This window comes from Trifolium pratense, linkage group LG6, assembly GCF_020283565.1.
Source record: "Trifolium pratense cultivar HEN17-A07 linkage group LG6, ARS_RC_1.1, whole genome shotgun sequence".
Taxonomy (NCBI): Eukaryota; Viridiplantae; Streptophyta; class Magnoliopsida; order Fabales; family Fabaceae; genus Trifolium; species Trifolium pratense.
Genome location: NC_060064.1, coordinates 40,629,148 through 40,701,236, shown reverse-complemented (window position 1 = coordinate 40,701,236; position 72,089 = coordinate 40,629,148). Strand labels below are relative to the sequence as shown.

The 72,089-nt window shown below is 37.9% G+C and overlaps 2 protein-coding genes across 2 annotated transcripts; both read left to right on the top strand.

The window, feature by feature from the left end:
• Window positions 1-27,889: 27,889 nt before the first annotated feature.
• LOC123892271 lies at window positions 27,890-28,396 on the top strand. The gene has a single exon (XM_045942074.1). The coding sequence runs from the start codon at window positions 27,890-27,892 to the stop codon at window positions 28,394-28,396; it is 507 nt and encodes a 168-aa protein (XP_045798030.1).
• Window positions 28,397-39,423: 11,027 nt separating this feature from the next.
• On the top strand, window positions 39,424-40,281 carry LOC123892270. Its single transcript, XM_045942072.1, has one exon. It carries the CDS (start codon window positions 39,424-39,426, stop codon window positions 40,279-40,281), a length of 858 nt encoding a protein of 285 aa, XP_045798028.1.
• Window positions 40,282-72,089: the final 31,808 nt, after the last annotated feature.

Below are 72,089 nucleotides of genomic sequence, written 5' to 3'. Positions count from 1 at the left end.
TGATTTTCAATTCCAATGTTTACATGGAAAGAAATTTGAAACACATTAATCTTCTCTAATTTCTATTGTGTGGGGTAAAAGGGAGGATGGAAAGTGATATATTTGAAAACAATATGTTACTGAACAAGTATAGAAGAATTTCACCTATCATGAAACTAAAACCATTGATGAACAAGAATTCCACTTCTTCGAAGAGAATTGAAGAGCTCCAAGCATTGATCATATGTTTTCTCATACTTTGAACTCCTCTGCCCAGGACAACATCTCTGCCACCAATTGTAATGACATTCAAGGTATTAAACATGGCTAATTTTAACCGTGGCTTTTGAAAAGTATTTCGGTAAAATATGTTAAAGAGATAAATGTAATTTTAACATAGCAGCACACTTTTGATGCAGTTTTAACATACCAATACACTTTTGATGCAGTTTTAACATACCAGCACACTTTAATTAACATAGCAGCATACTTTTAACATACCAACACAATATATAAGGGTAGAATGAGAATATTTTAAAATATGTTGGAGTAAAGAGATAAATGTAAGGGTAGAAATTTTTTTTTGATATGTCGTTTCTTTCTCCTCTTCAAGTTTATTAATCCATGATCCTAATACTCTACTTTTTTTTTCTTCTTTATTTGCCAAACTTATTCAGGAAACGCTATCCAAACCAAGTATAGCAAAACCTTCCGAGGTGTTCCTGATATGCGAAATCAACGCCAACAGTTGGACGACGCCTGTGTTCGAATTTTTGAACACGGGAAACCTCCCAATTAACAAAAAAGAGGCAGCTAAAGTCAAAAGAAGAGCCTGCACATACGTAATCCTTAATGGGAAAATGTATCGCTGAGGATTTTCCATCCCTCTGTTGAGATGCGTCGAGGAAAGCGAGGTAAGCTTGATCCTCAGCGAAATCCACGAAGTAATAAACGGTCAACACATTGGCGGACGCTCCTTGGCCAGAAAGGCTTTGCGAGCAGGATTTTATTGGCCCACCATGCAGGCAGACGCAAAAGAGCATGTCAAAAAATGCGATAAATGCCAACAACACGGGGATATGCACTTGGCCCCTCCAAACGAGCTAAAGACACTCTCGTCCCCGTGGCCCTTTTCTTGGTGGGGGATGGATCTCCTAGGACCGTTTCCAACGGCAGCATGACAAAATAAATACCTAATAGTAGCTGTCGACTACTTCACAAAATGGATCGAAGCCGAACCCCTCGCCAGCATCACAACATTCAATGTGCTGCGATTCTTCAAACGCAATATACTTGCGAGATTTGGGATCCCTCAAGTTGTCGTTACAGATAACGGGACTCAATTCACAGACAAGAAAGTGCAAGAGTTTATGGCAAAGATAGGCACAACCCAGCATTTCACCTCTGTCGAATGTAACGACCCAAATTTATTATTCACTATTTAAGTGTTTAATTATTTGGTGATGTGGTTTTTAAGTAAGATAGTAACTTTAAGTTATTTATCGAGTACTTTAGTTATTAAGCGAGTAGTGAGAGTTAACGTGTTATTGGGCCAAGCCAATTGGGCTTGAGGCCCAATGGGCCTTGTGTATGTGTGTGTGTGGCGCCATATGGCCATGAGAGGGAGAAGAGAGAATTCATTATTCTCTTTTGTTCTTGTGTTCTTGAGAGAAGAGGAGAGCTTGTGGAGCTAGGGCAAGGGGAGAGCTAGAGGTTCAAGATCAATCTTCGAGTTTTTCTTCGAATCCAGGTAAGAGAGTAGATTTCATATTCGTGGGTGATACGAGGAAGGGGAGAATGTCGATTTCTCCTCACCCGAACTTCCTCCACCCCATTTTCGTTTTAGCTTAGGACGGATTTTCTTGATGGAAATCGTTCCTAAGGTTCTTAATATGTTTAACATGCTTTTAACATGATTAATGAACGAAAATAATGGTTAAAAACGAGTTTATGAAAGATTAAACTCAAGAACTTTGTGTTCTTGAGAGTTTTGATGAAAAAGTGTCCAATCTTTACTTTTTCGATGTTTATGATGTAGATCTGAGAAATGAACTGTCCTTTTGTGTTTATCCATGTTTGTTATGCTTGAATACAAACTCTTTTGGGATTTATAACATGAAAAATGGGATTTTTGGATGATTTGGTGTAGAAAACGCAAGTTTTGAACTGTCCTGACAGGAGACACTCGCCAAGCCTTCGCTCAGCGAACGTGTGGCGAACAGCTCGCCACAGCTCGCTGCAGCTCGCCACGAGCAAGTGTCTTCCTGGCGTTGTTCGCTTAGGCTCGCTGAGCCTTCGCTCAGCGAATAGTTCGCTGAAGCTCGCCAATGCTCGCCATGAGCAGGTGACTTCCTGGTGAGGTTCGCCATGTCTCGCTGAGCCTTCGCTCAGCGAAGGCCTCTGTGACAGCAATTTTTGTTGATGATTGTAAGTGTAATTAGGCACTTGTAACATGGATTTAAGGTATCCTAACATGCAATTAAGTGTTTGTAACCATGATTGATTGCTTGTTGATGAATAATGATGTGTTGATGATTGTTGATGATGTTTGTTTAAATATCAAAGAAGTATATTAAGGTGTTAATCAACTTAATAAAGAAGGATATTAGAGTATGTTATTCTAATAAAGAAGGATATTAAGGTATAGTGTTATCTTAATAAAGAAGTAATGTTGGATAGTGTTCCACATTAGTAAATGAAGAGCTTAATGCTATTGATTGTGAGTGAATTCATGAAATACATACATGCATTCATGAATATATGTGATATTGGATATTCCAATAAAGAAGGATATCGGATTATATTTATCCGATATAGAAGGATATTAGAGGTGAGATACTCTAATAAAGAAGATGGTACCACATGCATTAGATATGTCTAGGGGACATAGCATGAAGATTGTGGCATTAGATTGCATTAGGATATGTGTACATTATTTGATATGTGACACATATGTTTGGAAATTGTGATAATTGTCTATGTGTGTTAGACTTGTGGTATGTGTTGATTGTCCGATGATTTTAATTGTAATTGGCTTCAATATATTGTGAATTATGATTAATATTTGGTTATAACCTTTCGTAGCTTATAATTGAATGAGATTATTGATGTATGTTTATAAATGAAGTGTGAGAACAATTAGGTTGTAACTCCTAATTAGATGAGATAAATGAAGAATATGCATGATATATGAATATGCATGAATGATGGTGATGTATATGTATAATGTATGATTATGCATGTTTTTATGAAGAAGTGTTTAAGTACCATTTACTTACACTTGTATATTTTGAGTATGTTGTCTAACTCTCTTTTATGTGTTATGTGCTGGACCGTTGGGGGTCCAGATTCACAGGTTTTGTGGTTATCGAGGTCGAGTCGTCGATGAAGCTCTGCTCTGATTGTGACACGGGGAAAAGGGTTGTATTTAGACTATAGAGTCTTTATAACTTTTGATATTTATTTGTAAAAACTGTATCTTTCGATAAAGAAGATTATTTTGTATAAACAAGCATTTTACTAATTAACTACATTAGTATTATTTTGATTGAAGAGTGTAATGCTCGAACCATGACTTTTATAATAATAAACTTTGATTTTCCGCCGCGTATTTTGAAAAATATTTATCATGGTAGAATCTTATTAAATAATGGGTTTGGGTGTTACATCGAACACCCTCAAACAAACGGCCAAGCCGAGGCCGCGAACAGGGTTATATTACGAGGACTTAAAAGGAGATTGGATGAAGCAAAGGGGAAATGGACAGAAGAGCTACACAGTGTACTTTGGTCCTACCGAACAACTCCACATTCTACGACGGGAGAAACGCCTTTCCGATTAACATACGGAACAGAGGCCGTAATTCCAGTAGAAACCGGGGCATCCTCCTTCCGAACGGAAATACCCCTCGAAGGGAAAGACAACCATGAAATGATCAGAGAGGAGCTCGACCTCTTGGAAGAACTCCGAGACGGCGCGGCCCTCCGAGAAGCAACTTTGAAACAAAAAATAGCAAAACGGCACGATAAAAAGGTCATCAAGCGAGAATTCGACGTTGGTACATTAGTACTACAACGCAATCAAAAAGAGTCCCGCGAGGGCAAACTCGCGGCAAATTGGGAAGGACCTTATCGAGTCCGAGCCAAAACCGAAAACGGTGCTTATTACTTGGAAGACCTTTATGGAAAAGAAATTCCCCGACCTTGGAATGCCGAAAAGCTCAAACAATACTACAGTTGAGGGAAGCTCAAAAGCCATCCCTCGACGAAGGCTGTGTCTTCGCCCATGAGAAACGCGCCTATACAACGGAGGAGTGCTTAGGTACGGGCACAAATCTTAAAATATAAAACAAAGTCGAGACATTGGGGGATCGATGATGTTGGCGAGGATGTTGGGAAATCGTTTCATAAAACACTTTTATAAACGCAGCGGAATTTTAAAATTAAGATTTCCCATCAATGGATTCTTGCGAATGAGCATGATCAGGTCTAGAATATTACCTTTGAAGAACAAATCTGTGGCCGCCTTTATCGATCACAAGCACCGCACTTGCAGCACCTCCACTTAGTCCACACGAACAGGAACCTTCGATCTCACAGTGCTAGCTGTTCTTGGATGAAGGCTGAGGGAATTTTGTGCGGTTTAGGGTTTAGAGAAATTCAGAATTTTTCTAAACTCAGTTAGGGTTTCAAAAGTGTAACTTCTGAACTTCATAAGGCTCTATTTATAGAGTTTCTTATGAGGTCTTTAGTTTACACGAAATTGGGCTTCTCAAGCCCAATAACCGTTTTTCACTAACTGCACCCCCACAATAAGTCTTACTTATTTTTCCCTTCTTAACTGTCCTTATGTGTGTGACCCTGTAGGTTCTTATGACGTTGGCAATAATATTAATCGTAGTATTATAAACAGTGAGCGGTATCTAGCAACACATCACTGTTACCCAAGTCATAGGAATGTCACGTGATCTGACTAACCTTTCCGTGATAAATATCTTGTGCACAATTACCCTTTTGTCCTCATGTCTATATTGAACACAAGGCATAGTATGTCATCCTTGTCTAGTTCAATATTGGGCCCATAGACATATCTCCCGTTATGTAGGAGGGACAAATTCCATCTAGGTCACTCATGTCCCTCAGCATGATTCGTGGGATACCCATCAATCATCTTTATAATTATCCAGTTACGGATAACGTTTGAATGACAACAAGGTATTACACTCCTGCATCTAGGGTACATAGTGGTTTCAGGTCGAAGGGTGGAATACACCTTTTATCACTATGAGAAAACTTATGACATTTCATAACACTCTATGTAGTATTCTCATGGTGGGTCAATCCGATATAAAGTTACCCTTAACATTTATATCTATGTGTAGACTTGATAACTCATTATCCATGATCAGTGAGATATGATCATCAGTCTACCAACATAATAGTCTTTATGCTTTATCGTTATCCCATTTCACAATAAAACTTGACTATGGATATGTTTAAGAATAGTGTTCTTATATTTAATGGAATCTCACGATTAAGTCATACTTAACGTTCCATAAGTGAACTGACTATTCTAGGGACTTTATCATTTTATCATATATAAAATAAATAAAGAAAAGCCTTTTATTTGATAAGTAAATTATTCAATACATCTATTATTCAATTATAAGTAATTGGCCTCTAGGGCTTACACCAACAATCTCCCACTAGCACTAGAGCCAATCAGGCATACTCCTAATACCTATGCCCCTAGTGTGGCCCTCATGCTTCGGCTGAGCAAGAGGCTTTGTAAGTGGATCAGCAGCATTGTCAAGTGTTGGTACTCTGCATATTTTCACATCTCCTCTATCAATTATTTCTCGAATAAGATGATAGCGCCTGAGTATGTGTTTGGACTTTTGGTGAGATCTAGGTTCCTTAGCTTGTGCGATTGCACCATTGTTGTCACAAAATAATTCAATGGGATCCACAATACTAGGGAATATACCAAGTTCAGTAATGAACTTCTTTATCCAAACAGCTTCCTTTGCTGCATTTGATGCAGCGATGTACTCAGCTTCGGTTGTAGAATCAGCAACTGTATCTTGCTTTGAACTCTTCCAGCTCACAGCGCCACCATTTATGCAAAACACATAGCCTGATTGCGACCTAAAGTCATCCCTATCTGTTTGGAAGCTAGCATCAGTGTAACCAATTACATTTAGCTCTTCTTGGCCTCCATATATTAGGAATGAGTCTTTAGTCCTCCTTAAGTATTTAAGGATGTTCTTGACAGCCACCCAATGAGCCTCACCAGGATCAGACTGATAACGGCTTGTTGCGCTTAAGGCATATGAAACATCTGGTCGAGTACATATCATGGCATACATGATAGATCCTATAGCCGATGCATAAGGGATCTTACTCATGCGGTCTCTTTCTTCTTTAGATGAAGTGTGTCTTTGAAAGACATAGGCCATGTTGCATAGGAATGAATCCTTTCTTGGAATCATGCATATTAAAGCGTCTTAACACTTTATCTATGTATGTACTCTGGCTCAGGCCAAGCAGTTTTTGTGATCTATCTCTATAGATTCTTATTCCTAATATATAGGCTGCTTCACCCAGATCTTTCATAGAAAAGCAATTCCCTAACCAAGTTTTAATTTGTTGCAAGGTAGGGATGTCGTTTCCTATTAGTAATATGTCATCTACATATAATACTAGGAATGCGACTATGCTCCCACTAACCTTCTTGTAAACACAAGGCTCATCTTCATTTTGAATGAATCCGTACTGTTTTACAGTTTCATCAAAACGAAGATTCCAACTTCTGGAAGCTTGCTTCAATCCGTAGATTGATCGCTGTAATTTGCATATCTTTTTGGCTTCTCCTGGAATGCAAAAGCCTTCAGGTTGTGTCATATACACATCCTCAAGGAGACTCCCATTAAGGAAGGCAGTTTTTACATCCATCTGCCAGATTTCATAATCATAGTATGCAGCGATGGCAAGTAAGATCCGAATGGATTTGATCATCGCAACTGGTGAAAATGTTTCATCATAGTCTACCCCATGAATTTGTTTGAAACCTTTAGCAACCAATCGCGCTTTGTAGGTCTGTACCTTTCCATCCATGTCAGTCTTCTTCTTGAAGACCCACTTGCATCCTATGGGTTTAATCCCATCAGGAGCTTCCACCAAGTTCCAAACTTGATTTGTGTACATGGAATCCATTTCAGATTTCATGGCTTCAAGCCACTTCTCAGATTCAGGGCCAGTGATGGCCTCTTGGTAAGTCACAGGCTCATCTTGATCCATGAGTAATACATCGCCTTGTTCCGATATGAAATATCCATATCTTTCAGGTTCTTGACGTATCCTGTTGGACCTACGTGGTTCTTGTGTTACATGAGCAGGATTTTCTGTCACAACATCTTGTGCATCCTGCTCTTGTTCCTCCATTGGTGTGTCACTACTTTGTGGATCGTGAATTTCTTCAAGATCTACTTTCCTCCCACTGATTCCTTTGGAAACAAAGTCCTTTTCTAGGAATACTCCTGTTCGAGCGACAAACACTTTGCCCTCAGAAGGATTGTAGAAGTGATATCCTTTTGTTTCTTTTGGATATCCCACAAAGAAGCACTTGTCAGATTTAGGTTCAAGTTTAGTAGAAATTTGACGTTTTACATAAACTTCGCAACCCCAAATCTTTAAGTAAGACATATGTGGTCTCTTGCCACTCCATATCTCATATGGTGTCTTTTCAACCGTTTTAGAAGGAACACGGTTAAGTGTATAAGCTGCTGTTAATAGGGCGTGTCCCCAAAAGGAGTTTGGAAGATCAGCGTGACTCATCATAGACCGCACCATGTCCAACAAGGTTCGGTTTCTTCTCTCAGACACACCATTCCATTGTGGTGTTCCAGGAGGAGTGAGTTGGGATAAGATCCCACACTCTTTTAGATGGTCATCAAACTCTAGGCTTAAATACTCACCTCCTCGATCTGATCGAAGGATTTTGATTTTCTTTCCTAGTTGGTTTTGTACTTCATTTTTAAATTCTTTGAACTTTTCAAAGGATTCGGATTTATGCTTCATTAGATACACATATCCATATCTACTGTAGTCATCAGTAAATGTGATGAAGTATTGAAAACCTCCTCTAGCATGTGTGTTCAATGGTCCACATACATCAGTATGTATGAGAGCCAAAAGATCACTTGCCCTTTCACCTTTACCAGTGAATGGGGTCTTTGTCATTTTTCCCAATAAGCAAGATCTGCATGTTTCAAAAGATTCATAATCAAATGAATCCAAGAGCCCATCTTTATGGAGCTTGGAAATGCGTTTCTCATTTATATGGCCTAAACGACAGTGCCAAAGGTATGTAGGATTTAACTCATTAGGTTTAATCCTTTTTGTATCAATGTTATATATTGGCATTTCAAGATCAAGAATATATAATCCATTACTCATTTGTGCTGTGGCATAAAAAATATCATTTAAATAAATGGAGCAACAATTGTTCTTTATTGTAAATGAAAAGCCAAGTTTATCCAAACAAGAAACAGAAATAATATTCCTGCTAATGGCAGGTACATAAAAACAGTTCTCTAACTGTATTATTAAACCAGAAGGTAAAGTCAAATTATAAACTCCTACAGCTAATGCGGCAACTCTTGCTCCATTTCCCACTCGTAGGTCGACTTCACCTTTGTAACACCCCGAACTAACTACCCTTAAAAACGTGATCTTAAAAACTTTTTAAAGATAAGTAGCCGGAGCGCTACGGAAAAACATTTTCTAAAACGATCGTGCACACGACACGAAACGTCGCAGCGGAAAACATTAATAAAGGATTTTCAAAGCAATGAACAAAATAGTTCTAAAGATAAATCATTAACATAAAACATAAGTTAAGATGTTCGCATCGATATACGACGGAATACAAACGATCCCCGACTCGATGTTACAACTACCAGAGCACTAATATACATCTCAACCAAACTAAACTTAACAAAACTATACAAAGGTAGCCTACACTAGCTCCTCACCAAAAGTGCTCCACACCAAAAAGATCTACAGCTAAAGCTCGATCGAAACCTCGACCTGAATACCTGAACCCCCAAAGGTCCAGCACATAACAAATAGGTAGAGAGTTAGTAAACATAATCACATACATACGAATATAGAAACGCACCTATATTCAACCTATCACATATTACTAACTCACACACATGCTTCCATAAGCAACACACCAGATAACACATACTCACAAATACACAACCAGATAGTTTCGCGTCGTTTCGGACCACACAAAGAACTCACATAACACATAACACATAATTGCACATTTACTCAAATGCGACTAATGCCAAACATTCAATGTCATGCCAACCTAGACACGACTAATGCATGTGGTACCATCGTCTTTATCAAAGAACCTGACCTTTGATATCCTCTTTATTGGGCAAGCCCAATATCCTCTTTATCAGACAAGTCTGAAATCCCTAAATAATGCATGAATGTATGAATGTCATGCAAATACCAAACATATGGTAAACTCACAAATGGATAACCTAATCCAACTTACTTCTTTATCAGACAAGCTGATATCCCTCTTTATTAAAGTATACAAACCTTAATATTCTTCTTTGACATTTTATATAAATGCCATTACACAACACAATTATTAAACATATAATAATTCCAAACCAAAACGAAACCAAATACATGGATACACACACTTTACAAACATTAACAAAAATTGCTGTCACAGAGCTGTTCGCTGAGCGAAGCCGTAGCGAACCCGTAGCGAACTATTCGCTGAGCGAACAGGTAGCGAACAACATCAGAGGGTTACAGGTACATGGCGAACAGGTAGCGAACTCGTAGCGAACTATTCGCTGAGCGAACAGGTAGCGAACCACACCAGAAAATATCTGTTCTTGAGTTTCTAAGGCGGTTTAACATTGATTCCACTCAAAAATACATCTAAACATGTTATAAATGCATAACAAGTGATCAATCATGTATATACCATACATATATACATGTATCAACAATCAAAAACACCAAAACACATCACACATACAAAATCATGTCAATTTCTTGCAAAATAAGCAAAGTTGCATAAACATGCAAAACCATCATCAAACATAAACATATTCCCTCCTAGATGTTCATTAAGCATACTAAGATGAAAAGACATGTTTATGATAAAGAAACTTCACCCAAACCCCAAAGAAATTGGATGAGAGAGTTTAGGAATGGAGGCTAGACACCTCCCCTCTCTTGGATCACCCAAGCTTATGCTTAACCACTCTCACCTTGGATTGAATGATGATCCTTGGCCTCTAAATCTCTTCTCCTTGCTCGTGTTCTTCTTCTTGCTCTCCTAGGGTTCTTGCTTTGCTTCTAAGCTTACAAACCTCACTTCTCATGAAAAATGAATTGTGATCCTATTCATGGGTTTGACTTGGTACTTATACTACTCTCCAATTCTCTTGGTTCAAGCCCAACTTGCCTAAGCCCACTAAGCTTCTATCACACGCCCAAGCCCACTAACACGACAAAGGTTTCGCTCACAAACTTATGTTCGCGATAAATAATCATAGGTCGCGTAAATAAATATTTAACACTAACCCAAAATATATGCAAATATATAAAATATCGATTTACTAAAAATCGGGTCGTTACAACTCTACCCCCCTTAAAAGAATTTCGCCCTCGAAATTACCTAAGAGATAAAACAGAGAACGAACCCTCAACGCGGCATCTTCGGTTTCTTGCATACCGGACTCTTGTGACCTTCCTCGCCACAATTGAAACAAAACACTTTCACCCGACAAGCATCGGCCTTGTGCCCAAACTGCCCACAATTAAAACACTTGTCGCTTTTCCTCGGGCAATCATATGACATATGACCCCGCTCTCCACATTTGTAACAACTTCCACTTCCTTGCTTCTTCTTTCCACTTCCATTGCCCTTGTTCTCATACGGCTTACCACGATCCAAACCTTTTCCTTTCCTATCATTCAGAACCTTATAGTAGTTGGTCTTGGCTTTGCTATCTTCATCACAAATCCTTGCCTTGGTCATAAGGGTCGGAAAATCCCTGATTTCAGAAAATCCAATCAAAAGCTTGATATCCGGACGAAGTCCACTCTCGAACTTGACACACTTATCCTCTTCGGCTTCCACCGTGTTGTAGTGTGGACTAAACACACACAAAGCTTCAAACTTAGCCGTATACTCGGCGACTGATAAATTTCCTTGCTTGAGCTCCATGAACTCAATCACTTTCTTATTCTTCACATCAGCCGGAAAGTACTTCCTTAAAAATTCCCTTTTGAAAGTTTCCCAAACGATAGCAACACCGTCCACTCCTATCCTGAGTTTCACATTCCTCCACCAAACGATTGCCTCCTCTCTAAGGGCATAAGTTCCCAAAGTAATCTTGTTCTCCTCAGAACAACACATTGCTTCAAAGATGATCTCCACCTCATCTAACCACTTGATAGCCCCCTCCGGGTTATAGCCTCCGGTAAACAGAGTTGGTTTATGCGACATAAACCTTTCCAATCTTTTCTCACTATCCCTTCCCGGGTCATTATCCCTTACCACCAATGTAGTCAAAGCAGTCAAAGCTTGTGCAATCTGAGCGTTGGTCCTAGCAGCAGCCATGATTCCTGAACGAATCACAACTCGACGTTAGAATGTATTAACAGTGTACCCAACACATGCTTCATACAAGAGAAAGAAAATCCTAATGGCTCACATGAACCGACCTGCTCTGATACCAACTATTGTAACACCCCGAACTAACTACCCTTAAAAACGTGATCTTAAAAACTTTTTAAAGATAAGTAGCCGGAGCGCTACGGAAAAACATTTTCTAAAACGATCGTGCACACGACACGAAACGTCGCAGCGGAAAACATTAATAAAGGATTTTCAAAGCAATGAACAAAATAGTTCTAAAGATAAATCATTAACATAAAACATAAGTTAAGATGTTCGCATCGATATACGACGGAATACAAACGATCCCCGACTCGATGTTACAACTACCAGAGCACTAATATACATCTCAACCAAACTAAACTTAACAAAACTATACAAAGGTAGCCTACACTAGCTCCTCACCAAAAGTGCTCCACACCAAAAAGATCTACAGCTAAAGCTCGATCGAAACCTCGACCTGAATACCTGAACCCCCAAAGGTCCAGCACATAACAAATAGGTAGAGAGTTAGTAAACATAATCACATACATACGAATATAGAAACGCACCTATATTCAACCTATCACATATTACTAACTCACACACATGCTTCCATAAGCAACACACCAGATAACACATACTCACAAATACACAACCAGATAGTTTCGCGTCGTTTCGGACCACACAAAGAACTCACATAACACATAACACATAATTGCACATTTACTCAAATGCGACTAATGCCAAACATTCAATGTCATGCCAACCTAGACACGACTAATGCATGTGGTACCATCGTCTTTATCAAAGAACCTGACCTTTGATATCCTCTTTATTGGGCAAGCCCAATATCCTCTTTATCAGACAAGTCTGAAATCCCTAAATAATGCATGAATGTATGAATGTCATGCAAATACCAAACATATGGTAAACTCACAAATGGATAACCTAATCCAACTTACTTCTTTATCAGACAAGCTGATATCCCTCTTTATTAAAGTATACAAACCTTAATATTCTTCTTTGACATTTTATATAAATGCCATTACACAACACAATTATTAAACATATAATAATTCCAAACCAAAACGAAACCAAATACATGGATACACACACTTTACAAACATTAACAAAAATTGCTGTCACAGAGCTGTTCGCTGAGCGAAGCCGTAGCGAACCCGTAGCGAACTATTCGCTGAGCGAACAGGTAGCGAACAACATCAGAGGGTTACAGGTACATGGCGAACAGGTAGCGAACTCGTAGCGAACTATTCGCTGAGCGAACAGGTAGCGAACCACACCAGAAAATATCTGTTCTTGAGTTTCTAAGGCGGTTTAACATTGATTCCACTCAAAAATACATCTAAACATGTTATAAATGCATAACAAGTGATCAATCATGTATATACCATACATATATACATGTATCAACAATCAAAAACACCAAAACACATCACACATACAAAATCATGTCAATTTCTTGCAAAATAAGCAAAGTTGCATAAACATGCAAAACCATCATCAAACATAAACATATTCCCTCCTAGATGTTCATTAAGCATACTAAGATGAAAAGACATGTTTATGATAAAGAAACTTCACCCAAACCCCAAAGAAATTGGATGAGAGAGTTTAGGAATGGAGGCTAGACACCTCCCCTCTCTTGGATCACCCAAGCTTATGCTTAACCACTCTCACCTTGGATTGAATGATGATCCTTGGCCTCTAAATCTCTTCTCCTTGCTCGTGTTCTTCTTCTTGCTCTCCTAGGGTTCTTGCTTTGCTTCTAAGCTTACAAACCTCACTTCTCATGAAAAATGAATTGTGATCCTATTCATGGGTTTGACTTGGTACTTATACTACTCTCCAATTCTCTTGGTTCAAGCCCAACTTGCCTAAGCCCACTAAGCTTCTATCACACGCCCAAGCCCACTAACACGACAAAGGTTTCGCTCACAAACTTATGTTCGCGATAAATAATCATAGGTCGCGTAAATAAATATTTAACACTAACCCAAAATATATGCAAATATATAAAATATCGATTTACTAAAAATCGGGTCGTTACAACCTTTAGCCAATCCTCTACTCCTTTGCAGCCCCTGCACATTAGTACAAATGTGAGAACCACATCCGGTATCTAATACCCATGTAGAAGAAGTAGATAAATTAATTTCAATAACAAAGATACCTGCTGAATTAGAGCTCTCTACTCCATTCTTTTTATCTTCCAGGTATTTTGGGCAGTTCCTCTTCCAATGTCCAGTCTTGTTACAGTGGAAGCACCTACCCTCCTTTGCAACTCCCCCAGTGGGCTTCAAGGCTTTAGGGGTAGGTTTGGGTTTGGCAACTTCCTTGCCCTTCCCTTTGACTCCCTTCCCTTTGTTGCCCTTCCCTTTGTTTCTATTGCCAATCATAAGAACATGGTTGGACTTCCCTTTTGTTTTCATATTCTGCTCAGCTTGCCTCAACATGCCTAGCAGTTGTGGCAGAGTCTTCTCCATGTCCGACATGGTGAAGTTCAGAACAAACTGATTAAAACTCTCCGGCAACGATTGCAAGATCAGATCAGTTGCAAGCTCATTTCCAAGTGGAATTCCCAATTTTTCTAAGTTCCCCACGTACCCAATCATCTTGAGCACATGTGGACTTACTAGAGATCCCTCAGATAGCTTGGCTGAAAACAGGGCTTTGGAAACCTCAAACCTCTCAATCCTGGCTTGCTCTTGATAGAGCGTTTTCAAGTGTTCGATCATATCGAACGCATTCATGTCCTCATGTTGCTTCTGAAGCTCAGAGGTCATGGTAGCCAGCATGAGGCACTTTGCATCCATGGCATCATCAAGACGCTTCTGATAAGCATCCCTTTGTGCCTTTGGAGCATTGGCGGCAGGTTCATCCTCAGGGTTAGGTTGGGGTTCCTCAATAGCATACAGCTTTTTCTCGTGCATGAGGACTATCCTCAAGTTACGATGCCAATCAAGAAAATTTGTCCCAGACAATTTCTCTTTGTCAAGAATGCTTCGCAAAATGTTGTTCGAAGTATTGGTGTTTGACATGGTGATCTACAATTATAAAAGTGAAAATATAAGTATTGAACAATTTTAATACACATTTAATTAGGCCTTTAATTAAACATGCTCTCTCACTATTTTACTCAAAACAAATGACCCTCGACATTTGATTCGGAAAATCCCGTTGGAAGATTTTCTAGTGAGAATGAGATCCATATTTCACTTCGTTTTAAGTCAGCGTTGGGCTGATTACACAAAACTTAGTTATTTAGGTAGGAAACTCCTTTCCAATTGTATCTCATACAACTCTCATATCCTTTCTATTGGGTGAATAACACTTATTCTAATCCATCACATGGAATAACCCAATACTTGCTTCTAAAGTTATATAATCTTATTATATTTTCTTTAGTTAAGTTAGACCCATTAAATAGCGATCGGATAAATAAATTACCTCACCGCAACTTATCAATATTGACAATGCACTTCGCGTTGGCAAAACCTACATTGATCGATATTGATCTTGAAGGGCGCTATTCGTTGGAAAGCAATAAAACTTAATATTAATTCCTTTGAGGGCTTTTATAATTAATTTGATCTCACCTTACCACGGCTTACATACAATGACGTCACTCCATTCATAACATGCATCAACATACATAATATAATAAAATGATATGGTTATGGCCCCTAGCGTAATTGTTCCCTCAAGCCATTGAGAGAACCTATGCTATATCTAAGAATGACCTATACTTCTCCAAGATAGATCTTCATTGATGTCCTTCCTGTCCTATTTGCTAATCTTATATTACATCACTACAAGAAACTCGTGTTCATACGAGGGAGTGAGATGAGAAAAGAATTTACATCAAGAAAATATAAGAGAGGCACGACACGCAGGCCGTATTTAAAATCCCAAATAAAACGAAAAAGAACTAAGGCCATAACCATTCATCATGCAACTTTAATAACAATAAACACACAATTTATTATTATTATATTAGTCCAATTAATAAAATACTATGATTGATCACCTTACGCAATTAGCAAAATTTCGATGAACACTTCATCAATGAATCCTAATCGCACCAACACTTGATGCTTCAGATACAAACCCTAGCCGTACTCTGTTTTTTTTTAACGACACAACCCTTGTATTGTTACAGTAATCATTCATCAAAACGTTTCAGGATTTTGTTCACCATAGACGATTGGATATATGATGCTTCACCAGTTATCGGTTCCGAAGCTCACGCTCACAATCATCCATGCTCACGACAATCACTTAAAACTTTCAATGAACAATATATTCTGTTTATATATAACAACACAACACTTGTATTGTTATAAACCCTAATACAACCGCCATTCATCAAAACGTTTCAGGACTGCTAGTTCTAGATGAACGATTAGATATATGATGCTTCACCATAAACGGTTCCGAAGCTCACGCTCACAATCATCCAAATTAAACGCCAATCACTCAAAACATTCGAATGAATGACACGATCAATGTATCACATACACTGATGCGTCGTATCAGAAATATATATCACATATATATTTTAAACCGATCAATCAAATTTTATTAATCCTTGTTGTTCTTATTATTAATACCGATTCAAAATCATATTAATAAAACAGTAATAAAACAGCAAACCGATTCATGGTTTCACAAGTGGCTCTGATACCACTGTTGGGAAATCGTTTCATAAAACACTTTTATAAACGCAGCGGAATTTTAAAATTAAGATTTCCCATCAATGGATTCTTGCGAATGAGCATGATCAGGTCTAGAATATTACCTTTGAAGAACAAATCTGTGGCCGCCTTTATCGATCACAAGCACCGCACTTGCAGCACCTCCACTTAGTCCACACGAACAGGAACCTTCGATCTCACAGTGCTAGCTGTTCTTGGATGAAGGCTGAGGGAATTTTGTGCGGTTTAGGGTTTAGAGAAATTCAGAATTTTTCTAAACTCAGTTAGGGTTTCAAAAGTGTAACTTCTGAACTTCATAAGGCTCTATTTATAGAGTTTCTTATGAGGTCTTTAGTTTACACGAAATTGGGCTTCTCAAGCCCAATAACCGTTTTTCACTAACTGCACCCCCACAATAAGTCTTACTTATTTTTCCCTTCTTAACTGTCCTTATGTGTGTGACCCTGTAGGTTCTTATGACGTTGGCAATAATATTAATCGTAGTATTATAAACAGTGAGCGGTATCTAGCAACACATCACTGTTACCCAAGTCATAGGAATGTCACGTGATCTGACTAACCTTTCCGTGATAAATATCTTGTGCACAATTACCCTTTTGTCCTCATGTCTATATTGAACACAAGGCATAGTATGTCATCCTTGTCTAGTTCAATATTGGGCCCATAGACATATCTCCCGTTATGTAGGAGGGACAAATTCCATCTAGGTCACTCATGTCCCTCAGCATGATTCGTGGGATACCCATCAATCATCTTTATAATTATCCAGTTACGGATAACGTTTGAATGACAACAAGGTATTACACTCCTGCATCTAGGGTACATAGTGGTTTCAGGTCGAAGGGTGGAATACACCTTTTATCACTATGAGAAAACTTATGACATTTCATAACACTCTATGTAGTATTCTCATGGTGGGTCAATCCGATATAAAGTTACCCTTAACATTTATATCTATGTGTAGACTTGATAACTCATTATCCATGATCAGTGAGATATGATCATCAGTCTACCAACATAATAGTCTTTATGCTTTATCGTTATCCCATTTCACAATAAAACTTGACTATGGATATGTTTAAGAATAGTGTTCTTATATTTAATGGAATCTCACGATTAAGTCATACTTAACGTTCCATAAGTGAACTGACTATTCTAGGGACTTTATCATTTTATCATATATAAAATAAATAAAGAAAAGCCTTTTATTTGATAAGTAAATTATTCAATACATCTATTATTCAATTATAAGTAATTGGCCTCTAGGGCTTACACCAACAGAGGAAAGTTCTAGACCACAGAACGCCATCGTCGTAGTACACGACCGGTAGAACCCCAGCTCGCGATGGGATGTTCACACCCCGAGGAGGAAAGCTTAACAACAGCCCCTCTCCTCGTTACTAGTTTGGATAAACATCTCCAAACACTTAGAATGGTTCCCCGCACCATCTAAGCTCGACATCAATGGTACCAGCTATCATAACGATGACCACCGTCCGAACACACACTAGCGCGAAGATACGAATAGCTCGGCGTATAGAATGTTTGGAAAATTGCTTAAGTTAAAAACCTCGAGCTTGGTCGAGAACAAACAAAGGCATCGAGCATACAGGTCGTCACAACGAAAAGATAATCGAAGCACGAACCTAAAAATATCGAGCATGCAAAACGTTCGATTCGACATTCGGAGGAAATTAAAATATCGCCACATAAAACCTAAATCTAAATAAATACAAAGATAAAGGTAAAAAAAGACGAGCAAATAAATAAAAGTGCTGAGATATAAAAGACCACGAGGGGCCATAATTGTCAAATACATCATAAGGGCGAACAGAGCGCCCAAACAAAAGAAAGAATAATAAATTACACTTCATCATCAGGAGGGGTGACGATAGCTCCATCACGCACCACCTTATCCTCATCCATACCCTCCAAGGTCAAATCTTTATCAGCATTTAAAAGTTTTAACTGCTCCACGGCATTGGTGAACTGGGAACTCGCAGCATCAATCATACTATCATTCAGCTCCATAATCGTCTGCACCAGACGGGCTCGCGAGAAAGCAGCATAAACACCAGCCGGGTCCACAACCTTCTCCTCCTCACCAACAATCTCGGGAACCACCTGCCTGCTATGCTCCTCCAGTTTCAGTTCCAGCCCGCGAATTTGACCCTCCAATTCCTCCACCCTCACCAAGGAAGCATCCCTCTCTTTGGTGACCTCCTCCAGCTTGGCCTGAGCAGACTTCAAAGACTCCTGCACCTCCAGCTGCAGAGCATACTGCTTCTGGTACTCGGTAAAGGCAGTCTGGCTCGAACTCAGCTGCGAAGATACCTCTTTCAACCTCGCCAAAGCAGCGTCCCTTTCCTGAAGGTAATGACATTCCCGACCATTCAGGAAAGTCACCATCTCCAGAAGCTTGAACACCGACACTGACTGCTTGGCGATCTCTGCTCTAATCGCAGTTGGTCCCAGGGAGGAAAGAATGCCGGTGTCGGGCTCGGAAATAGAAATCTCCGTCTGATCATCAAAAATTGGATCGTGTGCATAAATAGGAGGAAAAACAAACTGAGCTGCTGGTTTGCCGGGCTGTAGCCTGTGGAGACCCGACGATGAATTCAAAAAATCGTCAACATCGTCTATCCTGCGATGCTAACGGGAGGAATTTGTATCATCCATCTCCTCTTCACGGGCGCGCTTCTCCGCCACCGTTTCAACAATCTCAAGGGAGGGACTGGGGTTTTGCCGAATCGAAGAGCTGGCAGGCATTGAGTGGGAACCCCCGGCAGCCTCCAAGACCTTTTTCTTAGCATTCTTGGCTTGACGAAGTCTTGCCTGGGCGCTCGACATTTCAACTGCGCAAACAAAAAAGGAGAAAACAATCAGCAAAGTAAACCAAATGGAAAACTAAAACAAAATAACAAAGCATAAAATACGAGCATACGGAAAAAAGCGGCCACATCCCCATCGGTTTTACAGGCCAACAGCCTCTTGGTGTCAATTAACTTCGGAACCTTTTTCAGGCGACCCGCCTCATCTCGGATAAGATTACCGTTGCTATCCTCCAAGGAAACCTGGGGAAAAGAGCCCACGTAATCCTCCAACCTCTTATAATCTGCCACCTCCTCTGGGCTCAGGTCGGTTTTCTTAATGGTCAAATCCCGGGGAAGGAGGTCATAGTGACTCTTATTCTAGTAAAAGGAGAAGCTCCCATAGTCCACCTCCACTGCTGCACCGCTCGGATCCCTGACTATCTCCCCGTTTGCGTCCTTCCTAGGTCCTCGATAGCAAACACGCTTCCATCCCTCCACACTAATGGGACGAACAGCATAATACCTCTCCTTGAAACCCCGGATTGAATCCTCATACATCCGGAAAAAGCTCTTCCTCTACCGAAAGGACACCCATCCGAACCTACTACCTTCCATCACCTCGCCACTTTTGGATGCCTTCCCTTTGACTTTTTCGCCCTTGGGACACGAGCGTTGGAGGAAAAAGGCATGGAAAAACAATTTTAGGGTGGGGGCAATGTTCAGGAACTTGCACGTCACTTGGAAAGCCTGCAGAAAGGCCATTGAGTTCGGGTGAAGCTGCGATGGGGTCACCCTCAAGTACCGGAATACGGCAACTTCGAGGTCGTTAAAAGGCAAACAATACCCCATATGCTCGAAGATTATTTGGTATACCGGGATCGTTAAGAGACGTTGGGATCCTCAACCTCATAAAACATCTCCTTATGACCGCCGGTACACCCAGAAAAAATAGAAGGCGTCTCTCGAGCCTCATTTGCCACCCACGAAATATCTACGGGCAAACGTGGTGAGCCCTCATCTGGTCTGGGTTGGTCGCCCTCCATTGGATACCTGAAAGCAGAGGAAGGAAATGTGAATTCGACATTCGCAACATCAAATCCACCCTTCCACCGCCAAATCAAGTGAAAGGGCGTGGATAATAACGAGCGCGTGGTCGTCCACACGCCACGATCGCAAAACAATGACGAAAGGGGGAAATCTACTCGAAAACCCTAAATACGAGCGCATGAAAACCCAGAAAAAGGGTACACTAACAGCCTAAAAGCTTCCTAGACGCTGCGCCCATCATACTTGAAACTACGACTAATCACACTAGTCTAAACAGTTTAGATCACTAAACTACCTATTTTTAGGGCACTAACCACTCCCAAACGACTCTCCTAACCACCATACCAAAGCAAAAAGCTAAACTTCCAAACAATCATTCAAACCAGAGATAGAGAAGTTTGAAAAGACTTACTTGATCGATGGAAAGAACGAAGCTTCAATGAAAAAGGCGAAAGGAAGAACACGCCGGGAATCGCCTGGAACTTGTGAAGTGTAAAGTTGGAAGATGGAGAGAGCAAGGGAGCAAGAGATGTTTGATAAGAAACTGTAAAGTTTCGCAAAATGTCTCCTTTCTCATATATATAGGCAAACGCGACCGTACACGCCAAATCACGCCACCCCTCATCTGGAACGTCGCTTTGATCCAACGGGTTTGATGGGAAGACGATCCAACGATCCAGGAACACTCTCGCGAAAAACCAAAAGGCGCGAAAATCCAACGGCCCTGATGAGGCCTCGAAGTTCAGAACATTTCAAATAGCCACTCGAGTGCTATTTGAATAGCTTCCACACGTGGCACAAGGAAACGAAACGACTCGTCCCTTCAAGTCACTTCCACCTGCACGCAAATCTCGCGAAAACCAACACGCGAGGATTTCGGAGGATAGCGTCCAACACGGCTTCCCGAAATTTTGGGCGCCAATCTATCCGAGATTTTCGGCAGAACCAAGGGGATCTCTTACGATACCTACGGAATTGGTAAACGCCCGGAACTAAATCATCGCTCGGTAAACTAGACCGCAGAAATCGACATGCTCGTAATAAAATAAACAGTTCGACGTTCGTGAATTTCGAAAGAAAAAGACTAAACGCAACCAAAGCTTTATTATTATTATTATAAAAGGGCGGAGAGCCAAAGTACAAATTAAGAAACAAGGGTACAAAGGGAGCGAGCATCTACTGCTCGTTATCCGAATCAACCTCCACTACAACTACAAAGGAAGCATTTATAAGAAAAACTTGCCTCTTTTCAAGAAAGCCCAATACCTTCGTTAAACGGCCCACAATAAGTGAATGGGCGGTTGCAATTCCCAAAGACTGACTAGTTTGACGTGAACAAGCTTCGGAATTGACTGCCTTGGAAAATAGCATTGATTCCCCTGAAAACCTTGACTATCGACCAAGCGGATCATAGGAGTTATCACTCAAAAAATTCCTCGAAGAATCGAGCAAACGCTCCGCCCACTGAAGGGCCGTTTTCCCTCGTATAGCATCAGATGGTGTAGCTCCAAAGTTATTATCCTCAGTTAAGAGCATAACAACTTGGGGGGCTCCTGTTCTGGGCCGAGCTTAGAAGCTCGGAACACAAGTCAACGAGCTTGTGTAGTCGAGATGACCCCTATTCGCCGGACACACCATAAACGCTCGGGATACCAACGGCTACTTCTCCATGGCTTCTGTAACGTCAAACCACCGGAATGATGAGCATTAACTGCTCATCAAGGCTCCTTAGCCGTTTTTCGGCAGCCACTTGATGGCCATAAATGCCATCTAGGGCCTTGGCCCTGCGCTGGGAGGCTATATATACGTGAACATATTTCACTTCCAAGGTACGCATATTCTTAGCAAGAAAACCTTCACATACACAAACTGACTTGAGCGTCGGAGTGCCTGCAGGTACACAACCCCCCTCCGCTTCAACAGGGGCTTCACCGTCATCAACGCCGGCGCGGTCGCACACTTCTGATCAGACTCGATCAGGTGGTAATATGATGTTTGGTCGTAAGTTATGTAAATTTAGAATTTGAACTGAATGATCAATTTATTTTTAATTGAAGTTCATTAATTATGTGAGTCTATATATTAGTTATTAATGTTATCCGACCAGATGCTTTAATGTGTTGTTAGAATTATATGGGTTTCAAGTCGAATCTTGGCTGTGTTCACCTCTAGTTTTAAATCAAGCTGACCTTTTAGGCTGTTATTACAACTTTGTTTTCTCCGTTAACTTCATTCGTTAATTGTCGCATTGCTCTCATTTCTTCACAACAACTAGAATAAAATCTTATGATTCTGATCATTTAGATATGTGCTTAATCTCTCAATTATTAATCTTCAACAATATAAAAAATTGACATGCTTTTAATTGTATTAGTAGGTAAATTTTAATATGGACCACTTCATCAAGTGGTCAATGATGGACCATTCATAAATAACATTATAACGAATACGATAGATCATCCATACAAAAATTTAGAAAAATTGAAAATCATTTGATATGTTATTGAGACACATCAAGATTAAAGGTTTATTAAATAACGTAAATCTTGATGGGTCTCAATAACATATCAAATGATTTTCAAAAAAATTTCAAAAATTTATGGATGATATATACGATATAAACTTTCAATCCAACTATGAATTTCGTAAAATTCATATTCGGTAGGTCACTTATCCACGGTGGACCACTTGTGAACCGTAACATTAGCAAGCATTAGTATATAGGTAGATTGATTATTGCTGACCATTTTGTTTGGATGAATAGTTAATAGTATGATGGACATTATACACTCAAAACGGAATCAATTATATTTTTTATTAAGGGAATCAATTCAAAATTTCAAATCATACAATATACTAATTTATCCAATCAATAATAATAATAATTTACTCAAAAAAAATTAATAATGTTATGAACTATTTCTAGAGAATAATAAGAATAGAGAAGAAGAGATGAATGAGAGAAAGAGAAGAGAGAATAGACTCTTGTATTGTTCTATTCAAGGTGTGTCTTTTACATTGTGAGATAGTCATATATATAGGAGATTACATGGGCCAAGAATATGGGCCTAGACTAATGGACATCCACATCTATATTATTCATAACACTCCCCCTTGGATGTCCATCGATGATATGCCTCATTAAAACCTTACTATTAAAAACTCAGTGGGAAAAATCATAGTGAAGGAAAAAGAGTACAACATCCTTTGTGTGTGGACTGCCTCGTTAAAAACCTTACCAGGAAAACCCAGTGGGACAAAACCACGGTGAAGGGAAAAAGAGTGCAGAACATATTTATATCTCCCCCTCATAAAGACAATTATTATACATAAGATGAAAAAATCAAATAATCTTCTGTACTAGCTGCTCCAAAGTTTTACTAAAAGTTGACTCTATAGAAAAATCTGTCATATCTTCTTTATTATACTCTTCTCTAAATTAGCACTGCGTCTGATATTATCTTCATGTTGAGTTGTTGCAGGAACCTTCATTTTGTAATAAATCAACGAATTTCTTGTATGTGTTGAATTACAATCCTCAACAAAAACATCTTCTCAACTTGCTTGATGTAGTGCTAAAATCTTCACATGATTGGATGATATTGTTGTTTCTTTAAAGTATAAATAATTGTATGTTTTGCTTTACTTCAATATTTTGGTTGGATGAATAGACAAAAATAAAATACTACGAAATTATAGCAAATATATTAGTGTGCTTAATTGAATTAAGATATGGTACTTCAGGACCAATTCAAATTGTTCATCATTTTCTTGAGGCATGACACATCAAATGACATTGCAACCATTTTTAGTATACAACAAATTAGATTTGTCAATGTCAAACTATTTTAACACTTTTGCTATATAATCTTATTTAATAGGACAATATAATGGGCCAGAGGAATGGGCCAATGCTTAATGGGCATCCACCAAATTATTCATAACACTCCCTCTTTGATGTCCATCGAGGATATATGTCTCGTTAAAACCTTACTAGAGAAAACTTATTGGGAAAAAATCACATAAATAAATATCATATTGAAACAAATGAAGGACATCTTGTATCTTTATCTTACGTCAACATTTGCCTCTAGTTTGGGGTATACTTATATATATATTTGTGCAATTGAAGCACACGTTCTTGTAAACCGGAAGTTTACAAATCATAATAAGTTTGTAATTGGCAAGATCAGTTGGGTCATCTCTGATCTATTATGATGCGAAAATTTTCTATGGATATGTATTGAATGGCCAGAAGTTCATTCAATCTAATATTTTTTTGTGTATTACTAGCTCACAAAGAAAATTGATAAATTAAGAAAACGAGCGTCTCTTATTTTTTAGAATATATATAAGGTGATATTTGTAAATCAATACACCGATCATGTGGACCGATTAGATTTCTAAAATTTGAATTGATGCATCAACCAAATGGTCACATGTATGTTTGTTATAAACTCACAACCAGAAGTTTGGGAGATTATTTTTAATTAGAGATCATTTCATATATATTATTCTAGAAAGTATTTGATAAATATCATATGTTAATTGAAATTTATACCGAACATCTTGTGAAATATGTTCATACAAACAAAAAATAATGGACCTGAAGATCCATTCTAAGTTATAGTTGGGAACACTCAAACATGTATGTTGAGATATTGAATAGCATCATGCCAACAAATTATTATATACATAAGCTCTCCCCTAATTTATTTGAATTTTAGTTTATAAACATATTTTCCCATATAAATATTTTTGGATGTGTTGGGTACGCCTCAATTGCTCCAATATAATGCATTTTGATGACAGTCGATTATTTGAGTATTTTTATTTATTATTTTATAGTATTTTAGTTATTTTTAGTAGTAATTCATGGTCAAAGAGAAAATTATTTGAAGAAATTGATATAGCAAGATATTTGAAGACAAAAGCCACAAGAAAAAAGACTGAGAGAAAAATGAAAGCCCAAAGTTTTGAAGAAGAAATATGACTGAACCTTCTGTTTTTCTCGCGTCCTTGGCAAGCATGACATCAGCGTGACATTAGCATATAATTCACAGGGACATTGTTTGGTCTTTCTTTTGGTGATTGGTGACACGTCACTAAAAACAAATGCATAGGCACATATGATTCACCCTTTCTTGGAGGATATAAATACAACAAACTATTATCGGAGGACTTATCACTTTGCAGAGAGAGAAAGTTACGATCTAGGAGAAATACAAATTGAGGGTTTCGCCGTCGCGGTCTTCATTGGTTTCATTGGTTATTCATGTATAATTTTCTTAACTCTTTTGTTATGTCAATTATTATTATGAGTAACTAATCTCATTAGATTAGGAATTATAGATGATTCTCTTTGAAGCTATCTGAGCCATGTAACTACGTGTTCTAGTTTATTCAATGAAAACTTATAATTATTCAGTTAATCTCGTGTTTATTGCTTTTCGTTAATTGATCACTTTCGAATTTGTTTTAAGTTATAAATCACTATTTACCCTAGGATTTAGACTGGAACTAGATTAATTGTTTGTCAATCGTAATTGCTATAGGAATATAGAATTAATTGGCATGATTGTTAATATAACGTTCGTTAAAGCTTTTGATAATATTAGTTTCGCCTAAGGAATTAGGGTACTTTATTAGATAAATGGGATCGATGAGCCAAGGAATTGGACTCGGTCTATTTTGTTATATTGTCGTAATTATAAGAATTTCATTGTTGAGGGCTAGAACCTAGAGTACCAGATAGGGACAAAGAGAGGATTCAAAATAATTCCTAATCGTCTTTCTCTAATAAAAGTTCACGTTTCAATTTTCTTGCGATTTTAATTATTGTCATTGTTACTACAATTCAATCTGAAAACCCCCCTTTGCAATTTATTTATTAATCCTAATTTAATTTAATTGTTAAGTTGAAAATAAGAACAATCCCTGTGGAAACGAATCTTATAAATTTTATTACTTAGCGACGAATTTAGTTCACTTGCTAAAATTGTCATCAAGTTTTTGGCGCCGTTGCCGGGGATTGTTGATTAATTTCAACAAGGCAATTTCGTTTTATTTAGGATTTACTTATTTTTAGTTTTTTTTAAAAAATAAAATAAAAAAAAATCATACTTTATTTATTCATATTGAACAGTGCTATTGAGGTATTTTATTGTTGTTTATGCGAGGTAAAAAAGTTGCAACAGAGCTTCTTTTTGATTCTGAAATCGAGAAGACTGTAAAGGCGAACAGGAAAGCAGTACGGTTAGCACGGTTAGCTGAGCGAGAGCTGGCTGAAGTATCAAAAGGAATTCCTTCAGACACAGGTTCTCAGTTTGAAGAAGAAGGCACGATGGTCGATGACCCACCACCGCCGCCTAGGCGTACCATGGGAGACTATTGTCGCAGAACAGATGCAGGACAAATTTCTATGGGGTTCCAACCGGCGAATCCTGTGACATTTGACATCAAGAATATAGTTCTCACCGGGCTAAGGGATAAACAATTTGATGGAAGTGCAATCAGAGATCCATGGGAGCATCTGGAACGCTTTTATGAGACATGTACTATGTGTCGCCCTGAAGGTTACACTGATAGTCAAATTAAACTCAGGTTGTTTGGGTTTACTTTGATGGGAAGAGCAAAAGACTGGTTGCAGTGTATTCCGAGTGGTACCATAAACACTTGGAAATAGCTCGAAGATAAATTTTTGGAGCGTTATTTTACTAATGATATGTTAGCTGCAAAGTCTTTAGCAGAGGCAAATGCTAGTCAGGTTCAAGAAGTCAAATGTGATTTTTGCCACGGGCCAAACGCTAATGGAATGTGTTCACCTGAAGCTGAAGAAGTTAATTATGCCAGAGGATATCAGAAAAATAACCCTTATTCCAACACATATAACCCAGGTTGGAAAGATCACCCTGATTTGCAGTGGGGTAATCAAGGTAATTTTTCTCAAGGGAACTCTCAAAATCCACCATCTAGAAAATCATCTCCCTTGGAAGAAACAATTAATAAGTTCATGCAGATGACTCAGAGTAACTTCGAAGCCATGAGAGCCAGTCAAGAAACATCTAACAGAAATCATGAAGCTTCCATCCGAAATCTTGAAACACAAATTGGGCAAATATCAAAACAGGTGGCTGCTCAGTCTAATGGGGGTTTTGCTGGAAACACGTTGGACAATCCAAGGAATGAGAGTTGTAATGCCATTGGGTTGAGAAGTAGAGTGGTACCATCGGTAATAAGTAAAAAGAGTGAGAAAATAAAAGAGTCTGAAGTAGAGAAAAAGAGTGAAACTGAGGGAGAAGTAGAAAAAGAGGGTGGAGTCGGAAAAAATGAGAGACTAGAGGAAGAAAAAGTGAGAATGGGAATAAGGGAAACACTGAGGGGGAAGTCGAAAAGATAGAAAAATTAATTGATGCAGATTCGATTCTTAGAAAAACCAAAGCCCAACTTCTCAAGGAACATGAGAAAAAGCAGGTAATTCCTTCTTATGTGAAGCTTCCATATCCTCACCTTAAGAAAGGAAAAAAAAAAAAAGGGCAATTCAAAAGGTTTGTAGAGGTGTTAAAAAATTTGCAAATTAATGTTCCCTTCAATGAAGCTTTGGAGCAGATGCCGATATATGCCAAGTTTATGAAAGATCTCTTGTCAGGTAAGAGGAAGCTTAGGGATGACGAGAATGTTGCCTTGTCTGAGGAGTGTAGTGCAATTTTGCAAAGGAAGCTTCCCCCGAAGTTGAAAGACCCTGGGAGTTTCACTATTCCGTGTTCAATTGGTAAGGTAAAAATTGAAAGAGCTCTTTGTGATTTAGGAGCTAGTATTAATTTGATGCCGCTATCCATGGTAAGGAAGCTTGATTGCGGGGAACCTAAGCCAACAAAAATGACTCTGACATTGGCTGATCGCTCCATCACGTATCCCTATGGAGTTCTTGAAGACGTGTTGGTAAAAGTTAATGATTTATTTTTTCCAGCCGATTTTGTTATACTTGATATGAATGAAGATTCAGAAATCCCCTTATTGTTGGGAAGACCATTCTTGGCTACCGGTAGAGCGTTGATAGATGTGGAGTTAGGTGAGCTAATGTTGAGGTTTCAAAATGAACAAAGTGACTTTTAATGTATTTGAGTCTATGCGTCATCAGAATGAAAACCCTCAATGTTACCGGGTTGGTGTAGTTGAAGAGTTAGAGGAGGAAATTGCTCAAGATGAGCCACCAATTAGATCAATTGAGCAAGTTAATGTTCTTGTTGAAGAAAACAAAAAGAAGGGAGGAAGTATGAAACAGATGAAAGCTCCTATTGAAACTCCAAAAACACCTCTGAAAAAGAAAAGAAAAAAATGGAGGAACAAGTTGGAGAGGTTTAGGAAACTGACACTTGAAAATTTGGTCTTTGTTTCTAAAAAGGATGATATATGCACCAAGAAGGAAGAAACCAAGGTTGGAATAACTATCAAGTATACACCCTAACATTGGTGGGTAGATCGTCAAGCTCGGGACGTTAAACACGCGCTTGATGGGAGGCAACCCATCCGGTATGTTTTATTTCAGTCTTTATTTTTAGTTAAAAAAAAAAAGAGGTAGTATTAGTAATGTTGTCTGCTGACAATCCCGTATGTTTCATCCTTATGTTACTTGTTTATTATCAAGTTTAATATTTTTATGTCTTTTCAGAATTGTCAGTGTGTTAATACCTTAATTTGCATGATGAAAATCTCTTAGACTTGCACATAAAAGAATATCTGACGTTTGATTGCTCAAGAAGTGCAATGGTTCAAGAGACAAAGAGACGAGTAGGAAAGATGGAGTTTTTGCACGGTGTACTGGTTCAACTTTCAGATACCTCAGCTGGTGAGCATATTGAGCCAAATAAATTCCACGGTATACTATTTCTTTCGCATCTTATGAGTGTATCCATGCTTTGTATATTTTCTAAAACTTGCGACTATTCTCTATTGTTGATTGGTTTTACATTTACACACATAGAGGCACATTTGTTGGTACTCTGGGCCTTTTAAAGCTACCCTGTTTATTATTTATCCGTTGCTAAACCATTTTGAGCCTAAAAAAAAATCCCTTTTCTTTCGGTGACATACCAAATTATAAGCTTTTTAGACCTGGAATTTTTTATCTGTTTGCCCTCCTTGGAGTTAGGTAGAAGCTTTAAATTTTCTTGTCATGGCAACATTTTAAGTTTAGGGTTGCTTTTGGAATTAGCAACATCTTAAGTTTGGGGTAGGGGTACTAGAGAACTTGAAGAAAAAACAAAAAAAAAAGAAAAGAGAGAGAATAATAGAGACTCACAAAAATAATAGAGTTTCTTTATAAAAAAAATAAATAAATAAATAAAGAGCCATTAAGCATGAAATATATTGGCATCTTCAAAAAGAAATAAAAAAAAATTGAAGGATAAGTTCTCTAAGTACCTAATTAACAATGAATTGAGTCCCGATAATGGTAATTTTGTAACAAGGAATAGTAGTGGATACCTAACTCCAATTTAGCCTACTTTTCCAAAAATTATCCCACCATTTACCCAAGCCAAATTATAACCCTCAAGACCTCAAAAAAATGTGTGCGATGTATTTACTTTGATTGACGTTCAGAATTTTTTCAAGCTTATGGTAAAATAGCATTTGCATGTTGATGGAGTGAATACCCTCTCAAAAATTGAGTGAATTGGTGAGTGAGAGATAAGGTTGAACTTTGTACATTGTGTGGAACGATCATTGGACCAAATTTGATTCAAGTCTTGGAAGCCAAAGTGTTGATTGAGCATGATCACTGAAGTTAACACCGGTGGCTCTATTGCCGGATGAAGAGAAAAAGGTTTATGAGATTTTTATCATTCAAATTAATTTGTTAATTCACTGACAGTTTTGTTTCGACGAGCATGTTACTTGAGGACAAGCAACAGTTCAAGTTTGGGAGTCGATCACATTTAAATGGGTAGTAAAAGAATATTGGGAAAATAATTTTTATATGAATCTCCAAAGTGAGCCAATAATTTGAGATTTTTTTACAGCTTTATGGGCTGATTATCAATTGGTGAATTAGTTTTCCCAATATTAGGGGGAGATAATAAGCATCTAAAAATATGAACTAGAAGTTCAATTGAAATGTTTTGAAATAAATTAATAATTGTTATTTTGATCCTCTTAGAAATCAATATGAACCAGAAGTTCAAAAGATAACTCATTTGCAAAGTTTATGAAATTAATCAACAGCTGCTAATGCTCCAATAAAAATGAATGTCTCTGTTGGACAATCTAATATTGCAAATGATTCTTAACCACGCTTGAAGCATGGTAAGCAAATCGGTTTCAAGGATAAATTCCTCAAATAAGATAAGGAGCTAAAAAAAGAAAGATGACCCAAGTGAGGATATGAAAATCGCAAAAGAGCATTTGATATGTAACCTTCCATCACCTCGCCACTTTTGGATGCCTTCCCTTTGACTTTTTCGCCCTTGGGACACGAGCGTTGGAGGAAAAAGGCATGGAAAAACAATTTTAGGGTGGGGGCAATGTTCAGGAACTTGCACGTCACTTGGAAAGCCTGCAGAAAGGCCATTGAGTTCGGGTGAAGCTGCGATGGGGTCACCCTCAAGTACCGGAATACGGCAACTTCGAGGTCGTTAAAAGGCAAACGATACCCCATATGCTCGAAGATTATTTGGTATACCGGGATCGTTAAGAGACGTTGGGATCCTCAACCTCATAAAACATCTCCTTATGACCGCCGGTACACCCAGAAAAAATAGAAGGCGTCTCTCGAGCCTCATTTGCCACCCACGAAATATCTACGGGCAAACGTGGTGAGCCCTCATCTGGTCTGGGTTGGTCGCCCTCCATTGGATACCTGAAAGCAGAGGAAGGAAATGTGAATTCGACATTCGCAACATCAAATCCACCCTTCCACCGCCAAATCAAGTGAAAGGGCGTGGATAATAACGAGCGCGTGGTCGTCCACACGCCACGATCGCAAAACAATGACGAAAGGGGGAAATCTACTCGAAAACCCTAAATACGAGCGCAGGAAAACCCAGAAAAAGGGTACACTAACAGCCTAAAAGCTTCCTAGACGCTGCGCCCATCATACTTGAAACTACGACTAATCACACTAGTCTAAACAGTTTAGATCACTAAACTACCTATTTTTAGGGCACTAACCACTCCCAAACGACTCTCCTAACCACCATACCAAAGCAAAAAGCTAAACTTCCAAACAATCATTCAAACCAGAGATAGAGAAGTTTGAAAAGACTTACTTGATCGATGGAAAGAACGAAGCTTCAATGAAAAAGGCGTAAGGAAGAACACGCCGGGAATCGCCTGGAACTTGTGAAGTGTAAAGTTGGAAGATGGAGAGAGCAAGGGAGCAAGAGAAGTTTGATAAGAAACTGTAAAGTTTCGCAAAATGTCTCCTTTCTCATATATATAGGAAAACGCGACCGTACACGCCAAATCACGCCACCCCTCATCTGGAACGTCGCTTTGATCCAACGGGTTTGATGGGAAGACGATCCAACGATCCAGGAACACTCTCGCGAAAAACCAAAAGGCGCGAAAATCCAACGGCCCTGATGAGGCCTCGAAGTTCAGAACATTTCAAATAGCCACTCGAGTGCTATTTGAATAGCTTCCACACGTGGCACAAGGAAACGAAACGACTCGTCCCTTCAAGTCACTTCCACCTGCACGCAAATCTCGCGAAAACCAACACGCGAGGATTTCGGAGGATAGCGTCCAACACGGCTTCCCGAAATTTTGGGCGCCAATCTATCCGAGATTTTCGGCAGAACCAAGGGGATCTCTTACGATACCTACGGAATTGGTAAACGCCCGGAACTAAATCATCGCTCGGTAAACTAGACCGCAGAAATCGACATGCTCGTAATAAAATAAACAGTTCGACGTTCGTGAATTTCGAAAGAAAAAGACTAAACGCAACCAAAGCTTTATTATTATTATTATAAAAGGGCGGAGAGCCAAAGTACAAATTAAGAAACAAGGGTACAAAGGGAGCGAGCATCTACTGCTCGTTATCCGAATCAACCTCCACTACAACTACAGGCTTGGACTCCACCGTCTTCTGAGAACCCTCCTCGCCGCTAGAAGTGGGGGCTTGAGGATACGTATCCTGAGGCTTGTACACCTTCAAGAACTCAGCATAATCTTCGTCAATCTCATCCAAGTCTGAAGAATCGGAGGAAAGTACGATCACTTCAACTTTGACCTCCGTAGAACGCTTCAAACGAGCAGACCGGCGAGGAGGTTGAGACCTTGAAGGCGCAGTTCCCTTACCCTTACGAGAACTCTTCCCATCAGCAGCTTCTTGAGTATTTTGCCGTTCCATCGTTGCTTGCCTAAAAACACGAGTGAGGGTTAGAAAAAGCAGGAAGCATTTATAAGAAAAACTTGCCTCTTTTCAAGAAAGCCCAATACCTTCGTTAAACGGCCCACAATAAGTGAATGGGCGGTTGCAATTCCCAAAGACTGACTAGTTTGACGTGAACAAGCTTCGGAATTGACTGCCTTGGAAAATAGCATTGATTCCCCTGAAAACCTTGACTATCTACCAAGCGGATCATAGGAGTTATCACTCAAAAAATTCCTCGAAGAATCGAGCAAACCCTCCGCCCACTGAAGGGCCGTTTTCCCTCGTATAGCATCAGATGGTGTAGCTCCAAAGTTATTATCCTCAGTTAAGAGCATAACAACTTGGGGGGCTCCTGTTCTGGGCCGAGCTTAGAAGCTCGGAACACAAGTCAACGAGCTTGTGTAGTCGAGATGACCCCTATTCGCCGGACACACCATAAACGCTCGGGATACCAACGGCTACTTCTCCATGGCTTCTGTAACGTCAAACCACCGGAATGATGAGCATTAACTGCTCATCAAGGCTCCTTAGCCGTTTTCCGGCAGCCACTTGATGGCCATAAATGCCATCAAGGGCCTTGGCCCTGCGCTGGGAGGCTATATATACGTGAACATATTTCACTTCCAAGGTACGTATATTCTTAGCAAGAAAACCTTCACATACACAAACTGACTTGAGCGTCGGAGTGCCTGCAGGTACACAACCCCCCTCCGCTTCAACAGGGGCTTCACCGTCATCAACGCCGGCGCGGTCGCACACTTCTGATCAGACTCGATCAGGTGGTAATATGATGTTTGGTCGTAAGTTATGTAAATTTAGAATTTGAACTGAATGATCAATTTATTTTTAATTTAAGTTCATTAATTATGTGAGTCTATATATTAGTTATTAATGTTATCCGACCAGATGCTTTAATGTGTTGTTAGAATTATATGGGTTTCAAGTCGAATCTTGGCTGTGTTCACCTCTAGTTTTAAATCAAGCTGACCTTTTAGGCTGTTATTACAACTTTGTTTTCTCCGTTAACTTCATTCGTTAATTGTCGCATTGCTCTCATTTCTTCACAACAACTAGAATAAAATCTTATGATTCTGATCATTTAGATATGTGCTTAATCTCTCAATTATTAATCTTCAACAATATAAAAAATTGACATGCTTTTAATTGTATTAGTAGGTAAATTTTAATATGGACCACTTCATCAAGTGGTCAATGATGGACCATTCATGAATAACATTATAACGAATACGATAGATCATCCATACAAAAATTTAGAAAAATTGAAAATCATTTGATATGTTATTGAGACACATCAAGATTAAAGGTTTATTAAATAACGTAAATCTTGATGGGTCTCAATAACATATCAAATGATTTTCAAAAAAATTTCAAAAATTTATGGATGATATATACGATATAAACTTTCAATCCAACTATGAATTTCGTAAAATTCATATTCGGTAGGTCACTTATCCACGGTGGACCACTTGTGAACCGTAACATTAGCATGCATTAGTATATAGGTAGATTGATTATTGCTGACCATTTTGTTTGGATGAATAGTTAATAGTATGATGGACATTATACACTCAAAACGGAATCAATTATATTTTTTATTAAGGGAATCAATTCAAAATTTCAAATCATACAATATACTAATTTATCCAATCAATAATAATAATAATTTACTCAAAAAAAATTAATAATGTTATGAACTATTTCTAGAGAATAATAAGAATAGAGAAGAAGAGATGAATGAGAGAAAGAGAAGAGAGAATAGACTCTTGTATTGTTCTATTCAAGGTGTGTCTTTTACATTGTGAGATAGTCATATATATAGGAGATTACATGGGCCAAGAATATGGGCCTAGACTAATGGACATCCACATCTATATTATTCATAACACTCCCCCTTGGATGTCCATCGATGATATGCCTCATTAAAACCTTACTATTAAAAACTCAGTGGGAAAAATCATAGTGAAGGAAAAAGAGTGCAACATCCTTTGTGTGTGGACTGCCTCGTTAAAAACCTTACCAGGAAAACCCAGTGGGACAAAACCACGGTGAAGGGAAAAAGAGTGCAGAACATATTTATATCTCCCCCTCATAAAGACAATTATTATACATAAGATGAAAAAATCAAATAATCTTCTGTACTAGCTGCTCCAAAGTTTTACTAAAAGTTGACTCTATAGAAAAATCTGTCATATCTTCTTTATTATACTCTTCTCTAAATTAGCACTGCGTCTGATATTATCTTCATGTTGAGTTGTTGCAGGAACCTTCATTTTGTAATAAATCAACGAATTTCTTGTATGTGTTGAATTACAATCCTCAACAAAAACATCTTCTCAACTTGCTTGATGTAGTGCTAAAATCTTCACATGATTGGATGATATTGTTGTTTCTTTAAAGTATAAATAATTGTATGTTTTGCTTTACTTCAATATTTTGGTTGGATGAATAGACAAAAATAAAATACTATGAAATTATAGCAAATATATTAGTGTGCTTAATTGAATTAAGATATGGTACTTCAGGACCAATTCAAATTGTTCATCATTTTCTTGAGGCATGACACATCAAATGACATTGCAACCATTTTTAGTATACAACAAATTAGATTTGTCAATGTCAAACTATTTTAACACTTTTGCTATATAATCTTATTTAATAGGACAATATAATGGGCCAGAGGAATGGGCCAATGCTTAATGGGCATGCACCAAATTATTCATAACACTCCCTCTTTGATGTCCATCGAGGATATATGTCTCGTTAAAACCTTACTAGAGAAAACTTATTGGGAAAAAATCACATAAATAAATATCATATTGAAACAAATGAAGGACATCTTGTATCTTTATCTTACGTCAACATTTGCCTCTAGTTTGGGGTATACTTATATATATATTTGTGCAATTGAAGCACACGTTCTTGTAAACCGGAAGTTTACAAATCATAATAAGTTTGTAATTGGCAAGATCAGTTGGGTCATCTCTGATCTATTATGATGCGAAAATTTTCTATGGATATGTATTGAATGGCCAGAAGTTCATTCAATCTAATATTTTTTTGTGTATTACTAGCTCGCAAAGAAAATTGATAAATTAAGAAAACGAGCGTCTCTTATTTTTTAGAATATATATAAGGTGATATTTGTAAATCAATACACCGATCATGTGGACCGATTAGATTTCTAAAATTTGAATTGATGCATCAACCAAATGGTCACATGTATGTTTGTTATAAACTCACAACCAGAAGTTTGGGAGATTATTTTTAATTAGAGATCATTTCATATATATTATTCTAGAAAGTATTTGATAAATATCATATGTTAATTGAAATTTATACCGAACATCTTGTGAAATATGTTCATACAAACAAAAAATAATGGACCTGAAGATCCATTCTAAGTTATAGTTGGGAACACTCAAACATGTATGTTGAGATATTGAATAGCATCATGCCAACAAATTATTATATACATAAGCTCTCCCCTAATTTATTTGAATTTTAGTTTATAAACATATTTTCCCATATAAATATTTTTGGATGTGTTGGGTACGCCTCAATTGCTCCAATATAATGCATTTTGATGACAGTCGATTATTTGAGTATTTTTATTTATTATTTTATAGTATTTTAGTTATTTTTAGTAGTAATTCATGGTCAAAGAGAAAATTATTTGAAGAAATTGATATAGCAAGATATTTGAAGACAAAAGCCACAAGAAAAAAGACTTAGAGAAAAATGAAAGCCCAAAGTTTTGAAGAAGAAATATGACTGAACCTTCTGTTTTTCTCGCGTCCTTGGCAAGCATGACATCAGCGTGACATTAGCATATAATTCACAGGGACATTGTTTGGTCTTTCTTTTGGTGATTGGTGACACGTCACTAAAAACAAATGCATAGGCACATATGATTCACCCTTTCTTGGAGGATATAAATACAACAAACTATTATCGGAGGACTTATCACTTTGCAGAGAGAGAAAGTTACGATCTAGGAGAAATACAAATTGAGGGTTTCGCCGTCGCGGTCTTCATTGGTTTCATTGGTTATTCATGTATAATTTTCTTAACTCTTTTGTTATGTCAATTATTATTATGAGTAACTAATCTCATTAGATTAGGAATTATAGATGATTCTCTTTGAAGCTATCTGAGCCATGTAACTACGTGTTCTAGTTTATTCAATGAAAACTTATAATTATTCAGTTAATCTCGTGTTTATTGCTTTTCGTTAATTGATCACTTTCGAATTGATTTTAAGTTATAAATCACTATTGACCCTAGGATTTAGACTGGAACTAGATTAATTGTTTGTCAATCGTAATTGCTATAGGAATATAGAATTAATTGGCATGATTGTTAATATAACGTTCGTTAAAGCTTTTGATAATATTAGTTTCGCCTAAGGAATTAGGGTACTTTATTAGATAAATGGGATCGATGAGCTAAGGAATTGGACTCGGTCTATTTTGTTATATTGTCGTAATTATAAGAATTTCATTGTTGAGGGCTAGAACCTAGAGTACCAGATAGGGACAAAGAGAGGATTCAAAATAATTCCTAATCGTCTTTCTCTAATAAAAGTTCACGTTTCAATTTTCTTGCGATTTTAATTATTGTCATTGTTACTACAATTCAATCTGAAAACCCCCCTTTGCAATTTATTTATTAATCCTAATTTAATTTAATTGTTAAGTTGAAAATAAGAACAATCCCTGTGGAAACGAATCTTATAAATTTTAGGCTTAATTACACATTTGGTCCCTTACGTTTATTTTAGGTTTCAATTTGGTCCCTTACGTTTAAAAAGAATCAATTTGGTCCCTTACGTTTCCATTATGTTTCAATTTAGTCCTTTCTGTTAGTTTTGTCACTAACACCGTTTGAATTATACACGTGTCACTGTGTCAAAGTGTCCACGTGTCAGTCCACATATGCAAATTGACTGCCACATGTGACAAAATTGACAGAAAGGACTAAATTGAAACCTAATGGAAACGTAAGGGACCAAATTGATACTTTTTAAACGTAAGGGGCCAAATTGAAACTTAAAATAAACGTAAGGGACCAAATGTGTAGTTAAGCCTAAATTTTATTACTTAGCGACGAATTTAGTTCACTTGCTAAAATTGTCATCAAGTTTTTGGCGCCGTTGCCGGGGATTGTTGATTAATTTCAACAAGGCAATTTCGTTTTATTTAGGATTTACTTATTTTTAGTTTTTTTTAAAAAAAAAATAAAAAAAAATCATACTTTATTTATTCATATTGAACAGTGCTATTGAGGTATTTTATTGTTGTTTATGCGAGGTAAAAAAGTTGCAACAGAGCTTCTTTTTGATTCTGAAATCGAGAAGACTGTAAAGGCGAACAGGAAAGCAGTACAGTTAGCACGGTTAGCTGAGCGAGAGCTGGCTGAAGTATCAAAAGGAATTCCTTCAGACACAGGTTCTCAGTTTGAAGAAGAAGGCACGATGGTCGATGACCCACCACCGCCGCCTAGGCGTACCATGGGAGACTATTGTCGCAGAACAGATGCAGGACAAATTTCTATGGGGTTCCAACCGGCGAATCCTGTGACATTTGACATCAAGAATATAGTTCTCACCGGGCTAAGGGATAAACAATTTGATGGAAGTGCAATCAGAGATCCATGGGAGCATCTGGAACGCTTTTATGAGACATGTACTATGTGTCGCCCTGAAGGTTACACTGATAGTCAAATTAAACTCAGGTTGTTTGGGTTTACTTTGATGGGAAGAGCAAAAGACTGGTTGCAGTGTATTCCGAGTGGTACCATAAACACTTGGAAATAGCTCGAAGATAAATTTTTGGAGCGTTATTTTACTAATGATATGTTAGCTGCAAAGTCTTTAGCAGAGGCAAATGCTAGTCAGGTTCAAGAAGTCAAATGTGATTTTTGCCACGGGCCAAACGCTAATGGAATGTGTTCACCTGAAGCTGAAGAAGTTAATTATGCCAGAGGATATCAGAAAAATAACCCTTATTCCAACACATATAACCCAGGTTGGAAAGATCACCCTGATTTGCAGTGGGGTAATCAAGGTAATTTTTCTCAAGGGAACTCTCAAAATCCACCATCTAGAAAATCATCTCCCTTGGAAGAAACAATTAATAAGTTCATGCAGATGACTCAGAGTAACTTCGAAGCCATGAGAGCCAGTCAAGAAACATCTAACAGAAATCATGAAGCTTCCATCCGAAATCTTGAAACACAAATTGGGCAAATATCAAAACAGGTGGCTGCTCAGTCTAATGGGGGTTTTGCTGGAAACACGTTGGACAATCCAAGGAATGAGAGTTGTAATGCCATTGGGTTGAGAAGTAGAGTGGTACCATCGGTAATAAGTAAAAAGAGTGAGAAAATAAAAGAGTCTGAAGTAGAGAAAAAGAGTGAAACTGAGGGAGAAGTAGAAAAAGAGGGTGGAGTCGGAAAAAATGAGAGACTAGAGGAAGAAAAAGTGAGAATGGGAATAAGGGAAACACTGAGGGGGAAGTCGAAAAGATAGAAAAATTAATTGATGCAGATTCGATTCTTAGAAAAACCAAAGCCCAACTTCTCAAGGAACATGAGAAAAAGCAGGTAATTCCTTCTTATGTGAAGCTTCCATATCCTCACCTTAAGAAAGGAAAAAAAAAAAGAAGAAGGGCAATTCAAAAGGTTTGTAGAGGTGTTAAAAAATTTGCAAATTAATGTTCCCTTCAATGAAGCTTTGGAGCAGATGCCGATATATGCCAAGTTTATGAAAGATCTCTTGTCAGGTAAGAGGAAGCTTAGGGATGACGAGAATGTTGCCTTGTCTGAGGAGTGTAGTGCAATTTTGCAAAGGAAGCTTCCCCCGAAGTTGAAAGACCCTGGGAGTTTCACTATTCCGTGTTCAATTGGTAAGGTAAATATTGAAAGAGCTCTTTGTGATTTAGGAGCTAGTATTAATTTGATGCCGCTATCCATGGTAAGGAAGCTTGATTGCGGGGAACCTAAGCCAACAAAAATGACTCTGACATTGGCTGATCGCTCCATCACGTATCCCTATGGAGTTCTTGAAGACGTGTTGGTAAAAGTTAATGATTTATTTTTTCCAGCCGATTTTGTTATACTTGATATGAATGAAGATTCAGAAATCCCCTTATTGTTGGGAAGACCATTCTTGGCTACCGGTAGAGCGTTGATAGATGTGGAGTTAGGTGAGCTACTGTTGAGGTTTCAAAATGAACAAGTGACTTTTAATGTATTTGAGTCTATGCGTCATCAGAATGAAAACCCTCAATGTTACCGGGTTGGTGTAGTTGAAGAGTTAGAGGAGGAAATTGCTCAAGATGAGCCACCAATTAGATCAATTGAGCAAGTTAATGTTCTTGTTGAAGAAAACAAAAAGAAGGGAGGAAGTATGAAACAGATGAAAGCTCCTATTGAAACTCCAAAAACACCTCTGAAAAAGAAAAGAAAAAAATGGAGGAACAAGTTGGAGAGGTTTAGGAAACTGACACTTGAAAATTTGGTCTTTGTTTCTAAAAAGGATGATATATGCACCAAGAAGGAAGAAACCAAGGTTGGAATAACTATCAAGTATACACCCTAACATTGGTGGGTAGATCGTCAAGCTCGGGACGTTAAACACGCGCTTGATGGGAGGCAACCCATCCGGTATGTTTTATTTCAGTCTTTATTTTTAGTTAAAAAAAAAAAGAGGTAGTATTAGTAATGTTGTCTGCTGACAATCCCGTATGTTTCATCCTTATGTTACTTGTTTATTATCAAGTTTAATGTTTTTATGTCTTTTCAGAATTGTCAGTGTGTTAATACCTTAATTTGCATGATGAAAATCTCTTAGACTTGCACATAAAAGAATATCTGACGTTTGATTGCTCAAGAAGTGCAATGGTTCAAGAGACAAAGAGACGAGTAGGAAAGATGGAGTTTTTGCACGGTGTACTGGTTCAACTTTCAGATACCTCAGCTGGTGAGCATATTGAGCCAAATAAATTCCACGGTATACTATTTCTTTCGCATCTTATGAGTGTATCCATGCTTTGTATATTTTCTAAAACTTGCGACTATTCTCTATTGTTGATTGGTTTTACATTTACACACATAGAGGCACATTTGTTGGTACTCTGGGCCTTTTCAAGCTACCCTGTTTATTATTTATCCGTTGCTAAACCATTTTGAGCCTAAAAAAAAAATCCCTTTTCTTTCGGTGACATACCAAATTATAAGCTTTTTAGACCTGGAATTTTTTATCTGTTTGCCCTCCTTGGAGTTAGGTAGAAGCTTTAAATTTTCTTGTCATGACAACATTTTAAGTTTAGGGTTGCTTTTGGAATTAGCAACATCTTAAGTTTGGGGTAGGGGTACTAGAGAACTTGAAGAAAAAACAAAAAAAAAGAAAAGAGAGAGAATAATAGAGACTCACAAAAATAATAGAGTTTCTTTATAAAAAAAATAAATAAATAAATAAAGAGCCATTAAGCATGAAATATATTGGCATCTTCAAAAAGAAAGAAAAAAAAATTGAAGGATAAGTTCTCTAAGTACCTAATTAACAATGAATTGAGTCCCGATAATGGTAATTTTGTAACAAGGAATAGTAGTGGATACCTAACTCCAATTTAGCCTACTTTTCCAAAAATTATCCCACCATTTACCCAAGCCAAATTATAACCCTCAAGACCTCAAAAAAATGTGTGCGATGTATTTACTTTGATTGACGTTCAGAATTTTTTCAAGCTTATGGTAAAATAGCATTTGCATGTTGATGGAGTGAATACCCTCTCAAAAATTGAGTGAATTGGTGAGTGAGAGATAAGGTTGAACTTTGTACATTGTGTGGAACGATCATTGGACCAAATTTGATTCAAGTCTTGGAAGCCAAAGTGTTGATTGAGCATGATCACTGAAGTTAACACCGGTGGCTCTATTGCCGGATGAAGAGAAAAAGGTTTATGAGATTTTTATCATTCAAATTAATTTGTTAATTCACTGACAGTTTTGTTTCGACGAGCATGTTACTTGAGGACAAGCAACAGTTCAAGTTTGGGAGTCGATCACATTTAAATGGGTAGTAAAAGAATATTGGGAAAATAATTTTTATATGAATCTCCAAAGTGAGCCAATAATTTGAGATTTTTTTACAGCTTTATGGGCTGATTATCAATTGGTGAATTAGTTTTCCCAATATTAGGGGGAGATAATAAGCAGCTAAAAATATGAACTAGAAGTTCAATTGAAATGTTTTGAAATAAATTAATAATTGTTATTTTGATCCTCTTAGAAATCAATATGAACCAGAAGTTCAAAAGATAACTCATTTGCAAAGTTTATGAAATTAATCAACAGCTGCTAATGCTCCAATAAAATTGAATGTCTCTGTTGGACAATCTAATATTGCAAATGATTCTTAACCACGCTTGAAGCATGGTAAGCAAATCGGTTTCAAGGATAAATTCCTCAAATAAGATAAGGAGCTAAAAAAAGAAAGATGACCCAAGTGAGGATATGAAAATCTCAAAAGAGCATTTGATATGTAACCTTCCATCACCTCGCCACTTTTGGATGCCTTCCCTTTGACTTTTTCGCCCTTGGGACACGAGCGTTGGAGGAAAAAGGCATGGAAAAACAATTTTAGGGTGGGGGCAATGTTCAGGAACTTGCACGTCACTTGGAAAGCCTGCAGAAAGGCCATTGAGTTCGGGTGAAGCTGCGATGGGGTCACCCTCAAGTACCGGAATACGGCAACTTCGAGGTCGTTAAAAGGCAAACGATACCCCATATGCTCGAAGATTATTTGGTATACCGGGATCGTTAAGAGACGTTGGGATCCTCAACCTCATAAAACATCTCCTTATGACCGCCGGTACACCCAGAAAAAATAGAAGGCGTCTCTCGAGCCTCATTTGCCACCCACGAAATATCTACGGGCAAACGTGGTGAGCCCTCATCTGGTCTGGGTTGGTCGCCCTCCATTGGATACCTGAAAGCAGAGGAAGGAAATGTGAATTCGACATTCGCAACATCAAATCCACCCTTCCACCGCCAAATCAAGTGAAAGGGCGTGGATAATAACGAGCGCGTGGTCGTCCACACGCCACGATCGCAAAACAATGACGAAAGGGGGAAATCTACTCGAAAACCCTAAATACGAGCGCAGGAAAACCCAGAAAAAGGGTACACTAACAGCCTAAAAGCTTCCTAGACGCTGCGCCCATCATACTTGAAACTACGACTAATCACACTAGTCTAAACAGTTTAGATCACTAAACTACCTATTTTTAGGGCACTAACCACTCCCAAACGACTCTCCTAACCACCATACCAAAGCAAAAAGCTAAACTTCCAAACAATCATTCAAACCAGAGATAGAGAAGTTTGAAAAGACTTACTTGATCGATGGAAAGAACGAAGCTTCAATGAAAAAGGCGAAAGGAAGAACACGCCGGGAATCGCCTGGAACTTGTGAAGTGTAAAGTTGGAAGATGGAGAGAGCAAGGGAGCAAGAGAAGTTTGATAAGAAACTGTAAAGTTTCGCAAAATGTCTCCTTTCTCATATATATAGGCAAACGCGACCGTACACGCCAAATCACGCCACCCCTCATCTGGAACGTCGCTTTGATCCAACGGGTTTGATGGGAAGACGATCCAACGATCCAGGAACACTCTCGCGAAAAACCAAAAGGCGCGAAAATCCAACGGCCCTGATGAGGCCTCGAAGTTCAGAACATTTCAAATAGCCACTCGAGTGCTATTTGAATAGCTTCCACACGTGGCACAAGGAAACGAAACGACTCGTCCCTTCAAGTCACTTCCACCTGCACGCAAATCTCGCGAAAACCAATACGCGAGGATTTCGGAGGATAGCGTCCAACACGGCTTCCCGAAATTTTGGGCGCCAATCTATCCGAGATTTTCGGCAGAACCAAGGGGATCTCTTACGATACCTACGGAATTGGTAAACGCCCGGAACTAAATCATCGCTCGGTAAACTAGACCGCAGAAATCGACATGCTCGTAATAAAATAAACAGTTCGACGTTCGTGAATTTCGAAAGAAAAAGACTAAACGCAACCAAAGCTTTATTATTATTATTATAAAAGGGCGGAGAGCCAAAGTACAAATTAAGAAACAAGGGTACAAAGGGAGCGAGCATCTACTGCTCGTTATCCGAATCAACCTCCACTACAACTACAGGCTTGGACTCCACCGTCTTCTGAGAACCCTCCTCGCCGCTAGAAGTGGGGGCTTGAGGATACGTATCCTGAGGCTTGTACACCTTCAAGAACTCAGCATAATCTTCGTCAATCTCATCCAAGTCTGAAGAATCGGAGGAAAGTACGATCACTTCAACTTTGACCTCCGTAGAACGCTTCAAACGAGTAGACCGGCGAGGAGGTTGAGACCTTGAAGGCGCAGTTCCCTTACCCTTACGAGAACTCTTCCCATCAGCAGCTTCTTGAGTATTTTGCCGTTCCATCGTTGCTTGCCTAAAAACACGAGTGAGGGTTAGAAAAAGCAGGAAGCATTTATAAGAAAAACTTGCCTCTTTTCAAGAAAGCCCAATATCTTCGTTAAACGGCCCACAATAAGTGAATGGGCGGTTGCAATTCCCAAAGACTGACTAGTTTGACGTGAACAAGCATCGGAATTGACTGCCTTGGAAAATAGCATTGATTCCCCTGAAAACCTTGACTATCTACCAAGCGGATCATAGGAGTTATCACTCAAAAAATTCCTCGAAGAATCGAGCAAACGCTCCGCCCACTGAAGGGCCGTTTTCCCTCGTATAGCATCAGATGGTGTAGCTCCAAAGTTATTATCCTCAGTTAAGAGCATAACAACTTGGGGGGCTCCTGTTCTGGGCCGAGCTTAGAAGCTCGGAACACAAGTCAACGAGCTTGTGTAGTCGAGATGACCCCTATTCGCCGGACACACCATAAACGCTCGGGATACCAACGGCTACTTCTCCATGGCTTCTGTAACGTCAAACCACCGGAATGATGAGCATTAACTGCTCATCAAGGCTCCTTAGCCGTTTTCCGGCAGCCACTTGATGGCCATAAATGCCATCAAGGGCCTTGGCCCTGCGCTGGGAGGCTATATATACGTGAACATATTTCACTTCCAAGGTACGTATATTCTTAGCAAGAAAACCTTCACATACACAAACTGACTTGAGCGTCGGAGTGCCTGCAGGTACACAACCCCCCTCCGCTTCAACAGGGGCTTCACCGTCATCAACGCCGGCGCGGTCGCACACTTCTGATCAGACTCGATCAGGTGGTAATATGATGTTTGGTCGTAAGTTATGTAAATTTAGAATTTGAACTGAATGATCAATTTATTTTTAATTGAAGTTCATTAATTATGTGAGTCTATATATTAGTTATTAATGTTATCCGACCAGATGCTTTAATGTGTTGTTAGAATTATATGGGTTTCAAGTCGAATCTTGGTTGTGTTCACCTCTAGTTTTAAATCAAGCTGACCTTTTAGGCTGTTATTACAACTTTGTTTTCTCCGTTAACTTCATTCGTTAATTGTCGCATTGCTCTCATTTCTTCACAACAACTAGAATAAAATCTTATGATTCTGATCATTTAGATATGTGCTTAATCTCTCAATTATTAATCTTCAACAATATAAAAAATTGACATGCTTTTAATTGTATTAGTAGGTAAATTTTAATATGGACCACTTCATCAAGTGGTCAATGATGGACCATTCATGAATAACATTATAACGAATACGATAGATCATCCATACAAAAATTTAGAAAAATTGAAAATCATTTGATATGTTATTGAGACACATCAAGATTAAAGGTTTATTAAATAACGTAAATCTTGATGGGTCTCAATAACATATCAAATGATTTTCAAAAAAATTTCAAAAATTTATGGATGATATATACGATATAAACTTTCAATCCAACTATGAATTTCGTAAAATTCATATTCGGTAGGTCACTTATCCACGGTGGACCACTTGTGAACCGTAACATTAGCATGCATTAGTATATAGGTAGATTGATTATTGCTGACCATTTTGTTTGGATGAATAGTTAATAGTATGATGGACATTATACACTCAAAACGGAATCAATTATATTTTTTATTAAGGGAATCAATTCAAAATTTCAAATCATACAATATACTAATTTATCCAATCAATAATAATAATAATTTACTCAAAAAAAAATTAATAATGTTATGAACTATTTCTAGAGAATAATAAGAATAGAGAAGAAGAGATGAATGAGAGAAAGAGAAGAGAGAATAGACTCTTGTATTGTTCTATTCAAGGTGTGTCTTTTACATTGTGAGATAGTCATATATATAGGAGATTACATGGGCCAAGAATATGGGCCTAGACTAATGGACATCCACATCTATATTATTCATAACACTCCCCCTTGGATGTCCATCGATGATATGCCTCATTAAAACCTTACTATTAAAAACTCAGTGGGAAAAATCATAGTGAAGGAAAAAGAGTACAACATCCTTTGTGTGTGGACTGCCTCGTTAAAAACCTTACCAGAAAAACCCAGTGGGACAAAACCACGGTGAAGGGAAAAAGAGTGCAGAACATATTTATATCTCCCCCTCATAAAGACAATTATTATACATAAGATGAAAAAATCAAATAATCTTCTGTACTAGCTGCTCCAAAGTTTTACTAAAAGTTGACTCTGTAGAAAAATCTGTCATATCTTCTTTATTATACTCTTCTCTAAATTAGCACTGCGTCTGATATTATCTTCATGTTGAGTTGTTGCAGGAACCTTCATTTTGTAATAAATCAACGAATTTCTTGTATGTGTTGAATTACAATCCTCAACAAAAACATCTTCTCAACTTGCTTGATGTAGTGCTAAAATCTTCACATGTTTGGATGATATTGTTGTTTCTTTAAAGTATAAATAATTGTATGTTTTTGCTTTACTTCAATATTTTGGTTGGATGAATAGACAAAAATAAAATACTACGAAATTATAGCAAATATATTAGTGTGCTTAATTGAATTAAGATATGGTACTTCAGGACCAATTCAAATTGTTCATCATTTTCTTGAGGCATGACACATCAAATGACATTGCAACCATTTTTAGTATACAACAAATTAGATTTGTCAATGTCAAACTATTTTAACACTTTTGCTATATAATCTTATTTAATAGGACAATATAATGGGCCAGAGGAATGGGCCAATGCTTAATGGGCATCCACCAAATTATTCATAACACTCCCTCTTTGATGTCCATCGAGGATATATGTCTCGTTAAAACCTTACTAGAGAAAACTTATTGGGAAAAAATCACATAAATAAATATCATATTGAAACAAATGAAGGACATCTTGTATCTTTATCTTACGTCAACATTTGCCTCTAGTTTGGGGTATACTTATATATATTTGTGCAATTGAAGCACACGTTCTTGTAAACCAGAAGTTTACAAATCATAATAAGTTTGTAATTGGCAAGATCAGTTGGGTCATCTCTGATCTATTATGATGCGAAAATTTTCTATGGATATGTATTGAATGGCCAGAAGTTCATTCAATCTAATTTTTTTTGTGTATTACTAGCTCGCAAAGAAAATTGATAAATTAAGAAAACGAGCGTCTCTTATTTTTTAGAATATATATAAGGTGATATTTGTAAATCAATACACCGATCATGTGGACCGATTAGATTTCTAAAATTTGAATTGATGCATCAACCAAATGGTCACATGTATGTTTGTTATAAACTCACAACCAGAAGTTTGGGAGATTATTTTTAATTAGAGATCATTTCATATATATTATTCTAGAAAGTATTTGATAAATATCATATGTTAATTGAAATTTATACCGAACATCTTGTGAAATATGTTCATACAAACAAAAAATAATGGACCTGAAGATCCATTCTAAGTTATAGTTGGGAACACTCAAACATGTATGTTGAGATATTGAATAGCATCATGCCAACAAATTATTATATACATAAGCTCTCCCCTAATTTATTTGAATTTTAGTTTATAAACATATTTTCCCATATAAATATTTTTGGATGTGTTGGGTACGCCTCAATTGCTCCAATATAATGCATTTTGATGACAGTCGATTATTTGAGTATTTTTATTTATTATTTTATAGTATTTTAGTTATTTTTAGTAGTAATTCATGGTCAAAGAGAAAATTATTTGAAGAAATTGATATAGCAAGATATTTGAAGACAAAAGCCACAAGAAAAAAGACTTAGAGAAAAATGAAAGCCCAAAGTTTTGAAGAAGAAATATGACTGAACCTTCTGTTTTTCTCGCGTCCTTGGCAAGCATGACATCAGCGTGACATTAGCATATAATTCACAGGGACATTGTTTGGTCTTTCTTTTGGTGATTGGTGACACGTCACTAAAAACAAATGCATAGGCACATATGATTCACCCTTTCTTGGAGGATATAAATACAACAAACTATTATCGGAGGACTTATCACTTTGCAGAGAGAGAAAGTTACGATCTAGGAGAAATACAAATTGAGGGTTTCGCCGTCGCGGTCTTCATTGGTTTCATTGGTTATTCATGTATAATTTTCTTAACTCTTTTGTTATGTCAATTATTATTATGAGTAACTAATCTCATTAGATTAGGAATTATAGATGATTCTCTTTGAAGCTATCTGAGCCATGTAACTACGTGTTCTAGTTTATTCAATGAAAACTTATAATTATTCAGTTAATCTCGTGTTTATTGCTTTTCGTTAATTGATCACTTTCGAATTGATTTTAAGTTATAAATCACTATTGACCCTAGGATTTAGACTGGAACTAGATTAATTGTTTGTCAATCGTAATTGCTATAGGAATATAGAATTAATTGGCATGATTGTTAATATAACGTTCGTTAAAGCTTTTGATAATATTAGTTTCGCCTAAGGAATTAGGGTACTTTATTAGATAAATGGGATCGATGAGCCAAGGAATTGGACTCGGTCTATTTTGTTATATTGTCGTAATTATAAGAATTTCATTGTTGAGGGCTAGAACCTAGAGTACCAGATAGGGACAAAGAGAGGATTCAAAATAATTCCTAATCGTCTTTCTCTAATAAAAGTTCACGTTTCAATTTTCTTGCGATTTTAATTATTGTCATTGTTACTACAATTCAATCTGAAAACCCCCCTTTGCAATTTATTTATTAATCCTAATTTAATTTAATTGTTAAGTTGAAAATAAGAACAATCCCTGTGGAAACGAATCTTATAAATTTTAGGCTTAATTACACATTTGGTCCCTTACGTTTATTTTAGGTTTCAATTTGGTCCCTTACGTTTAAAAAGAATCAATTTGGTCCCTTACGTTTCCATTATGTTTCAATTTAGTCCTTTCTGTTAGTTTTGTCACTAACACCGTTTGAATTATACACGTGTCACTGTGTCAAAGTGTCCACGTGTCAGTCCACATATGCAAATTGACTGCCACATGTGACAAAATTGACGGAAAGGACTAAATTGAAACCTAATGGAAACGTAAGGGACCAAATTGATACTTTTTAAACGTAAGGGGCCAAATTGAAACTTAAAATAAACGTAAGGGACCAAATGTGTAGTTAAGCCTAAATTTTATTACTTAGCGACGAATTTAGTTCACTTGCTAAAATTGTCATCAAGTTTTTGGCGCCGTTGCCGGGGATTGTTGATTAATTTCAACAAGGCAATTTCGTTTTATTTAGGATTTACTTATTTTTAGTTTTTTAAAAAAAAAAAATAAAAAAAAATCATACTTTATTTATTCATATTGAACAGTGCTATTGAGGTATTTTATTGTTGTTTATGCGAGGTAAAAAAGTTGCAACAGAGCTTCTTTTTGATTCTGAAATCGAGAAGACTGTAAAGCAGTGGCGGAGCTAGCCCGAAAAATTGGGGCGGGCCGCTACAAATATAAATCGAACATGCAAAAGAAATTACTAAAAAAAAGATATATCATATCGAAAGTTTGTCTAGTATGCATATCTCAAAAGTAGTCAAAAGGTGGACCATTAACTTGTTTATTAAATAAATTTTAAAAATATATTATGAAATATATTTTATGTCAAATGTGTAAATTTCATACTTTTTAATTAGTTTTTGTATTTATGTTTATAATATTATATGCATCTCTCTAACAAAAATTTAAATTTTTTTAACAAAAGATTGATCAAACATGAATTTTTATGCACAAACTCTATTTTAAATAAAAATTTGAGTACTTTTTTCTCCAAAAAAATATACTTGAATACTTCGACAAAATAAATTACACATTTTAAGACATATATAAATTATTAAACAATAAAACATTAGAAGGGATGCTTAAAAAAATAAATTAAAAAGTATATTTGAATTCTGGGACCTAAAATTAGCGGGGGTTTTAAACCCCCGCAAACTGAAAACATGTTAAAGAATACTGGATTGTATGGTTTGAAACCCCCGCGAAACAAAATTTAACAAACTACACAGACTATGTAGCGGGGGTTTATAACCGCCGCTAAATAGTATACCTATGAAAAAAAAATTAAAATTCTGGGGCGGGCCATGGCCCTGTCCAGCCCATGAAGGGCTCCGCCCCTGCTGTAAAGGCGAACAGGAAAGCAGTACGGTTAGCACGGTTAGCTGAGCGAGAGCTGGCTGAAGTATCAAAAGGAATTCCTTCAGACACAGGTTCTCAGTTTGAAGAAGAAGGCACGATGGTCGATGACCCACCACCGCCGCCTAGGCGTACCATGGGAGACTATTGTCGCAGAACAGATGCAGGACAAATTTCTATGGGGTTCCAACCGGCGAATCCTGTGACATTTGACATCAAGAATATAGTTCTCACCGGGCTAAGGGATAAACAATTTGATGGAAGTGCAATCAGAGATCCATGGGAGCATCTGGAACGCTTTTATGAGACATGTACTATGTGTCGCCCTGAAGGTTACACTGATAGTCAAATTAAACTCAGGTTGTTTGGGTTTACTTTGATGGGAAGAGCAAAAGACTGGTTGCAGTGTATTCCGAGTGGTACCATAAACACTTGGAAATAGCTCGAAGATAAATTTTTGGAGCGTTATTTTACTAATGATATGTTAGCTGCAAAGTCTTTAGCAGAGGCAAATGCTAGTCAGGTTCAAGAAGTCAAATGTGATTTTTGCCACGGGCCAAACGCTAATGGAATGTGTTCACCTGAAGCTGAAGAAGTTAATTATGCCAGAGGATATCAGAAAAATAACCCTTATTCCAACACATATAACCCAGGTTGGAAAGATCACCCTGATTTGCAGTGGGGTAATCAAGGTAATTTTTCTCAAGGGAACTCTCAAAATCCACCATCTAGAAAATCATCTCCCTTGGAAGAAACAATTAATAAGTTCATGCAGATGACTCAGAGTAACTTCGAAGCCATGAGAGCCAGTCAAGAAACATCTAACAGAAATCATGAAGCTTCCATCCGAAATCTTGAAACACAAATTGGGCAAATATCAAAACAGGTGGCTGCTCAGTCTAATGGGGGTTTTGCTGGAAACACGTTGGACAATCCAAGGAATGAGAGTTGTAATGCCATTGGGTTGAGAAGTAGAGTGGTACCATCGGTAATAAGTAAAAAGAGTGAGAAAATAAAAGAGTCTGAAGTAGAGAAAAAGAGTGAAACTGAGGGAGAAGTAGAAAAAGAGGGTGGAGTCGGAAAAAATGAGAGACTTGAGGAAGAAAAAGTGAGAATGGGAATAAGGGAAACACTGAGGGGGAAGTCGAAAAGATAGAAAAATTAATTGATGCAGATTCGATTCTTAGAAAAACCAAAGCCCAACTTCTCAAGGAACATGAGAAAAAGCAGGTAATTCCTTCTTATGTGAAGCTTCCATATCCTCACCTTAAGAAAGGAAAAAAAAAAAGAAGAAGGGCAATTCAAAAGGTTTGTAGAGGTGTTAAAAAATTTGCAAATTAATGTTCCCTTCAATGAAGCTTTGGAGCAGATGCCGATATATGCCAAGTTTATGAAAGATCTCTTGTCATGTAAGAGGAAGCTTAGGGATGACGAGAATGTTGCCTTGTCTGAGGAGTGTAGTGCAATTTTGCAAAGGAAGCTTCCCCCGAAGTTGAAAGACCCTGGGAGTTTCACTATTCCGTGTTCAATTGGTAAGGTAAAAATTGAAAGAGCTCTTTGTGATTTAGGAGCTAGTATTAATTTGATGCCGCTATCCATGGTAAGGAAGCTTGATTGCGGGGAACCTAAGCCAACAAAAATGACTCTGACATTGGCTGATCGCTCCATCACGTATCCCTATGGAGTTCTTGAAGACGTGTTGGTAAAAGTTAATGATTTATTTTTTCCAGCCGATTTTGTTATACTTGATATGAATGAAGATTCAGAAATCCCCTTATTGTTGGGAAGACCATTCTTGGCTACCGGTAGAGCGTTGATAGATGTGGAGTTAGGTGAGCTAATGTTGAGGTTTCAAAATGAACAAGTGACTTTTAATGTATTTGAGTCTATGCGTCATCAGAATGAAAACCCTCAATGTTACCGGGTTGGTGTAGTTGAAGAGTTAGAGGAGGAAATTGCTCAAGATGAGCCACCAATTAGATCAATTGAGCAAGTTAATGTTCTTGTTGAAGAAAACAAAAAGAAGGGAGGAAGTATGAAACAGATGAAAGCTCCTATTGAAACTCCAAAAACACCTCTGAAAAAAAAAAGAAAAAAATGGAGGAACAAGTTGGAGAGGTTTAGGAAACTGACACTTGAAAATTTGGTCTTTGTTTCTAAAAAGGATGATATATGCACCAAGAAGGAAGAAACCAAGGTTGGAATAACTATCAAGTATACACCCTAACATTGGTGGGTAGATCGTCAAGCTCGGGACGTTAAACACGCGCTTGATGGGAGGCAACCCATCCGGTATGTTTTATTTCAGTCTTTATTTTTAGTTAAAAAAAAAAAAGAGGTAGTATTAGTAATGTTGTCTGCTGACAATCCCGTATGTTTCATCCTTATGTTACTTGTTTATTATCAAGTTTAATGTTTTTATGTCTTTTCAGAATTGTCAGTGTGTTAATACCTTAATTTGCATGATGAAAATCTCTTAGACTTGCACATAAAAGAATATCTGACGTTTGATTGCTCAAGAAGTGCAATGGTTCAAGAGACAAAGAGACGAGTAGGAAAGATGGAGTTTTTGCACGGTGTACTGGTTCAACTTTCAGATACCTCAGCTGGTGAGCATATTGAGCCAAATAAATTCCACGGTATACTATTTCTTTCGCATCTTATGAGTGTATCCATGCTTTGTATATTTTCTAAAACTTGCGACTATTCTCTATTGTTGATTGGTTTTACATTTACACACATAGAGGCACATTTGTTGGTACTCTGGGCCTTTTAAAGCTACCCTGTTTATTATTTATCCGTTGCTAAACCATTTTGAGCCTAAAAAAAAAATCCCTTTTCTTTCGGTGACATACCAAATTATAAGCTTTTTAGACCTGGAATTTTTTATCTGTTTGCCCTCCTTGGAGTTAGGTAGAAGCTTTAAATTTTCTTGTCATGGCAACATTTTAAGTTTAGGGTTGCTTTTGGAATTAGCAACATCTTAAGTTTGGGGTAGGGGTACTAGAGAACTTGAAGAAAAAACAAAAAAAAAGAAAAGAGAGAGAATAATAGAGACTCACAAAAATAATAGAGTTTCTTTATAAAAAAAATAAATAAATAAATAAAGAGCCATTAAGCATGAAATATATTGGCATCTTCAAAAAGAAAGAAAAAAAAATTGAAGGATAAGTTCTCTAAGTACCTAATTAACAATGAATTGAGTCCCGATAATGGTAATTTTGTAACAAGGAATAGTAGTGGATACCTAACTCCAATTTAGCCTACTTTTCCAAAAATTATCCCACCATTTACCCAAGCCAAATTATAACCCTCAAGACCTCAAAAAAATGTGTGCGATGTATTTACTTTGATTGACGTTCAGAATTTTTTCAAGCTTATGGTAAAATAGCATTTGCATGTTGATGGAGTGAATACCCTCTCAAAAATTGAGTGAATTGGTGAGTGAGAGATAAGGTTGAACTTTGTACATTGTGTGGAACGATCATTGGACCAAATTTGATTCAAGTCTTGGAAGCCAAAGTGTTGATTGAGCATGATCACTGAAGTTAACACCGGTGGCTCTATTGCCGGATGAAGAGAAAAAGGTTTATGAGATTTTTATCATTCAAATTAATTTGTTAATTCACTGACAGTTTTGTTTCGACGAGCATGTTACTTGAGGACAAGCAACAGTTCAAGTTTGGGAGTCGATCACATTTAAATGGGTAGTAAAAGAATATTGGGAAAATAATTTTTATATGAATCTCCAAAGTGAGCCAATAATTTGAGATTTTTTTACAGCTTTATGGGCTGATTATCAATTGGTGAATTAGTTTTCCCAATATTAGGGGGAGATAATAAGCAGCTAAAAATATGAACTAGAAGTTCAATTGAAATGTTTTGAAATAAATTAATAATTGTTATTTTGATCCTCTTAGAAATCAATATGAACCAGAAGTTCAAAAGATAACTCATTTGCAAAGTTTATGAAATTAATCAACAGCTGCTAATGCTCCAATAAAAATGAATGTCTCTGTTGGACAATCTAATATTGCAAATGATTCTTAACCACGCTTGAAGCATGGTAAGCAAATCGGTTTCAAGGATAAATTCCTCAAATAAGATAAGGAGCTAAAAAAAGAAAGATGACCCAAGTGAGGATATGAAAATCTCAAAAGAGCATTTGACATAATTGATTTTTCAGTTCCAGAAGAACTTATTAGGTACCTAAAATTTATGAAAATAAAGAGATCTCAATAAATTATGTCATGAATGGAATACTGTTGGATATTTGTGTGTTGGCCTCATTTTGCTAAAACAAATATACAAGCAAGATGTTGGACCAAATGTTTCAACATGTTAGGTACAAAAGATGTTGGACCAAATGTTGTAACATGTTTGGGTACGACAGTCAGATTGCCCAAATCTCGCGCATTTATTACACGTATCTGCTATATATGGAAATCCACTCTACAAACGTGTATATCAAGATTTGATCTGATCAAGACGTTATCAGTGAAGATATGTTCTTATCAAGACTTAATGGAATGATTCAACACATTGTTTATTTCCTAAAGAGGATAAACTATTTTAGGAAAGTTTTTATTAAGGTCTGATTTGCTTAGCTGGACGTGACTCAAAGACCAGCTGTGTTCTGAAGCTTATCTTGGAAGATCAGGAGCGTGCTAGCTCTGTCTATATAAAGAAGACTCAAGACCAAGATTTCAGGAACCGAAACCACTGTTCATCAAAGATGTAGTCTTTAGGGTTTCGTGTCTTTAAGCCACTCTCTAGGAGAGTTGGTGTAAGTGAACCACTCAGGTTGTGAGATGGTCACTATGTCCTCACTCAGAAACCTTTAGGTAATGAGTAGAGTATTGTAATATCTCCGAAGCTTTTAAGCAAGGAGATAGTGTTTGTGAGCCTCTCACGTATTGATTTAATACTTGAGTAGGACTGTGTTTTATTGAGTTGTAATGTTTTAAGGTTACTCCTAAGCTTTGAAGTACGGAGTTAACTGTGTGTGATTTACTCGAAGCTTTTAAGCAAGAGTAAAATATGTCACGGTGATTGTCGCCACATTTTATTCAACATTATATGAACAACACAGGTTGTGTTGGCTGTGTGGAAGTGAGATGGGATCTCATGTCTAGGAGTTCCTAGGCAGAAGTTGCATGAGTAGTGTCGAGGTCATAAGGCGTAAACCTAGGATTTGCTGGAGGTCTTAGTGTAAGACGTAAACCGAGGGTTTGCTGGAGGTCTTAGTGTAAGACGTAAATTCAAAGGGTTTGCTGGAGGTCTTAGTGACTAGATCTATTAGTGGATTTCCTTCCTGGATTGGTATCCCCCAGAGTAGGCAGGTTGGCTGAACTGGGTTAACAATTTCCTGTGCAGTTTATTTACTTGTTGATTTTATTATGTTTCGTAAGATGTTCCAACATTAAGTATGACATTCTCTTTAAATTGAATGTTGGAACATCTGATAAAACATTATTTCTCAGTATCCGTTTTAATGTTATATGCCTTGCCGTGTTATTCATGTCAGACCAGATGTCTCGACATTCTATACAACATCTGGTTCTGCTATACCAGAATTTCAATTGGTATCAGAGCAGGCATCCTGTTCTGTTTTCTGGATGAGATCTTAGGGAAGATACTTTCTGGTTATGGGCAAGTAAGGAATACTGAAAATTTGTTTGAACTTGGAGAAGTTCACATTGATTGAATGGTCCCTAGAAGTGGAGGATGGACTATTCATGATAGGGTGTGTATTAGACCTATCTTTTGTTGTTCAGGCGTGTAGATCTTGTGATGAGTTGCTGTATGGTTTGATTTATTTTCAAACGTGTGTTATTGTAGTGTGCCTGAAGTTTGTTGAGGAGTTTTGTGGTTTGAATTCCGTTGCATATATATCTGATGGAAAACTCCTGGTGGTTTTGTTTGTTGAGGATGCACCACTCTGTTCTATGATGTAAGCCCTGGTGTGGTGATGCTCGAGGAGAGTTTTTTTTTAATTAACTTGTTAGAGATGCCAAAGATACTTGGGGGTGATCTTAAGTCCACTCATAAAGGCACTCATGTATGAGTTTGTTGAAAAGGGATCTGAAGGAAGTTATGAGCAATTTATTTTTGCTTCCAAAAGCTAACCTCCATTGGCTTTGATAAAGGATTTCTTGGCGTGTTTCGTTAGAAGGGAACTGATGTCTTACTAGATGTTGGAACATCTGACGGAACATCTGACGATCAGATTCTGCAGAATTTTGTTGGATGACAGTAGGGCATGACAGATGCTTGGGTGCTAAACAAGTGTGTGTTGGTTACATATGTTTGGAACCTTCTCCTGACCTGGAAGAGGAGGCATCTGTGTCTGAGATGGTTTCTACACTAGAAACATGTCTTAGATAAGTTTGTTGGGACACGATCAACATATGGTTGACCTCTTGGGTTAGTTCATGTCTGATCCAAGTAAGTGGTAGTTGAAGTTGTGTGCAGTGTTGATGTGTTTTCTGATGTTTTAACCATGCAAGTTATATTCGTGTGATTATATCTAGTTGTATGAATGCATGATTAAGTAAGGAGGATTTATTATTTTTGGAACCAAAGGATTATGGTTCTCTGGTATTTTTGGTGAAGTTAATTCTTTACCTTGTGCATTAAAGATACCTTTTGAATTAAGATTGACGAAGTTTTTACTTCCCTTCAAGATGTATGCTTGTGTTGAAGTGAAAGGAAGTATATGTTGCATCCCTCTCTCCATTGTCTGGTGCACACTAATCAAGGGAAATCCATCTGATGTATTTAATGCTTCCACTAAGGTCACAAGTGTGTTTGTTGATAAGTCTCTCAAAGGATCTGTCTTTGAAAATGATGTTGTGTCGAATGATGGTACATCTTTGGCACCTAAGACTGATGTTGTGCTAAGTACTGTCACATCTGTGGTACCTGATATTATGTTGGATCAAAGTGTTCCAGATACCTGTTAGAGGGAATCTCCTCTATAGGTTCAGAAGAATGGCATCAAACATCTCAAAGTAAGACAAGGGGTTGGAACATTAGAAGAAGTTTTTGAGATGTAAAATATGCACGTCCCTGCATGTGTGGATGATTTGATATTGAAGGTTGATCAACTACTGATGGTTGATTCTCCTGTGTCCCCTTGCAAGAGTTATGGACTACTATGGTATCTTCAGACCATAGTTCAGGATGAAACCGATGGAATTGAGATTGATGTCAGAATTAATGTTGAAACATCTTCTCCAACATCTGCTCCTTCAGCCAAGGAAGCTGGTTCTACTCAGGGTGGAGTACAAGGTCAAGCAACTGACCTAATCTGGAATGACTTTTTTTGTAAGAATAACTGTCATGAGTGGATGTTATCTGTTGGTGTCATATATGTGCAGAAGAATGATGTCAGATCTAATGTCCTACCTTGTGTGAGAAGGTAATCCTATCTGACAAATGATAAATACTTTAATGGGAGCCAAGTATCTGTATATCCTTTGTTGAAGTTATGCATAAAACTGATATACTTGTCTGAAGAGCTGTGCAATTGTGTAGTCTGAACTTTATTGTTCGGAGAGTATATTTCTCTTCTTGGTATTCAGGTGTTTTGAAAAACCTGGATGATCTGCATTGATGATACTCTATTGGGAGCTTCTTGAAGGATGTCTATGCACAATGAATCCTTTTGAATGATGATTTATGAACCAATGTAATTTGTAACACCCTAACCCGTACTACCCTTAAAAACGTAATTTTAAAAACTTTTTAACAAGTGTAAAGGCAGAGTGCCACGCGGTAATTAAAACACAAGCATACACACAGAGCATCATGAAATTTAACATGAAAAGCAACAGCGGATTCATTCTCATCATATATATATATACATATACATAAGCCATATTCATCCCTAAGGATGTCACTTACACAAGCACTAGCATAACAAAAAGGTAACACCGATATACGATGAAATCCAAGCGTAAACCCCGACTCGATGTTACACTACCAGAGCATTCACTATTTACAAACTCTAGTCAAAAGCTAGTACTAAGAGGAGTAATCTATGCTAAGTCTCCTCACCAAAAAGTACTTCAACACCACGTTAGAACAGCAGTCTAAACGTCGGCACGATCCTCAGCCTGAATATCTGAACCCCCAAAGGTCCAGCAAATAACACAAAGCAGAGAGTTAGAAAACATAATCGCATATCATACGAGTATAAGAAAGGTCTCACACCTTCGAACTACATCATACATATTCTAACTCACGTTCAAAACGTCGTATTAAACAGTTATCAATTAATAAAGTTTAGCACAGATCAACCAGATAATGTCACATACCATTTATCAAATATATGCGCATTTACCCTAATGTATCTAATGTCAATCATTCTATGTCATGTCATCCCTAGACACGACTAATGCATGTGGTACCAATTGCCTTTTACCCCTTATGGATAAGTTAAACAGTTTTACATCTTGCCGGATTGTTCGGAACTTACCAAACCTTCATATCCCTCATGGATAAGTTAAACAGTTTTATATCCTGCTGGATAGCAGCTCTAGATCTTATGGATTCATCAAATCCGATCCTCGGCTTCCTTATGGACTCAAAAATCCATTTAAATCTATTGGAACCCAAGTTTCCAATTTCAACATATATATACATGAATGCATGTATGTTTGCACATATCATCAATATGATATTTCTAGCTCGAAGCTACTCATTATGAATGCGGAAACACAATTCAAACACATTCACTTAACATTACAAATTAATGCCAAATCTTCACATTGCTCATTTTAAGCTACAACTTATTGCATACACGTTTATCAATCATATAACGATTAACAATAAGCATTAACAGTATCAACATGTATCAACAATCATGTAAGGATACCCTCAAACCATGTTACAAGTGCCAAATCACACTTACAAACATTAACAAAAGTTGCAGGTTCAGTACTGTTCGCTGAGCGAATCCAAAGCGAACAGGTAGCGAACTCATTCGCTAAGCGAATCTCAATTCGCTGTGGCGAACTACATCAGAGGATTACAGGTACATGGCGAACAGGTAGCGAACTCGTAGCGAACTCATTCGCTGCAGCGAACTCCTATTCGCTAAGCGAACAACACCAGAAAGAAAATCTGTTCTTGAGTTATCTAAGGCGGTTTAACTTAGAATCAACTCAAAAATTCATCCAAACATGTTATAAATTCATATAAACAGCCATTCCAAACATATATGGTATCAAGGAACATTAATCATCCCTTCCAAACATCCAAATACCTCTAATAATCAAAATCATGGCAATTACTTGAGTTTTAAGTAACTTTCTCAAACTTTCCAAAAATGATCCAAACACATACATATTCATCATGGAATCAAACTAGTGATTAACACATACAAAGTGATGATGAAAAACATCATACTCACATACAAAAGCTTATCAAAAGTCTAAAAGAAATTGAGTGGGAGAGTTCGGGAACGGAGACATAGACAATCTCCCCCCTCCTTGTCACTCAAGAATCATGAATTCTAATCTCTTACCTTAAGCAAAGATGATGATCCAAGCCTTCTCTTGCTCAAGCTTTCACTCTTGATCCAAACCCTAGCTTAGCTCTATGTTGCTTCTACTCACTCAAACTCAAGAAATGAAGTTATGAAACTATTCATAAGTTGGACTTGTTACTTATACTCTTTCCCATGGTCATGAACCAAGCCCATTTGGCTTAGGCCCATTACCTCTCACGCCCTTCAAGCCCAAAACCAAGGTTCTCGCATCTAAAAACTTACGATCGGCTAAATAATTATTCGTCGCTCACTAAAATAATAAAAGCCAATTAATAAATAAAATAACATTTAATAAAATATACGAATACGAAAAACGGGTCGTTACAATCCTACCCCCCTTAAAAGAATTTCGCCCTCGAAATTACCTAGAAACAGATCGGGATAAGAATCTCTCATCTTGCTTTCCAATTCCCACGTTGCATTCTCACCAGCCGGTCCTCCCCACACGACTTTCACGGATGCAATCTCTTTGTTTCTCAATCTCTTCACTTCTCTTCCTTCTATTCTCAAGGGTACAGTCTCAATGGTCAAGTCATCCCTCACTTGAACATCGTCCGATTCAATCACGTGTGTCGGATCAGACACATACTTGCGCAACTGCGATACATGAAAAACATCGTGCAAATTCGCCAATGATGGCGGTAATGCAATCCTATACGCAACTTTCCCAACTCGTTTCAAAATCTCAAACGGTCCAATAAACCTCGATGTCAACTTCCTTGACTTCAACGCACGTCCTACTCCAGTAGTCGATTTAACTCGTAGGAATACATGATCCCCTTCTTGGAATTCAATGTCCTTCCTCCTCTTATCATGATAACTCTTCTGTCGATCCTGAGACGCTTTCATCTTCTCACGAATCATCCGAATCTTCTCTGTTGTTTCTTGTACAATCTCTGGTCCAAGAATTGCACCTTCACCTGTTTCATACCAGCACAGAGGTGTCCTACACCTTCTCCCATACAAAGCCTCAAACGGTGCCATTCCGATACTAGAATGGTAACTGTTGTTGTATGTAAACTCTACCAACGGCAAACAAGAATCCCAATTCACGTTTTGCTCCAAAACACAAGCCCTCAACAAATCCTCTAAGGATTGTATCGTCCTCTCCGACTGACCATCTGTCTGAGGATGATACGCTGAACTCAACCTCAACTTCGTTCCTAAAGCTTCTTGCAAGCTTTCCCAAAATCTAGAAGTAAATCTCGGATCTCTATCCGAAATAATACTTGTTGGAATACCATGTAGCTTCACAATCTGCTCCACATAAATCTCGGCCAACTTAGGCACCAAAGTACCTTTCCTAATAGCAATGAAGTGAGCACACTTCGTCAAACGATCTACTACTACCCAAATCACCTCGTTACTTTTCTTGGTCTTCGGTAAACCTCCCACAAAATCCATTGCAATGCTATCCCATTTCCATTCGGGTATAAACATTGGTTGCAACAAACCAAACGGCTTCTGATGCTCAATCTTCGATTTCTGACAAGTTAAGCATGAATAAACAAATTCAGAAATTTGCCTCTTCATTCCCGGCCACCAAAATAACTTCCTCAAATCCTGATACATCTTGGTTACTCCAGGATGTATACTCAAACCACTTCTGTGACCTTCTTCCATGATCATTCTCTTCATTTCGGGTACATCCGGTACACAAACTCTTCCGTGAAATCTCATGACTCCACTTTCGTCAATCTTGATATTGGTCTCCTTACCTTCATTGATGAGTACCATCTTCTCCATCAATTTCTTATCCGATTTCTGACGTTCTTTAATATCTTCAAGAAAAGGATTCGTCAACTTTAACATTCCAAGCTTCACACTTGTAGAAGTAACCTCGCACACAAGACTCAAGTCTCGGAATTCTTCAATCAACTCTAACTCTTTCACCATCAATGATGACATATGCAAAGTTTTCCTACTTAATGCATCGGCCACTACATTGGCTTTTCCAGGGTGATAACTCAATTCAAAATCGTAGTCCTTTAAGAATTCGAGCCATCTTCGTTGCCTCATATTCAACTCCTTCTGGTCGAATAAGTATCTCAGACTCTTGTGATCACTGAAAACTTCAAACCTCGATCCATACAAGTAGTGTCTCCACACTTTCAAAGTAAACACCACTGCGGCTAACTCTAAATCATGCGTTGGATAGTTCCTCTCGTGAACCTTCAGTTGCCTTGAAGCATATGCTACCACATTACCCCCTTGCATAAGCACTCCACCAAGTCCTAACTTCGAAGCATCGCAATACACGATGAACGACTCTTTGGCATCAGGTAAAATCAACACGGGTGCAGTAGTCAATCTCCTCTTGAGCTCTTGGAAGCTCTCCTCGCAATTACCATCCCAAACAAACGCTTGATCTTTCCTCGTCAACTTGGTTAACGGTAAAGCCAACTTCGAAAAACCTTCGATAAATCTTCTATAATAACCGGCTAAACCAAGAAAACTTCTAATCTCTGAAACAGATTCCGGCGTTCCCCACTGTGACACAGCGTCAACCTTCGCAGGATCTACCGCGATTCCTCCACTTGAAATTATATGCCCTAAGAAACTCACCTCTTTCATCCAAAATTCACACTTCGACAACTTGGCATACAACTTCTTCTCCTTCAAGACTTGCAAAACAATCCTCAAGTGCTCCTCGTGCTCTTCCTCGGATTTTGAGTAAATCAAAATGTCGTCAATGAACACCACCACGAATCTATCCAAAAATGAATGGAAAATTCGGTTCATATACTCCATGAAGACTCCAGGTGCATTGGTCACACCAAACGGCATAACTGAATACTCGTAGTGCCCATACCTCGTCCTAAATGCAGTCTTAGGTATGTCTTCCGTCTTCACTCTAATCTGATGGTATCCAGATCTCAAATCTATCTTACTAAACACACAAGCTCCAACTAGTTGATCCATCAAATCATCTATCCTCGGAAGTGGATATTTATTCTTGATCGTCACTTTGTTCAACTGACGATAGTCTATACATAATCTCATGCTTCCATCTTTCTTCTTCACAAGCAATACTGGCGCTCCCCATGGCGAAACACTCGGCCGAACAAACTTCTTCTCAAGCAGCTCTTCAAGTTGCTTCTTCAACTCATTCAACTCTGACGCTGACATTCGATACGGCGCCATCGATATCGGGCTAGTTCCAGGTACTAGGTCGATAGAAAACTCTACCTCTCGCTTCGGAGGCACGTCAGATATATCATCCGGAAACACATCTGGGAATTCACAAACGATCGGTAACTCTTCTATCTTAACTCCTCCTTCGAGTTTCAATGATGCAAACATCATGAACATCTCGGCATGTTCTTTCAACGCTTCCGATACTTCCTTCCCGTTCATCAAATGCAAGTTCTCCTCCGGCTTCGGAAAAACAACGGCCTTCTCACGACAGTTGATATGAATCCGATTAAAGATTAACCAATTCATACCAAAAATCACATCCATACCACTAAGTGGAATACACACTAAATCCATACCAAAATGCTTACCAAAAATGGTTACGGGGCAATTACGACATACTTGTCGAGTAATTACTGAACCATTAGCAGGAGTTTCTATTTCCATCCTACCCATCATATCCGTTAAAGGAATACTAAGACGCTTCGCACAATCCAAAGAAATAAAAGAATGCGTCGCTCCCGTATCTATAATCGCAATTAAAGGAGTGTCATAGATGAAACACGTACCTCTAATGAGATTGTCCTCAAGGCTAGCATCCTCTCCACTCAAAGCAAACACCTTGCCCATCACCTTCTTGGGCTTCTTGCAGATTATACTCTTGTGGCCCTCCTCACCACAGTTGAAACAAAAGACTCTTGTCCTACACACTTCGGCTTTGTGGCCTAACTTCCCACAATTCAAACACTTGTCCAATTTCTTCTGGCAATCATACGACATATGACCCCTCTCTCCACATTTGTAACAACTCCCATTCACCGGCCTCTTACCACCACTGGTATTACCCCTACTGCGGTTATCATAAGGTTTTCCGCGCTCTTGTCCTTTCCCTTTTCGGTCGTTCACAGCCTTGTAGTAGTTCACCTTAGCCATACCATCTTCATCACAGATCCTACTCTTGTTCACAAGGGTCGCAAAATCCCTTATCTGTGAAAATCCAATCATATGCTTAATGTCTGGACGTAGACCACTTTCAAACTTCACACACTTGTCGTTCTCCGCTTCCATAGTGTTGTAATGCGGACTAAACGCACACAAGGTCTCAAACTTGACGGCATAGTCAGCTACCGTCATATTTCCCTGTTTCAGTTCCATGAATTCCACAACTTTCTTGTTCTTCACATCCACAGGAAAATACTTAATCAAAAATTCTCTTTTAAACATTGCCCATGGTATAGCCATACCACCGGGTCCTAGCCTCAACTTGGCATTCTTCCACCACACATTCGCTTCCTCGCGCAACACATATGTTCCAAGGGTTGTCTTCCCTTCCTCGGAACAATCCATTGCTTCAAAAATTATCTCAAGTTCTTCCAGCCACTTGTGAGCTCCATCCGGGTTGTAACCTCCGGTAAATGTTGGCGGTTTCTGCTTCATGAACCTTTCCAACCTCATCTCTACCTCTCTTCCAGGTTGATGATCTCTAACCACTATGTTGGTGAGTGCGGCCAAAGCCTCCGCAATCTGAGCATTCGTCCTCGCAGCAGCCATGATTCCTGAACGAATCACAACTAGACGTTAGAAAGTACTAACAGTGTTCCCTACACATGCTCATACGGGGAAAAGAAAAGTCCTAATTGGTTCACACGAACCGACCTGCTCTGATACCACTATTGTAACACCCTAACCCGTACTACCCTTAAAAACGTAATTTTAAAAACTTTTTAACAAGTGTAAAGGCAGAGTGCCACGCGGTAATTAAAACACAAGCATACACACAGAGCATCATGAAATTTAACATGAAAAGCAACAGCGGATTCATTCTCATCATATATATATATACATATACATAAGCCATATTCATCCCTAAGGATGTCACTTACACAAGCACTAGCATAACAAAAAGGTAACACCGATATACGATGAAATCCAAGCGTAAACCCCGACTCGATGTTACACTACCAGAGCATTCACTATTTACAAACTCTAGTCAAAAGCTAGTACTAAGAGGAGTAATCTATGCTAAGTCTCCTCACCAAAAAGTACTTCAACACCACGTTAGAACAGCAGTCTAAACGTCGGCACGATCCTCAGCCTGAATATCTGAACCCCCAAAGGTCCAGCAAATAACACAAAGCAGAGAGTTAGAAAACATAATCGCATATCATACGAGTATAAGAAAGGTCTCACACCTTCGAACTACATCATACATATTCTAACTCACGTTCAAAACGTCGTATTAAACAGTTATCAATTAATAAAGTTTAGCACAGATCAACCAGATAATGTCACATACCATTTATCAAATATATGCGCATTTACCCTAATGTATCTAATGTCAATCATTCTATGTCATGTCATCCCTAGACACGACTAATGCATGTGGTACCAATTGCCTTTTACCCCTTATGGATAAGTTAAACAGTTTTACATCTTGCCGGATTGTTCGGAACTTACCAAACCTTCATATCCCTCATGGATAAGTTAAACAGTTTTATATCCTGCTGGATAGCAGCTCTAGATCTTATGGATTCATCAAATCCGATCCTCGGCTTCCTTATGGACTCAAAAATCCATTTAAATCTATTGGAACCCAAGTTTCCAATTTCAACATATATATACATGAATGCATGTATGTTTGCACATATCATCAATATGATATTTCTAGCTCGAAGCTACTCATTATGAATGCGGAAACACAATTCAAACACATTCACTTAACATTACAAATTAATGCCAAATCTTCACATTGCTCATTTTAAGCTACAACTTATTGCATACACGTTTATCAATCATATAACGATTAACAATAAGCATTAACAGTATCAACATGTATCAACAATCATGTAAGGATACCCTCAAACCATGTTACAAGTGCCAAATCACACTTACAAACATTAACAAAAGTTGCAGGTTCAGTACTGTTCGCTGAGCGAATCCAAAGCGAACAGGTAGCGAACTCATTCGCTAAGCGAATCTCAATTCGCTGTGGCGAACTACATCAGAGGATTACAGGTACATGGCGAACAGGTAGCGAACTCGTAGCGAACTCATTCGCTGCAGCGAACTCCTATTCGCTAAGCGAACAACACCAGAAAGAAAATCTGTTCTTGAGTTATCTAAGGCGGTTTAACTTAGAATCAACTCAAAAATTCATCCAAACATGTTATAAATTCATATAAACAGCCATTCCAAACATATATGGTATCAAGGAACATTAATCATCCCTTCCAAACATCCAAATACCTCTAATAATCAAAATCATGGCAATTACTTGAGTTTTAAGTAACTTTCTCAAACTTTCCAAAAATGATCCAAACACATACATATTCATCATGGAATCAAACTAGTGATTAACACATACAAAGTGATGATGAAAAACATCATACTCACATACAAAAGCTTATCAAAAGTCTAAAAGAAATTGAGTGGGAGAGTTCGGGAACGGAGACATAGACAATCTCCCCCCTCCTTGTCACTCAAGAATCATGAATTCTAATCTCTTACCTTAAGCAAAGATGATGATCCAAGCCTTCTCTTGCTCAAGCTTTCACTCTTGATCCAAACCCTAGCTTAGCTCTATGTTGCTTCTACTCACTCAAACTCAAGAAATGAAGTTATGAAACTATTCATAAGTTGGACTTGTTACTTATACTCTTTCCCATGGTCATGAACCAAGCCCATTTGGCTTAGGCCCATTACCTCTCACGCCCTTCAAGCCCAAAACCAAGGTTCTCGCATCTAAAAACTTACGATCGGCTAAATAATTATTCGTCGCTCACTAAAATAATAAAAGCCAATTAATAAATAAAATAACATTTAATAAAATATACGAATACGAAAAACGGGTCGTTACATAATTGGGTTCCAAAATCAGAAGCTGATGTCCCAAATGATGTTGTAACATCATATTTACTGATGGCTGTTCTGTGGAAGGTGCTTGAGACTTTGCATGGGAGTGCTCAAGCTGTGTGGTCAGAAGACGTGTTTCTGACTATGTGAATCAGAATGTGGAGGTTCTGATCTTGTTTTAATAGTATGCTCTAGCAATGCATGACTATTTATTCCACTAGTATCAACAACTACTAGTGAATGTAAGGCCAGAAGAATATTGTCAAATACTGAGGTTTGATAATTGTCTTTGGTTTTCTTCTGTTGCAAGTCACTCTAGAAAAAGGGTTGATAATCAGGATCTTAGTCAAGCTTTTAAGCAAACTAAGATGTTTTGGAGTTTGTGAGTGACTTTACACCTTGTATGCATGACATCCTGCCTACTCAAAAGGTCATGATACATAGAGTGGTTCTGCTAGGACATTGTTCAGAAGTGTCCTTGTCAAGTGAAGAGGTCAGAATGCTTGGATGTATTCTCAAGAAGTGAGAGTATCTGACTCAGAATCGACTCTACTGAGGGAGTTGGTGTTGCCCTTCAACATGAAAGCATGAAGTCTTTCACATGTTTTCATTAAGTGCTCGAGTTTTCGTCTTCAGCTGGAGCCCTGATTATCTATGACAAGTAGAGTCTTGTGTTTATTTGTGGATTGCATTGGTACATATATTATCTAGAGTGTTGTACAAGCTTGTGGAGATCTTATGGCTCATATGAGAATATGATGTCAGACAACATGTTGTGACATTATGAAATTATTAACAAGGCATGGTTGATTCTATTCATGTAAAGCTGAATAATTATATCAGTTATCCACATATCTCTCGAGTGGTTAAATGGTTGAGTCTGGGAGAATTTATTTTTCTCTACAGATTTTTTTTGGAAGGACTTTCCAAGAGTCTTCATTATTAAGAGATGTCACAAATGTGATATTCAGATGTGTTGGTATGTGTCACTAAGTCTAAGTGAAAGAAGAACACTTAGAATCAAGTGGGAGACAATATGTTTGAAGATGTGTTGATCAATGCAAGTAAAAGAAGACAATGTCTGACTGAATGTTAGAACATTATTCGAGACATGTTTCCTGTAAGATCAGCAAGGAAGTGAAATGGACATTGTGATCAACCACGTGTCAGAAGGGAATGCATAAAAGGTCTGTGAATACTTTGAATCCATCTGAATCTATTCTATTTTGCTTGGTCAACAAAATGTGCATCATCTAGGAAACCTATTTCTAAATCCATTATCCAGGTTAATCTTTTCTCTCAAAAGATCCTAGAAAAGTTTATCTTTGTTTGTTGATGATGTTAATAAACCTACCAAAATTGTTTTGATAACCTCATTGATTCAGTTGTCACCCATGAATGTTGAATCAAATTTTGTTACCTCTGTTAAAGGTTTTTGGGTAGGGTTGAAACATCTGTGAGATCTGCCTCCGAAATTGTAATTCTAGATAAACCAAGATCTCTTAAAACCATAGGTCAGTCTAGTATGAATGTTGTGGTTGTTGATGACATTTTTTTTTAAAAAAAAATTTCATGTGTCATCTTTCAAAGTTGTTGATTCTGTCACTTTGATATCCCCCACTAAAGTTGTGGTTGTGTCCCCCAAAGAAACCTCACCTGAGTCTGATGTCACATCAGATGTTGAAACATCTTGGACCAACTTGTTCGTGTTGTTGAAACCTGTTCTACAATTCCCCAAACTGGTGCTAATATGGTTCTGAGAGTCTTAAACCTGATGGTGGTTTGGAGTATTGAAGTTTAGACTGTGGTGGAAGAAACTGATCTTGATGATCTTCCACGTGACCAAGCTATTGCTCAAAGTATGACTGAAAGAGAACTGGTCATGCTATGACTGTTTGTGTGGATGTGCATTCTGTTGAGAAGTACTATACGTGTTCAGATGTGTTGTGATCAGATGCGATAATGCTCGGATATGTGATACTTAAATGTGATTATGTGACAGTTTCAGATCTGCTTCTGAAACCTCTAGCTTTATGCTCTCATGAGATATGTTATGCTATGATGTCACCCATATTGTCTACACATCCTGATCTGATTTTTGAGAATTTATTTTTCTCTGATGTGTGAGAATTTATTTTCTTCAGTATATGGGAGTTTATTTCTCCCTTTGTACTTTAAAGGAAAAAGAAGCTATGAGAAGTATTACTAGTTCCTGACATTATTATCTCTGCTGGTGTGTATGTTGCTGATTCCACAAACACAATTGTAGATGGTAATGTTCTTGCTGCTGCATCTCAAACAAAAGATGCTATTGGTTCTGTTGTTGATAAATCAAAACAAACTGTTCCTGAAAAGGATGTTGTGACAGACGTTGACACATCTGTGGACCAACCTAAGGATGATGTTACTATTGTCCAGAAACCTGTTCAAGAAACTGCTGTGGTGAAAGATGTTGGGACATCTGTTGACCCATCTGACTCATCTGATAAAGAAACAGGGTCTGATGAAGAGAATTCTACTGAGGTCGAAGAAGGGTCTCTCAGTCTAAAGAAAGGCATCAAACTGTGCCACTTAATGAAGAAGTGGTTGAAGAACATGTATGAGGTTATTGTGCTTGCTAGTAAGAAGAGATAGAGTCTGAACAGAAAGGAAGCACCTTCAAGTAACTCTGAGTATAATGTTGAGGAGGATGTACCAGACATCACACCCTCTGCCTCAAAGAAAAAATCTGGTGGGAAAAAGATCCCTCAGAATGTGCTTGTTGCTCTCTGTGGCAATGTTTCCTTTCATCGTGCTTCCTTTGCACAAAGATGGGATCATGTGTACAAGGGGAGTTTCTGTTAGATGGATGCTGCGTGCCCTAATTGGAAGACCACGTGCTTTGATACCATGCTGGAAGAACCTGTGCTAGAAGCTGTGCTACCATATGTTGCAACATCTTTGCTAACATGTGACGTATTTTGTGATTGCTCATATTCGCTCTGATACCACGCTAGATAAACATGTTGAAACATCTTTGCTAACATGTGCTATGTGTTGTGCTATCATGTGTTGAAACATCTTTGTTGTCAATGCTCTGATACCATACCGGAGGAACCTGTGCTATCTGATGTGCTACTACATGGTGAAACATCTTGGTCATCATGTTGAAAATTTTGTGCTGATGAAGTGTGATCTGTTTTATGCTATTTGATGATGACTCCACTGCTGATTTATATCTGATGAGGTATGTATCCCATGGTGTTGTCTTCGTTTGTAGTAGCTCTGTGCACTATGTTCCTGGATATCTCTACTATTGTACTCTTTGATTAATGCATGAAGACCCTATTTTGTCTAAACTTCTGACTAAAAAGGGAAGTAGTTTAGTAGTTGGTAGGCATGATATGTTTTGCTGCTAATGTCTGTTGTGCTACCTGATGTTGAAACATATGCATGCTCTTTTAGTGGTTTGATGTGTTCTACTATATGATGTGGTGTCTGATGCTTAGACATCTGCTAATCTTGAGTGGTGTAGTATTGAATATGTGCTGCTGTATACTTATGTGCTGATATGGATGATAAAATTGAGGGGGAGTAGGAATTGTTTTCTAATGATCATTCTGATACGCATGTGTCAATGTATTTGGAGGGAGTAAAATTAATTTTTGCTCTGATTCTGATTTTGAGGGGAAGTAGCATAATGCAGTAAGTAGTTACTATTCTGTTGTGCAAAGCTCTATTTGCTTGCTCCGGATGATGTCCTGCCATATGTTGGAACATCCTGAATGCATGAGAACTTATTTTTCTCCGCTATGTGAGAATTTACTCTTCCCAACTGCTACTTTGTGGTTTGCTTAAGGAGTTGTGATCTGTGATGTGTTTTTGTGTGCGGTAGCAGTATGTGATGTATGATATCTGATGATTATATGATGTGGAGCATAATGTTGAGGACATTTGTCTTTTCTGTTGGTACGTGATGTAATGCTTCTGCTATTTCAAGACTATGGATTGCTAGATACTAATATATGGATCTCTTATGCTCTGATATTCTGCACTATGGATTTTTGTGATGTTCATTACTATTGCTCTTAATGCACGAAGTTTTTGTTTGGCATATTTTGTGGCTAAAAAGGGGGAGTAGTATGTTTGTGTTTGTCTGCTACTTTATAATGTTGTATCTGATGTTGTGACATGCTAGTCTAGCTTGTCTATGAAGAAGTAGTAGTGTGTGCAGTGACATGCATGAATTCAGGGGGAGTAAGAACCAGTTTTTCTGATGGCCTGATGAGATGCATGAGCTGATGTATTCAGGGGGAGCAAAAGTATGTTTTTCTCTGATCTGATATTGAGGGGGAGTAATGCAATATCAAGTTCTCTGCCTATGTGTGCTTAATGTATGGATGTTATGATGCGCTACAAAATGTTGAAACATCTTGATGCTGATGTGGGAATTTATTTTTCCCAAGTGTGCTTGTGAGAGTTTATTTCTCTCTACTGAAGGATGAAGCTAAGTATGTTATGATTCCGCTGCTGTGTATGCCTCTGATGGTTTATGGTAAAGTTTATTTCTTTACCCTGCGCGTTATTTTCATTTGAGGAATTCTTTTGGAAGTAACATAGAAGATGTTCTACCTTCCTTCATATTTGTGTGTTCACGTTGACTTGAAGGATTGTATGGTTTTTTAAATCTCTCTATGATAATTAATGGGCTGAATTTGTTTTAGCCAAAAATTGCCAAAGGGGGAGATTGTTGGATATTTGTGTGTTGGCCTCATTTTGCTAAAACAAATATACAAGCAAGATGTTGGACCAAATGTTTCAACATGTTAGGTACAAAAGATGTTGGACCAAATGTTGTAACATGTTTGGGTACGACAGTCAGATTGCCCAAATCTCGCGCATTTATTACACGTATCTGCTATATATGGAAATCCACTCTACAAACGTGTATATCAAGATTTGATCTGATCAAGACGTTATCAGTGAAGATATGTTCTTATCAAGACTTAATGGAATGATTCAACACATTGTTTATTTCCTAAAGAGGATAAACTATTTTAGGAAAGTTTTTATTAAGGTCTGATTTGCTTAGCTGGACGTGACTCAAAGACCAGCTGTGTTCTGAAGCTTATCTTGGAAGATCAGGAGCGTGCTAGCTCTGTCTATATAAAGAAGACTCAAGACCAAGATTTCAGGAACCGAAACCACTGTTCATCAAAGATGTAGTCTTTAGGGTTTCGTGTCTTTAAGCCACTCTCTAGG

Excerpts from the sequence above, each read along its gene's own strand:
- LOC123892271 (XM_045942074.1), top strand. The coding sequence starts at position 27,890 with ATGCCGATATATGCCAAGTTTATGAAAGATCTCTTGTCAGGTAAGAGG.
- LOC123892270 (XM_045942072.1), top strand. The coding sequence starts at position 39,424 with ATGCCGATATATGCCAAGTTTATGAAAGATCTCTTGTCAGGTAAGAGG.